General features: G+C 37.8%; 1 protein-coding gene across 1 annotated transcript; it reads right to left on the minus strand.

Annotated features, from left to right (window-relative positions):
- Nucleotides 1-26,247: 26,247 nt before the first annotated feature.
- On the minus strand, nucleotides 26,248-40,381 carry LOC114299952 (uncharacterized). The gene is made up of 4 exons (XM_082876452.1): nucleotides 40,217-40,381; nucleotides 26,940-27,357; nucleotides 26,633-26,717; nucleotides 26,248-26,419 (listed from the first exon to the last, which is right to left on the minus strand). The coding sequence occupies exons 1-4, from the start codon at nucleotides 40,379-40,381 to the stop codon at nucleotides 26,248-26,250; spliced, it is 840 nt and encodes a 279-aa protein (XP_082732578.1).
- Between the last annotated feature and the right edge of the window lie 31,708 nt (nucleotides 40,382-72,089).

A 72,089-nucleotide genomic window follows, 5' to 3' on the forward strand; every position in this document is an offset into this window, starting at 1 on the left:
CCTAGCATTAATCTGAAATGTTCAATCTCTTTAAATTGTGAATCATTAAAAGTAAATAAATAAATTTTGTTGAGATAGAGATACTGAAAGACTTGGGGTGAAGGTTGCAAGATGGCAATAGGATTGAAATAGACGTTGAGGATTGAAAGACCAGTGCGTCCCTCTCTTTTCAGAAATAATTGCTGTGTACCATCAACTGTAGCGTGTCTTCGGGTTCGATATATTTACTCGTTTGTTTTTTTTTTTTTTGATCAGCAAAGAAAGAACTTTATTGATGAAAACAGAAGGAATTACATCAATAAAGAAGGGAAAAGAGGCACTAGAGGTTAGAGAGAAACCAACCACAAGCAACATTACAGCCACACAGAAACATAACAACCACTGCTAGAACAACAGTGCTGAAGAATCACAGGTGAAACATAACAACCACTACTCGTTTGTTTTTTTAATAACAAATGTAATTCAAACTTGTGTTATTGATATGTTTTTCTTTTGAACACCATGATTATTGATATCGATTAATTTAATTTTTTTACATAAATAATTTACTTCAAATGTATTAAAAATTAAACAATTTAAATGACTCAAATGGATTTTTTGTGGGCCTCAATTATCTAAAATTAGGTTTGCAAATGAACCGAATTGTTTGCTAGTTGGTTTGGTTCAACTTGTTAAGGGCTCGACTTATCTCGTTTAGTAAATGAGCAAAGCTTGAGCTTGAATATTAGGATCGTTTATCTTTATTTTATGTATTAAATAATATAAATAATATTTTTTATTTAAATAATATAAATAAATAAATAAAAATTATCGAGCAGAGCCAAGCAGAACCGAACTTGAGCTCAATAAACAAGTTCGATAAGCAAACAAACTGAACTTAAACTCAACAAAACTCGATTTGTTTTGACTCAACTCGTTTATAGTCTTATCCAAAACTAGACCCACCAATCTAATAGGGAGACTAGAGGATAGCCAAGTTCTTTTTTTTAATGGCTCACATTTTAGGACGATTCACATAAGCCTTTTAGTGTTATTGAATATAGCTAAGAAATATTTTGTTTTTGTTTAAAAAATAGTTTGGGTGTTTATGGCAGCAAATTTTGTCTTATTATAAATGGCAAGTCACAACAGAAATCAAATTCAAATAATGTTGAGTATAAAATTAATATGATTAAAAAGATATAAGTTAATTTTTAAAAAATAATTTGGAAAGAAAATTAAAATTTCTATAATGCAATTGCTTCCAAAACTGCTATAAATCGGATTGATAATATCAAGTATCATAAGAGAAATATTATGAAAAGTCTTTATGAAAATTCTCCACCTCAGTGTTATTATAAGCAATAGGTGCACCAAGGCGCCAAGGTCTCTTGGAGCTTAGGCTCAATGTGAGGCGCAAGTTTCACTGAAGTGAGGTGCACCTTGTACATAAAAAAAATATAATTTAATATAATTACATAATTTATTGTTCAACATAAGCAAAATGCAATATTAAACATACAAAAATATAAATACCAACAAAAACTACTATTTTAACAGAGACAAATGAACAATATTTCAAAATTTAACATAAAACGTGAATGAAAAGAGAGTGGAAAAGAAGAAGGATGAGGAAGAAAAGGAGACCAGAGAATATGTAACGCCCTCAAAATAATAACAATAAACCCATCAAATAAGACATGCATTTACATATAAACTAACCACATTCATTTATTCCTTAGAATTTCATTTCATAAGTATTACATGTTAACATCATAACAAAATGCCCTACTGGCTTACAGCTTTCCAAGTTAACACTTGGTTACAACAAAAGAGTACTAACTCGTTTACACATTAAGCCCTAGGCTTGAAGTTACATGTAATACATCAAAAGTTAAGCGACAAAAGTATGTCCGCCACTAGCCTCCCAGCTATGTCCTTGGAGGTGGCATGCTTCCTGCACCTGAAAATGATATTCCCATATAGGGTGAGCCACAGCCCAGTAGAAATACACTAAACCAACCATGGACAATGACTAAAATATTAGCAATTGATAGATGGTCAACACTGATACATGCACATAAATTACCCATTTATGTCATACAACTTATGAGTCTAAGTTACCTTTCATTTTTCCCTTTTTCAATAGATAAGCATGCTAGCTCTATCATTATTTCCACAGATATGTATAAAAACTATATCTCACATTCAGATAAGCATAAAAGCTATATCCACATTCTCAACAGATATGTATAACAACAATAACCCACATTCACAGATAAGCATATAAGCTGTATCCACACATCACAAAGATAAGCATATAAGCTCTATCTTCACTTCTAGACAAGCATATGAGCTGTATCTACGTAGTTCATCCCCTATCTTCTCCCAACACTAACCGGTTTAGAGGTACATCCCCTATCTTCCCCTAAACCGCGGAGTACATCCCCTATCTCCTCCTCTACACAAAACGTATATAAACACATTGGTTCTATATACAATCATCCAATACATACAGTTAATGTATTCTATCAACCGTCAAGTTCCATGACACATTTCATTGATTAGTTTCAGTTTGCCTAATCATCATGCATTGTCTACAACAATCACGACTATCCTCCACCGATAGCCCAAAGCAGTTATTTCTAACAGAAAATAAATGCACAATGGATATTCAATCAACATTTCATTTCTTCATTCTTCTCAATTAATTATCCCAATTAATTAAACAATGTAATTAGGTCAATTCCCATAATTAACATTTCAACCCTTAGGTCCCATTTTCATCAATGATTCAACAATCATTCCATTTTTCTATGCCAAACATGCATCTTGGTTTATTATGAATAAAAACCCAACTTTTGTAAAATTACACAAAAGCCCCAAACTTTCACAAAATTACCAAACCAAGCCCAACATCTCAAAATACCAAAATTTAAAGACAAAACCCATAGAGAAGAGTAGGATATCCCTACCTCAAATTCAGAGTCCCAAAGGAGAAGACGACAAAACCCAACGTGCTCCAAAACCCGAGATTTTCAGATTAAAATGAAGCCCTCGACGATCAACAACTTTTTTTGTAAAGGCCAAAGGTGAGTAAATCACTCCTACTAGATCAAAACCTAGAGAGAAGGTAGAGTCTAGAGTGAGAGGCTCAATAATGGTGATTTTGGAAAAGTAAGAGAGAGAAGAGAAAGTGAAAAAGTGATTTGAAAAGTCACAATTTCGGGACTTAAACCCAGTCGCCCGCTCGAGCGTAAAACACCCCGCTCGAGCGTCACTCACAGACTCCCGCTCGAGCGTCCAAACTTCCGCTCGAGCGCCGGATGCACTCTCCCAGCACTTTTGCAGAACCAGGCCTCCGCTCGAGCTCCCAACCCTACGCTCGAGCGTACAACACTGCACAACAAATACTGGATGGGTGTATTCCCCGCTCGAGGGCCAACACCTCCGCTCGAGCGGACAGGCCAAAAATCTGGGCAACTAGTTTTGGTTTCTAAACTCAACCAACCTGAAACAAATCCGCCCAACACATCCTATAACTCAAATACGAAGAAAAAAGGATGTAAACAAAATAATAATCAACTACCAACATCCACGGACACATGTCCGGATCACTGTACAACAAGGGTAAACCCGGGATCGCTATAGAATAAGTATAAGAAGAATGAAGAAGAAAAAGGCAACAACAATCATGTGAAGAAGAAGATAGCAATGTAGAGAAGACACTAACGTAGACAAGAAGAAGAGAATGAAACAAAAACGTAAGAAGAGAAGAAGTAGAAGAAGAAGAAGACAACAACGTGAAGAAGAATTTTTGAATCTGTTGGACTGGATAATGAAGGCATGCAGCCAGTGGCGAAGCTAAGAAATTAAACCAGAGGGAGCACTTATTAATTACAACATTGAAAATTTTTACAAAAATATTTAACATAAACTTTTACGATTGATTTCAAGAAAGATTTAAAAAAATGTTATTTGTAATTAGTGTATCATAGACAATATAAAAAAAGTCATGGATATAAGTTTTAAAATAAATTATATAATGATAAAGTAATTTTTTTATACAAAATATGAGTAAAAATTCAATATAATAGTAATATTACGTCATCATTGACATGTGATATCACCAATCAATAGTAAAGAAACACAAGGAGTATGAACCCCACATGTTAAAATGTAACTAACAATCCAATAAATTTCATATCTTTATTGATATTAATTATGTTTGCATGCCATTAATAATAGCATCACCATTATATTGAAACTTTCATAAAAAATAATATGACTTATCGTAGTCGACTTATTTTCCATCAAAACAACCATTATTGTTATCATAATTTTAAAAATGTCAATGACATTTCACTCTAAATAATATTTTTATAAATTTTTTTATTTAAAATATCTTTTTTATATTTGCCACAAAAAAAAAAAATTCCAAAACCCAGGGGGGGCACGTGACCCCCCCTAGACCCTCTTTACCTTCGCCCCTGCATGTAACAGTAAAGTGGTCTTCAGACATTAGGAATTAAGGCTAATTTTTCTTCTATCGTTGATTTGGGATTGAATATCCAATGTATTGGCATGTGTAGTAAAGATAGAAATCTTCTATAGCTGCACCACATTAAATCAATGATTAGATTTTAAACAAAACCCATAATAAAAAAATAGCTCTCAAGAAACAAGCCTTGGGTCTTACTGTGCCTTGGACCAATCATGCGCCTTATTGAAGTCATCTGGCTTGGAACACTACAAGGCACAAATCTTGAGCCTAGATGAGACTTAGGCCTAAGTGCACTCCTAGGTGTGCCTTTAAAAACAACGTTCCACCATTGGATTAATTTGAAGTATTTTAAACGTGATAACAATAACCAATCAACTTGAATTTTTATATAAATAATCTAAAAGAAATTATAATTTTTTTTTCCAAAGTTTGATCGTTATAACAAAATAAATCCTGAGTTTTTAATGTTATCAATTTACATCATTTTCTTATTTTCATTAAGTAAAATTGATGAAAAAAGAGTATTTTAGTCATTAAATTTAATGTAAGTGCACATAAAATGCCTAAAATATTTCTTTTCGTTAAGTTTAATGATTAAAATATTATTTTTTCATCAAATATACTTAACAAAAATAAACAGAGTTTTTAATATTATCAATATACACTATTTTCTTATTTTCATTAAGTAAAATTGATGAAAAAAAAGTATTTTAGTCATTAAACTTAATATAAAGTGTACATAAAATGCCTAAAATATTTCTTTCTGTTAAGTTTAATGATTAAAATATTATTTTTTCATCAAATTTATTTAACAAAAATAAACATATGGTTTGGATTGGGGACATGGCCACGTTGTACCCAAAAGAACTGTGATTGGTGGAGATAGTGGGACTAACAATTTTGTGCTGAGGTATAGGACATAATATTTGATAATTGATAGATAACATTATCATGTAATGCACTTAATGATTTTCTCTTAACACTTAATGAATTGATACTTTTTGATTCCTTCCGCCTTTTATGAAAGTGAAACAGGCAATTATACAAAAATCTTTTAAAAATAGAACCTTATTGGTTAAAACCAATGAAAAATGACTTAATTTAAAAACCAACCTTAGAAATAAGACTTCTTAATAATTACTTGTTGACAAGAAGATGCATAAGTACCCCAAAGAATCTCTGAATAAATTGTATTTCATATTTATCAAAACAAACTATCTTATCATTATATTATATCTCTTATCGGTCATGATTATACTCCACCCTCTCTCTAACAAAATAAAATAATTTTTTTTATAAAATTAATTGTTAAATGTGAAGAAAAATAAATCTTTGGCGTTATACAAATAGTTGTCATTACTGTACGCCTCTCGGTGTAAAAAAAAAAAAAAAATCTTATCAGTATATCTCAAGAAAATGGGTAAGTTACACTTTGCACCCCTTACACTTATTACCAAATCTCATTTTGGCCCCTATACATAAAATTGTAACAGTAAACCCCCTATATTTCTGGTCAAATTTAACTTTGATCATTACACATGAAATCGTGACAATTAACTCGGTACACTTATGAAATCATGACAATAAATTCCCTACATTTCTAGTCAAGTGTCAATGTCTCACTTTTGTTACTCTATCATATAAGTCTTTAATAAAAATTAGTAATGTGACAAGTATATGACTATACAATGATGGCAAAAGAGAAAAATCGCTGAAATTTCCCGTCTACACACATTTCGTCCTAAAATTTACATCAAATTTTAATTATATTAAACTAAAACAAAACATAAATTGTGAATGATTAAGGAAACAAACTAGGATTTTGCAAAAATTGGAATAATGAAATTTTGTTGTCCACAGTAATAAGAGCTTTCGATTTCTCTACTTCCTTTTTTTTTTCTTTTCAAAAGCTCTACTTTCTTACAAGTTCATCCTAATTTTCAACATATGAATACACACACACATATTATATAACTCTTACATGCTTATCACGTGGGACAAAGTATATATTGGTGGGAAATGAAAATAACTTTCCTCTCTTACCCTCATTTTGTAATCACATGTTTGTTGCATGATTGAATTTTGTTAAAAACTTAAGTAATAGAAGGGGCAAATTAATACTTGACCAGAAGTGTAGGGGTTAACTATCACAATTTTATGTGTAAGGATCAAAGTGAGATTTGACCAAAAGTACAAGGGTTGACTGCCACGATTTTATGTGTAGGGACTAAAGTGAGATTTGATGCAAAGTGTAATTTACCCCAAGAAAATATCATTTTGCACTCTAAATTATATTAAAAAATCAATTCTACTCGTATTCTTTTAATAACATCAATTTACACAAATTATTTAATTTTGAATCAATTTTATCATGTTATTAGTTACCATTTATAATCAAACGGGAGCTGCTAATGTAGCACCGAAATTTCGTTTGAAATTTTATTTTATTCCCCAAACTATCTCTAAAATATCAATTAGACCACCAAACTTTATTTTATTTAGAGGTCTAATTGATATTTTTTGGCTAATTTGGGAGGTAAAATAAAATTTAAAATGAAGTTTGGGTACTACATCAATAACTTCAATTTGATCATAGATGTCAATTGACTGTAGGGGAAAAATTGATACAAAATCAAATAGTTTATATATAAAATTAATATTATTAAAAAAACAATAGTTGAATTAATTTTTGAATAATAATTTGAAGGGGCAAAATGATATTTGCTCTATCTCTCAGTAAAAATGGAAAACTAATATCAACAAGAAATATATTAGAAAAGAAAAAATAACATAATCAATCATAAAAACTAATTTTGATTCTGTTGTTGGGTATACCTCCTTATTGGAGTGTGGGACCCAATTGGTTTTGGAAAAAGAATTTTAATTTGGCTTGGTTTATGCATAATATATTTTATATATATTATATTTGAGAAGACTCAATCCAATTTGATAACAATTAAGGTTTTGATAAAAAACCTAAAAATTCATAATATATATATTGGGATTATTTTGTGTTCTTCGGAGAAAAAAAAAGGTGCAGCCGTCAGCAGCCATCTTTTGATCAATAGTTGGTGAGATTGTGCTTGGGACATAATAAAATTTGGTGGGTTTTGTTCTTCTTGTGTAAGTGCTATTTGGATCAAATTTATTTGGTGAAGCTATTGTTGGTTCGGTTTGTGGCTGCTTTGAAACTAATTTGGTTCGTTGTTTTGGGTCTTCTACAACTCTGGTTCTGAAGATTTTGATTCATCTATTTGGTAAGGTCTTTCCTCTTGTTTATTTGTGATTATTTAGAATTCCTCTAAGGGTGGTTTTGTGAGACCATTAGTGTCTCGTTTGTAATCATTTGAAACTTTTTTGGTTGATAGTAAAATCGGATTTCGATCTCGTGGGCGTACCTCACATTGAGGGAACCACGTAAAAATTCTTGTGTTGCCTTTGATTTAATTTTTCCGCATTAGTTTTTATTCCCATTGATTGATTTACTTGTGGGGAATCACATCAATTTTCCCTAACAACTGGTATCAGAGCTTACGGTCTATTTGAGTTTATTTATTTGTGTAAATCAATAGAGGGGAATGTGGGTCGTATGTCTAACTTCAATGGAAGCAATTGGGTAACTTGGAAAACTAAAATGGAGGACTTATTATTTTGTAAAGATTTGTATGGACCCATTGAGGGTGATAGTGGCAAACCCGAGAGTATGAAAGATGATGAATGGAATAGGCTTAATCGAAAAGTCGTTGGTGTTATCCGTCAATGGATTGATGATAGTTTGTTTCATCATGTTGCTACTGAAACTTCAGCACATGATTTATGAAAAAAATTAGAGGGCCTTTATGATAGGAAATCAGCCACAAATAAAACTTTTCTGTTTTGTAAGTTGGTTAATTTAAAATATAAAGAGGGCAGCCCTATTCCGGAACATCTGAATGAAATAAAGAGTATTGTTAACCAACTTGCTTCTATGAAAATTGTTTTTGATGATGAGTTGCAGGCTTTGATGCTACTTAGTTCTTTGCTCGAAAGTTGGGAGACTTTGGTTGTGACTGTCAGTAATTCGGCGCCCGATGGAGTTGTCACTATGGGCCAAGTCACTAGTAGCTTGTTGAATGAAGAAACTAGAAGAAAGTCAGCAGGTTCCTCTCATTCAGAAGCATTTGTTGTGAGAGGCTGAAGCAAAACAAGAAGGAGGAGTAAAACTCCTCATGGTCGTGATCAAAGCCGTGATAAATCAAAAGATGGTTCTTTTTTAAAGAAAGACATTGAGTGCTATTATTGCCATGAGAAAGAGCACATGAAGCGGGAATGCCGAAAGCTCAAGAACAAGGAGAAAATGCATGACAAAAGTGTGGATAAGAAGCAAGAAGACACAACAACAGTTACTACCAATGGTGATCTCATGGTCGTTTGTGAAGATGATTGTATCAATTTTGTGGGCCAAGAGAGCAATGGGGTGATTGATTCTAGTGCTTCTTTTCATGTGACTTCTAGAGTTGATTTCTTCACTACCTACACTGCAGGAGATTATGGTTCTATTCGAATGGGTAATGAAGGTTTGTCCAAGATTATCAGCATGGGTGATGTTTGCTTGGAAACGAATTTGGGCTGCAAGTTGTTGCTTAAAGATATGAGGCATGTTCCTGACATTCGCCTTAATTTGATCTCTACTGGGAAGCTAGATGATGAAGGCTTCAACAACAAATTTGGTGATGGAATATGCAAGCTCACAAAGGGTTCCTTGGTGGTGGCTAAGTGTAAGAAGACTCATACACTTTATTCAATGCAAGGAAGAATTTGTAAAGGTGTTGTCAATGCATTTCAAGATGATACTTCTACCGAATTGTGGCACAAGCGGCTTGGCCATATGAGTGAAAAAGGGCTGCAAGTTTTGTTCAAGAAAGACCTTCTACCCGGTTTGAAAGGTACACATCTCAAAACTTGTGTTCATTGTTTGGCGGGTAAACAACATAGAGTTTCTTTTCATAAAAATGTTGCTTCTAGAAAAGAAAATGTTTTGGAGTTGATTCATTTGGATGTTTGTGGTCCTTTAAAAGTTAGAACACATGGTGGTGCACTTTATTTTGTTACTTTCATTGATGATTATTCAAGGAAAGTTTGGGCTTTTCTACTAAAAACTAAAGATCAAGTTCTAGAATTATTTAAGCTTTTTCAGGCCATGGTTGAAAGAGAAAAAGGGCAGAAATTAAAGTGTATCCGATCAGACAATGGTGGTGAATACATTGGGCCGTTTGATGAGTATTGTCGCAGCCAAGGTATTCGGCACCAAAAGACAGTTAAGAAGACTCGTCAACAAAATGGAGTTGTCGAGAGGATGAACCGCACCATTATGGAAAGAACAAGGTGTTTGCTTTCACAAGCTAAATTACCAAGATCCTTTTGGGGTGAGGCATTGAAGACAGCGGTTGACGTGATCAATTTGTCTCCTTCTTATCCATTGAATGGTGATGTTCCAGAAAGAGTTTGGACCAGTAAAGATGTGTCTTATGAGCACTTGAGAGTGTTTTGTAACGCCCTCAAAAATAACCCATTATATATATCATTGACATGCATTACTTAAAGAAGACAATATATTAATTCATTCATCAGAGTATTACTAAATAAAGCATTACATGTAACATTGAATAAAATGCCTTACAGGCTTACATCTTTCCAAGCCAACACTTGGATACAAAAATATGAGTTCTAACTCAAAACAAGAAAAGCCCTAGGCTTGAATGTTTACATGTACTAATAAATAAAGACAATTAACTAAAGGTAGTCTTCTTCAAACCAGAAGCCAAACCGTCCCAAGCTAAGTCCTTGGAGGTAGTTTATCACCTGAACCTGAAAATGATGTTCCCATAAAGGGTGAGCCACAGCCCAGTAGAAATATACTAAACCACTTATAAGCAATGAATAAAGCAATAGTATTCAACAGATGGTTAACCAAGATAATCAATTACTTCATTTTACAATCTCATGACACTATTGTCTAAGATACGTTTTACTTTCCAATTTTATCAACATGGCTCAGAACCTGGCCAAACTTACAACAGTGAATCACATATATAATATTCACATCCTTCCAATATCAACAAACAAATGAGACTCAAGCTCAAATCAAACACTTCATACTTCCAGATTGATACACATTTTAGTGCTGTATCAATAAAACACTTCTATATAAATAAGCACACATAAAAGTGATGCTAATGGAGTCCATCCCCTATCTCCTCCCAAACAAAATCCGGTTTAGAGGTCCATCCCCTATCTTTCCCTAAACCGTGGAGTACATCCCCTATCTCCTCCCACACACAAAACAATGTATGCAAATGCAATGCTCAATCAATACACGTATTTTCTGTATCAATGCCATAGTCAAAATTAATGACTTAACCAATGTGATTAGTTTCAGTTATTCCTAATCCACATGCAATGTCTACAACAATCACGACTATCCTCCACCGATAGCCCAAAACAGTTATTTCTAAACTGAAAATAACTATGTCAACAATTCAATAGACAAATGATACCAATTACCCAATTACGCCATTTAATCAATGAATTCCATGAATTTAACTCTCTTTTCCCAATTCCATGAATTACTTATACAAATTAATTCAATAATACAACTAGGGTTTTTCCCAAAATTTATCAAGTATCCCCAACATGTTAAAATACCAAAACTTAGAACAAAACCTATATAATGGAGTAGGAAATCCCTACCTCAAAGAAAACAACCCAAATGGAGAAGATAGAGATGAATGCCCAAATTCCAATGTGCTCCAAATCACCAAATGTTCAGATTAGAATGAAGCCCAAGCCGCCCTCTATCTTTCTTACAAAGAACTTAAGATGGATTCACACTAGAAGTAGATGAACACCTAAAGAGAAGATGAGTTTTGAGGGAGAGAAGTTGGACCTAGGGTTTAGAACCAAAAAGAATAAGAAAAGACTGATCAAAACCCGCTGCTGGGTATATAAACTGGACAGGCTCGCTCGAGCGAAGACTTTGTCGCTCGAGCGACCAGACACAGAGAAACTACGCTCGAGCCAAGGAAGCCTTGCTCGAGCCAACAACTCAAAAGCTCGCTCGAGCGAAGAACTCAAACCCTCAGGTTTGCAACAAGACACACGCTCGAGCGAAGGAACTATTGCTCGAGCGAAGGACGAACTAACTCGCTCGAGCGAAGAAAATCTCGCTCGAGCCAAGAATGAACAGCTACAGGTCCAAAACAAACGCAACCATTCGCTCGAGCGAACAACTCCTCGCTCGAGCGAAGAACCAAAAACCTGGACAGCAACACTTGGTTCCTAAACCCAACCAACTTGAAACAAACCTACCCAACACATCCTATAATTCCAAATGAGAAAATAAGGGACAACAACAACAATTATACAATGACAGAATCTACGGAACCTAAGTCCGGATACAATAATCAAGTGGGAAAAGACCGGGGTCGCTATATGTTTGGTTGCCGAGCTTTTGTTCACATTCCAAAAGATGAGAGGTTCAAGCTTGATAGCAAGTCAAGACAATGTATTTTTCTTGGCTATGGGCGTGATGAATTTGGGTATAGATTGTGGGATCCGGTCGACAAGAAAGTCATTCGAAGCCGTGATGTTGTATTTCTTGAAGACCAAACAATTGAAGACTTTGGCAAAGGTGATCAACCAGAGCCAAAAACTAGTGATCTCATTGACATGGATCCATCTCCTTCATCTTCAGTTGATGATGAAAATGGGGGAGATGTGCAGTCACCTATTGAAGAAGTGGAGGATGATGCTAATCCTAATGAAGTTGAGCCAGAAATTGAGGAGGAGCATCCAACTCAAGAACCGCCACCACAACTTGAGTTAAGAAAATCTACAAGGGACCGACAACCTTCAAGAAAGTATCCTCCCAATAAATTTGTGTTGATTTCTGATCAAGGGGAGCCTGAGAGCTACCAAGAAGCAATTGAGCATGCAAAGAAAGGTGATTGGAAAAAGGCCATGGGAGAGGAGATGAATTCTTTACTTGAAAATCACACCTATGATTTAGTGAAGTTGCCTAAGGGGAGGAAAATTTTGAAAAATAAGTGGGTCTTCAAATTGAAGAATGATGGCAAGAATCTGAGGTACAAGACACGTCTTGTTGTGAAAGGCTTTGGGCAAAAGAAAGGTATTGACTTTGACGAGATTTTCTCACCGGTTGTAAAGATGTCTTCTATTCGGGTTGTACTTGACATGGCTGCAAGTATGAACCTTGAAGTTGAGCAACTTGATGTGAAGACCGCATTTCTTCATGGTGACCTTGAAGAAGAAATTTACATGGAGTAACCGGAAGGTTTTGTAGAGAAAGGGAAAGAGAAATTTGTTTGCAAATTGAAGAAAAGTTTGTATGGCCTCAAGCAAGCCCCGCGGCAATGGTACAAAAAATTTGACTCTTTCATGATGAATAATGATTTTTCTAAAATCACTTCGGACCATTGTGTGTTTGTGAAAAATTTTTTGGATGGTAAATTTATTATTCTCTTGCTTTATGTTGATGACATGTGTTAGGTTTTATTTCTTGGCAATCCCATTTGACAAAACTCCTTTGAGTTGTAATTTTATTCGCACTTTTTATTTCAGTGAGGCTATGAGTGTTTAGATGTGAATCCAACCCGAATTGTGCTTTTAAGAGAAGTTTGTGATGATAAAGCGTTCAAGATTGCCACTTCGCTGATTATGACGGGGATCGAGCTGCCCGGTCAGCTCACGGGGGTCCAGGAGGGGCAGCGCCCCCGAAGCAAAATGCAAAAATGCATTCAAAATTGCCTGTCCGCTCGAGCGGACATTCCCGCGCTCGAGCGGAGAATTCCTGGTTCCAACAGTTTTGGTCACCTGAAAAAGTACTGAGATGTGTGATTTTGCGCTCGAGCCAGATCTCTAGCGCTCGAGCGGACCTCTGTTATATGACGCGCATATTTTGCTGACGACGCTCGAGCGGGCTGTTGGGCGCTCGAGCGGAGATCGCGGGACAGATTCTATAAATTCGCGTGTTGGGTCAGATTTTAGGATTACTCCTCCAGATCTTCTTTTTAGTTTCTAGGGTTCATATCTGGGGATACTTTGTGAGTTTTCTTTGATGTTTTATTGAGTATTCAACTCATGGTTTGAAAGAGAGTACATCAAAGGTTTTTCTTTGCTATACAAAAGAGAGAGTTGTTCTTCGGTGGATTCTGAAGAATTCGAGCCTGAAGCTTTGGTGGATTCCGGGGTGACTCATCGTAAAGACAATTCCGAGGTGAAGATGGGGTTGGAAGAGGCACATAGAGGTTGGTTCAATTAGGCGTTGTGTATTCGCTAGGTAATTGAGAGTATACCTGTGTAATTCTTTTAAATCTTCTTAGTGGATTGTTCTTGTGGCTGTTGCCCGTGGTTTTTTGATCACAGTTGGAGGTGTCCAATTGTGGTTTTTTCCACGTTAAATCGTTGTGTCTCTTTGTCTTGATTGTTTGATTGGGATTGTTATATTCTGCTTAAAATTGATACATAATCACAAATCAACATCTAGGGGATTTCTAGATTTTTTCAATTGGTATCAGAGCAGGTCGTTCTATTTTTTTTTAAAAAAAAAATTTTTTTTTTAGAACGAGATCTTGTTTGATTTGTGATAATGGATACAATTTGTGAAGGAAATTCTATGGTTCGACCACCCCTACTTGACGGATCCAATTATTCTTTTTGGAAAGCTCGGATGAGATCTTTTTTAAAATCTATTGATGAAAAAGTTTGGCAATCCGTCATGAATGGGTGGACTGAACCAACAATTACTGTTGATGGAGTTACAATTCCCAAACCAATTGATAAGTGGGACACAACTGATTACCAAAATAGTAGCTGGAATAGTAAAACTATCAATTCTCTCTTTTGCGCTGTCACACCTGAAGAATTTAGTCGTATTTGTAATTGTGAAGTCGCAAAAGAGGCTTGGGATATCTTACAAACTATTCATGAGGGCACTCCTTCTGTTAAACGCTCAAAACTTCAAAGGCTCACATCTAGTTTCGAAAACCGTTCAATGAAAGATAGTGAGACCTTTGATGAATTTTATGCGAAGTTGAGTGACATTGTAAATTCCAGCTTCAATTTAGGTGAAAAAATTCCAGAATCCAAAGTTGTGGGAAAAATTTTGAGATCCTTGCCCGATCGGTTCCAACCAAAAGTTACGGCTATTGAGGAGGCTCAAGATGTTGACAACATCAAGCTGGATCAGTTGGTTGGAAATCTCCAAACTTATGAGGCACACAGGAATTTCAAAACGAAACAAAAAGATATTGCTTTTAGTAGTGCTCATAAAGTTAGAGAGGATTCTGATGAGGATTGTGATATAGATTCCAAGATTACGGCTGCTTTTGTTAAACAATTTAAAAAATCTTTTTTGAAAAAGAATCCTAATCTTTTGGAATCTACTCATTCTCATAAATCTAAAGGCAAAGATAAACTCAAAATTAGCCCTATAGCCAAGAAGGAGAAAGGAAAGATACAAGGGAACTCTGAAAGCGTCCAATGCTATGAATGCCAAGGATTTGGCCACTTTGCTTCAGAATGCCCCACTCGTTTGAGGAAGAAGAAAGCCCTCGCCGTCACTTGGGATGATGAATCAGAATCTGATAAAGATAAAAGTGACAATGAAGATCAAGGTGAAGAGGGTCATAAACAATTTCTTGCTTTCATGGCGGCTTCTGAAGCTGAAGGACAAACAGATTCTCCGAAGATGTCAGTTGAGAATATCACTGATGATGAATCCTCGGAGAGTGATCATGAAGAGCTTGAGCAAGCATATGAAAAGTTGTATAAGGAATCTCTTAACTTATTTAAATTGAATGACAAACTCACAAAGAAACTCAACACATGTGAAAGTGAGAATGACAAACTTAAGGAGGAGATTTCCGAGGCCAGAATTAATGCCATCAAGGTAGCTGATGATCGACAAGTTCTTTGTGCAAAACTGTTGACTTGTGAGACAGAGAGGAATGAGCTACTGCAAACCCATGCCATGTATGAAGAAAAGATTGAATCTCTCGAGATGTCACAAGTTACTTTGGAAGAACTAATGATCAAGAAAGAGGAAGAGCTCAAGTGTGCTATGGCTACTATTGGTCTTTGGAACAAAGGATCAAAAACTTTGGAGGATATCATTGGGTCTCAACAAATGAGTTGCGACAAGAGTGGCATTGGCTTTGGTGGTAAGAAAGAGCAAAAACAGAGTGCTTCAACATCTCATGATAAAAAAACTCAAGGAAAGGGAGAACAAAAAATTCAACATAATGATGGACTTCTTAAACTTCCTAGAGTTGGTAAGGTAAAAGAAAAAAAGGTACACCCTGTACACCCTATTTTTATTTGTCATCATTGTGGTATGCATGGTCATATTCGCCCTTATTGTTATAAGTTGTATGGGAAAGTGTATTTGCCTAGACCTAGGAATAGGAAGTTGGAAACCATGTCGAGACGGGTTCCTATTGCAGGGGAAAGGAACCACAACGTCAAGACACCACCCAGGAACTGCAATTCTCACAACTTTGTACGTACTAAAGTAGTTTGGGTGAGAAAACTTGACTTGTGTTAATTTGTTTATTTGTTTTAGCTTTTGGATTTTTGTGTGTTGTTTTTAATAAAAAAAAAAAAATGTGTGCTTGTTCATTTTTTTTTGTCTTGTTTTTTTTTTTAAAAAAAAAAACAAAAAAAAAAAAAAACAAAAACCAAAAAGATTTTCTTTGTATGGTTTTGCAAGCTTGAAATTTTTTGAGTGGTCCTTGGTGCATATTGGATTTGATGAGAATATCCATTACCTGTTAATATGTGTGTGCTTTCTGTGGTCATTACTCATTTTGGAGTGTGTGTTTTTTGATTAGTATGTCTCATTCTGTACACACTCTTGGATTAGCAAATTTTGGGAGTTTTCCGCCTTAGTGATTATTTTTTTTTCTATGGACTTCTGGCATTGTATCTTTTGCTTTTCTAGAGGAATTGACCTATACTAGCATATCTTGGGTGATGTTGAGTCTCTTAACCACCTACCATCTTTTTGCATCTCCATGGCTTTCCCCTTAATTCTTTGCAATCTAGCCATGAGGAAAAGGCTACCTCAGAGTCACCAACCAGGCCATCCTTATTATATCCATGCTTCTCTAGTTCGGTTTCCATACTCTTGAGCGTGTCAGCCACCAATGATTGTGCAAAAGAAAAAGAAAAAGAAAAAGAAAAAGAAAAAAAAGAAGAAAACAAAATATGCAAAAGAAAGAAAAAAATGTGCAAAAGAAAGAAAGAAAAAAAAGGGGAAAAGATTCATTGATTGAGGGGGAGCCTCCGCCTTTACTCACCAAATACCCTTTGATTCCTAGTGGTTTGACTTTCCTTTGTTGTGCTTAGATTCTCTTGTCGGAGGTCTAGCTTTCATATCACTACTAGGATTGAATCTAGTGTTTGTCGAACTCCAAGAGTCACACACACACTTTTTATCATGGGATCTATGCTTTTCACTTAATGCATCACTTTCTTTCATGAGGAATCTTCTACAAGCTGCGCACATTGTGTTTTCTTGTAATGGTGCTTCTTGGATAATCTTGTGTATTTTAAGGTACTAATCTGAAATTCCTTGCTTGCTCCACCATATTATTTTTATCGTTTTCCTCTTGTACACTGTTTTCAGTGTTTGTGGTTGCTTTTAGTGAGGGGGAGTTTGGTTCACCTTGATTTGGGTTGGTAAGGGAGTTTGGTTTCTCATTGCAAGAGTTGTTTAGCATGAACACTTTGATATGTTTGGTAAGGGAGTTTGGCTATATGTTTTGCATGTTGCTATGCACTATTTGCCCTTCTTGTATGATTCTTGGTATTTACATCGTCTTATCATTGCTTGTGTGGTTTATGATCTTGCTTTTGTTGTTTGAAAGTTGTTGTTCATGAGTCTTAATTTTCATCTATTCATGTTTTCCATCTCATGTTTCAAGTTAGTCGTGTCATATACTTTTTCATATACTCTTGTGGGACTAATAGTTGTTTTGGAGATTGTGGCACTAATAACTGTTTTGCAGATCATGACCTTGAGAAAGAAGTTGGTTTTGTTGGCTGTAATGGGTTGGGGTGTTTAGGATTTTATTTGTTAGGTGTGTTTTGTCACAGGCATTGCCAAAGGGGGAGATTGTTAGGTTTTATTTCTTGGCAATCCCGTTTGACAAAACTCCTTTGAGTTGTAATTTTATTCGCATTTTTTATTTCAGTGAGGCTATGAGTGTTTAGAAGTGAATCCAACCCGAATTGTGCTTTTCAGAGAAGTTTGTGATGATAAAGCGTTCAAGATTGCCACTTCGCTGATTATGACGGGGATTGAGCTGCCAGGTCAGCTCGCGGGGGTCCAGAGGCAGAGCCTCTTGGCGGGTCCGGGGCAGCGCCACGGCGGGGTCGAGGGGCAGCGCCCCCGAAGCAAAATGCAAAAATGCATTCAAAATTGCCTGTCCGCTCGAGCGGACATTCCCGCGCTCGAGCGGAGAATTCCTGGTTCCAGCAGTTTTGGTCACCTGAAAAAGTACTGAGATGTGTGATTTTGCGCTCGAGCGGGATCTCTAGCGCTCGAGCGGACCTCTGTTATATGACGCACATATTTTGCTGATGATGCTCGAGCGGGCTGTTGGGCGCTCGAGCGGAGATCGCGGGACAGATTCTATAAATTCGTGTGTTGGGTCAAATTTTAGGATTACTACTCCAGATCTTCTTTTTGGTTTCTAGGGTTTATATCTGGGGATACTTTGTGAGTTTTCTTTGATGTTTTATTGAGTATTCAACTCATGGTTTAAAAGAGAGTACATCAAAGGTTTTTGTTTGCTATACAAAAGAGAGAGTTGTTCTTCGGTGGATTCTGAAGAATTCGAGTTTGAAGCTTTGTTGGATTCCGGGGTGGCTCATCGCAAAGACAATTCCGAGGTGAAGATGGGGTTGGAAGAGGCACATAGAGGTTGGTTCAATTAGGCGTTGTGGATTCGCTAGGTAATTGAGAGTATACCTGTGTAATTTCTTTAAATCTTCTTAGTGGATTGTTCTTGTGGCTGTTGCCCGTGGTTTTTTGATCACAGTTGGAGGTGTCCAATTGTGGTTTTTTCCACGTTAAATCGTTGTGTCTCTTTGTCTTGATTGTTTGATTGGGATTGTTATATTCTGCTTAAAATTGATACATAATCACAAATCAACATCTAGGGGATTTCTAGATTTTTTCAACATGTTAATTGTGGGTCAAGATTTTACCATGATAAACAGGTTGAAATTGGAGTTGAGCAAGTCTTTTGCTATGAAAGATTTGGGACCGGCAAAACAAATTCTTGGTATGAAAATTGTTCGTGATCGCAAAGAGGGGTTGATTTGGTTGTCTCAAGAAAGCTACATTGAGAAAGTTCTTGAGAGGTTCAATATGGATAAAGCGAAGCCGGTTGGTTGTCCACTTGCGGGTCACTTCAAGCTTAGTTCGAATCAATGTCCTACAAGTGAGAAAGACAAGGAAGAGATGTTGAAAGTTCCTTATGCTTCAGCAGTTGGTTCTTTGATGTACGCCATGGTTTGTACAAGGCCGGATATTGCTCATGCAGTTGGTGTGGTGAGTCATTTTCTCTCTAATCCGGGTAAAGAACATTGGGCAGCGGTAAAATGGATTTTAAGGTATCTTTGAGGGACTTCGAAGGTGTGTTTGTGTTTTGGGGATGGTAAGCCGATGCTTGATGGGTTCACAGATTCTGACATGGCCGGCGATATTGATTCTAGGAAATCTACTTCGGGGTATTTGATGACTTTTGCAGGGGGAGCTGTGGCATGGCAATCTAAATTACAAAAATGTGTTGCTCTCTCAACTACCGAAGCTGAATTTATTGCCATTACAGAAGCTTGTAAAGAAGAGTTATGGTTGAAGAAATTTTTGCAAGAGTTGGGTTTGAAGCAAGAAAAGTATGCGCTTTATTGTGATAGTCAAAGTGCTATTCATTTGAATAAAAATTCTACTTTTCATTCGAGATCGAAACACATTGATGTGAGATACCATTGGATTCGTGATGTGTTAGATTCGAAACTGTTATAACTCGAAAAGGTTCACACGGATGATAATATTTCGGATATGTTGACTAAGAGTTTGTCGAGGGACAAACATTTGAAGTGTCGAACTTTGGCGGATATGGTTGATATCTCCACCTAAGTCGGTAGGGGGAGAATTGTTGGGTATACCTCCTTATTGGAGTGTGGGACCCAATTGGTTTTGGAAAAAGAATTTTAATTTGGCTTGGTTTAGGTATAATATATTTTTATATATTATATTTGAGAAGACTCAATCCAATTTGGTAACAATTAAGGTTTTAATAAAAAACCTAAGAATTCATAATATATATATTGGGATTATTTTGTGTTCTTCGGAGAAAAAAAAAGGTGCAGCCGTCAGCAGCAATCTTTTGATCAATAGTTGGTGAGATAGTGCTTGGGACATAATAAAATTTGGTGGGTTTTGTTCTTCTTGTGTAAGTGCTGTTTGGATCAAATTTATTCGGTGAAGCTATTGTTGGTTCGATTTGTGGCTGCTTTGAAACTAATTTGGTTCGTTGTTTTGGGTCTTCAACAACTCTGGTTCTGAAGATTTTGGTTCATTTATTTGGTGAGGTCTTTTCTCTTGTTTATTTGTGATTATTTGGTGTAAGGCCCCGGTGTCCCACATCGGGAATGAAGGGGGAGTTCCTGGGCTGTAAAAGTAAAAACCTGGACCCTTATATAGCATCGAGGCCTTTTCCCAAGTGGTGAAATCCCTATTAGAACTCCCCAGTTAAGCGTGCTTAGGCTGGAGTAGTTCTAGGATGGGTGACCCACTGGGAAGAACAAATCCGTGCAGGTGTGGCCCAAAGCGGACAATATCGATGACGTGTAAAGGGTCGGGGCGTTACATTTGGAATTCACCTAAGGGTGGTTTTGCGAGACCATTAGTGTCTTGTTTGTAATCGTTTGGAACTTTTTTGGTTGATAATAGAATCGGATTTCGATCCCGTGGACGTACCTCACATTGAGGGAACCACGTAAAAATTCTTGTGTTGCCTTTGATTTAATTTTTCCGCATTAGTTTTTATTCCCGTTGATTGATTTACTTGTGGGGAATCACATATTTTCCCTAACATCTGTAAGTATAGTACTATTAACTGCCAATTCTAAAAATATAAATTGTACATCTGCATATAAAAAAATATGTTAACAAAACTTGAATAGTAAAAATTATGTAATTAAACAGTGAAAAAAAATTATATTAAAAAAATTTATAGAAGACCTCACTGAATTTTTTTTGCCGTAGGCCTCAAATAGGCTTAGACCCCCCTGGGCACACAATCTTAGTTGGAACATCTCACATGAACACATTGTTGATATATAATATAAGCCAAACCAAAGGGGAAAAATGTGACAGTTATTTATGTAAGCAATAGATTAAAGATTGCTGATGAAGATGATGAAGGATCACATGAATAGTCATCAATGAGGGCAACCATAAGTAACATAAAGCCACCACTTGTACTCTATTTGCTGGGGGAGTGACTAACCATTGTTGGATGACCTTGGAAGTAATCTTGATCAGCAAAAGAAAAAAACATGCTTTAGTTCACTTACTAAAAATAAAAAGAAAAGAAAAAGGAATTAAGATGTTTCAGAAGAGCAGGGACGGAATTAGGATTTCATTACTGGAGAGGCCACAAGAAAAATAATTTTTTTTCACCATATACACAAAACACACATGTATCTGTATATGATATATAAATTATACATACATAAAAAAATTAAATACCACAAAAGCAATTTCTAATAGGATGAATAAGTTTTTTTTTGATGTAAAATAGAAAGAGAATTCAAGATGGAAGAAAAATGACATATATATTTTTTATACCGGGGCCATTTTATATATAAAATGATATATATATATATATATGTTTAAAGTTATATGACAAATAATAATGTTCATAGAAACAGGGGGGCTATGGCCCCCATAATCCTGTCATAGTTTCGTCCCTGTGGATGAGAAAAATATGCATAAACATTATATATAAATGAATTTTTTTTATTGAACTTTTTTATTACTAGACACAAAGTTAATAGAATTCATATTAATAAATATACATAAAATCTATGTTTTTGTATCTAATGGTAAGAATCTATTTCTGTATAACATTTTTTCATTTTGATATGCATAGGCATTGCTAAAATGGGTATGATATCATACACACTCCTTAGGTTTTCATGTTTCAAAATATTTTCCTACTTTCCAGTCTTGGTTCAACCCCTTCATTCATGTAAGTTTTTTTTTTTTTTATCTTAAAGTGTAGGTATCATTTTGAAACTAGAAACTAGAGTTAAAGTGTAAAAATTAAATTATTCAAACTGAAATTATAGAGATTAAAGTGAAATTTAGGTCAAATTACAGGATGAAAAATGTAATTAACCTTGAAACATAACCTTACAATATTGAGGGATAAAATCAACAAATCTATAGCTTTGAAACCAAAATGACAGAAAATGTGTACTTTAGAGACCATAGTTGAAATTTATAATTATTTTGTTAACGATTAAAAAAGCAGTTTAGAATTTGACTAATTTGACTTAAATTAAAATTTTCAAGAATGAAATTGGCAAAATTGAAATTTAAAGAATCAAAGTGACACAAAATACATACTTTAAGGATCATAATTATATTTTATCCTTTAAGGGAAAGACTGTGGTACACGCCCTTCAAATGGTGTGTATCATATGCACCTTATAACTATAGAAGAAAATGACATAATTTCATACTTTCTAAGTCATAACTAAAAATAAAAAATAAACTACCAATAAGTCCTAATAGTTAGACTTTAATTCCCATTAAGTCCAATTGAAAGTTAGTCCCAGTAAAATCGTCGCTAAAAATAATTTTGTGATGATTTTTTTGCATGTCCCTAAAAATTGACAATTAGTGACTTCTTTTATCATAATTTTTATAAATTGTTGCTAAAACTTACAATTAGTGACATTTTTTCGTGACGAATTTTTTAATTTGTTGCTGAAAGCTGAAAATTAGAAACGTTATTTATGCGATGATTTTTTTGAACTTTCGTTAAAACTTATAATTAGTGACTTTTTGTGACAAAATTTTCAAACTGTCACTAAAAATTAACAATTACTGATTTTTTTAATAGTGTTTGATGAAAAATATCATTAATTATCACAAGACTTATTGGATAATAAGTTTACCTATTAGGACTTATATGTAAGTCTCCCAAAAAATAAAAAATAAAAATCATAACCAAAATCTCAAAATAATGGCATAGCTAAATAAAAAAATTGGTACATATAGCATGCAGTGAGTATAATAGAATTCTTCCCTTTTTTTTTTTTTTTTTAATATTCATCATTCTTATTTTTGTTTTCCATTAACATCTCCCGTGTTGTCAAAAATAAAAATGATGGAAAGGTAATAACATAATGATTTGTTATTGATCTCATTTAATAACATTTATAAGTCAATTTATTTAATTTGTTTAATTCAAAAAATTCACTAATAGTGTTTGGTAACAATTTTACACTGTAGTTTATTTGACTCTTTTCAGCTTATTTAGTCTAAAAATTGACATTTTTTTAAGCTAGATTTGATATTTTTTAAATTTATTTAAAACCATTAATATATATAGACATATAGACATCTTGGATTTTTTTACGGTAATGAAAATTTTGTAATAACTTATTTAACCAAATAGGTCAATTTTTTATTTTTTCAGATTATAAAAAAATTCACCAAATATATTTACAATTTATTTTAAATCTTTTAACTTAAGTAATAATAAATGGAGATTATTTTCTTTGTGATTGCTAATGGGATTTCAAACTGTGAAGTCCCCTCCATAATAACTTACATGTTATCGAGTTGAAAGTATTGTTACCACAAGAAAAACACTAGAGATTTCAAAATTTTTATCAAAATATTTAGGAAATATCTTATATGAGTGTAGATCTCATATGGATGTAACACTCACACCCATGTAAGTGTTTGGTAACAATTTTAATAGAATTTTTGTATCCTTAGCTTTATAGTGATGCCCACGGCTACACAGAACACCTTTATAATATTTTCAGAATCTATTTTCTCAGAAAAAAAAATCACAAAATTAAAACTAAATTGCTGAAAATAATAAAAAATAATAATCACAATAGTGCAATTTTTGTTACTAGAATAATTTTTAAGATGATTATACACTTAACCAAGTTTTTGTGTGTATATTACTGTGGAAAAAAATTTATATTGATCTAATATTTATACCTGCATAATTTTATTATATTTCTTTTCAAATAAATAAACAAGTAGACTTTTAAAAATGGGCCGTTCATTTTTTTGGGGGTGTGTGTGTGTCTCAGTGATCCACTTGACCAAGGTCTTTCACCCACTTAATCTAAAATTATTTATGATCTAAATTTCAATTTTTTTTTATGGGTCAATGATCCACTAAACCGGTCTTTCATCCGCTTAATCTAAAATTATTAATAAGCTAACATTTCCTTCCTTTTTGGGGGGGTCAATCATCCACTTAATCTAAAATTATTTATGATAAAAAATTTCCTTATTTTTTTTTATTGGTCAATGTTCCACCTAAACAATGTCTTTCATCCACTTAAATCTAAAAATTACTTTTTTTTATAGGTCAATGATCCACTTAACAAAGGTCTTTCATCCACTTAATCCAAAATTATTTGTCGTGTAAAATTTCCTCATTTTTTTTATTGGTCAATGTTCCACTTCAACAAAGTCTTTCATCCACTTAAATCTAAAAATTACTTTTTTTTATAGGTCAATGATCCACTTAACAAAGGTCTTTCATCCACTTAATCTAAAATTATTTGTCGTGTAAAATTTCCTCATTTTTTTTATTGGTCAATGTTCCACTTCAACAAAGTCTTTCATCCACTTAAATCTTAATCTAAAATTATTTATAGTGTAAAATTTTCTTATTTATTTATTTATTTGTCAATGTGCCACTTAAACAAAGCCTTTCATTCACTTAAATGTAATAAATTACTTTTTTTCTTATAGGTTAATGATCCACTTAACCAAGGCCTTTCATCCACTTAACCTAAAATTATTTTTAATCTATAAACATTAATATATTATGTTATACATTTACTTTAAGCTTCGTTTGAAAAAAAAAAAAAGAAAAAAAAGAAAGAGAAGAAGCAAAAGTGGTAGAATGTATTTTCTAGAAAATATTTTTTTTTTCATTTTCTGTCATTTGGTACAACGAAACACAAAACTCATCAAAAAACAGTTTCTATTGTCAATGGAAAATAAATCTACTTAAGCAGAAAATATTTTTCAAACCAAAATTTTATCAGTGCCACTACATTATTACCAAAGTTTTATCACCTCCACCACCACCATGGTCACAACCACTATTACCACCTTCGCCGACCACCTCTACCGCCTAATAGCCACCATCACTACCATCTCTATCTTATTACTACCGCCGCTGCCACCACTATCGCTACCACACCACTACTGCCACCACTACCCTTAACACCTCCACTTTCACATGTACCCTATCACCACCACTACCATTATCATTAATGCAACCATTAATATATTAATTTCAAGAATACAATCAAACATAAGAAAACTTTTTCTATAAATTATTTTCCATCAAAACAAACGGAGGGTTAGAAGTGAAAGAAAGAGCCTAGGATTCATTTCTTCATTTATATTGATAGTCGAGTCTACTAAAACCCGTGAATTGCGCAGGAAGTTATTTTACTTAAAATGTCATGCGACTCGGAAGACAAAAGACTTCTTGGTCAAGCCAAAAAGATTACTGACTGGCAGATATGATTATTCTTAGCGTCCGGGGATGGAACTACATACGGTCTACATGAGGCATGTGTGACTTCTTGGTCAAGCCAAAAAGATTACTGACTGGCAGATATGATTATTCTTAGCGTCCGGGGATGGAACTATATACGGTCTACAGGAGGCATGTGTCCCCTCTCATTTTATGAAAATTACACTTTTATCTCTAGTTAGAATTTTTTTTTCATCTAACTCCTTTTTAATTTTCAAATATGTTTCAAAATGTTTATATCTCATCTTTCTTTTCTCTTTCTTTTTAATATATTCCTTATTATAAATATTAATTTTATCAAACCATTCTCTTATAATTATTTATATTTCTCTCATTTCCCTCTTGTTTTTCTCCACATCTATCTTCTTTTTTTCTTTTTTCTTTTTTTTTTGTATGCATGTTATTACGTTTTAAATTGTAATTACCATCATATTTAGTAACTAAAATAGCAAATAAAACAAGTATCGGTTAATTAAAACATATCTAAGGCACTTAATTTTGACATTACGTTGATCTTTCGTCTTCTATCACCAGATAAAAATTGAATTTGATTAAATTTTGTAATTGATATCGTTAAGGATTAATAGTACCCCCGTAAATCAAAATCCTAACTGCGCCACTATTAGCATCCTTACTTATATCTTTCTTTCTTCTCTTGCATCTTATCTTTCTTTCTTCTTGATCAAAACAAACGGAGCGTAAGAAACTTCTTGGGATTACAAGTGAAAGAAATAGCCTAGCATTCATTTCTTCATTCATATTTATAGTTGAGTTTACTAAAATATGTGAATTTTTTTTTTTTTTGATTCAAAGGAAATTCAAACAAACAGAAGTTTAGAGAAACAACAAAATAAAGAAAAACAAAGAGATGAAGAACTAATCCCTCAGCACACTGACTCCAATCATGTCACTAATGATCAGAGTCTTCACTTCGTCAGGAGGTTCTTTAAGCACCAGTACATGTTCATCTTGAGCAACTCCAATGTTTGCAAGAATATCAGTGCATTTATTTCCTTCCATTGGGGTATGGCGCAAGGAGCAGTTGCACCTTTTCAACAGAAACTTTGCATCCTCTATGAGAGCTTTATATGGTGAGTTAAGGCATGGTTCAATCTGTATTTGGTTGATAGCCAGTTCTGAATCAAATTCAATATCCACTTCCTTGGTGCCTTTCTAGAATAAGATTGTGAGTCCTCTGTAGATAGCCCACAGTTCGGCTTCGAGACTGGAACAATGTCCCAACTTTCCATAAAATCCTCACCTCGTTTCATCACGCAGCAGCCCTCTATATCCAGTTTGGCCTGGGTCACCTTTAGAACAACCATCAACATTTAATTTAAGTTTCCCTGCAGATGGACAAAGCCAATGAATTAGTCTGTGCTGATATGGCCTGGGGTGGAGGACAGAGTGATAGGCCTCATCAATCTCATGAACTTAATTCCTTATGTTCTTGAGACTAATCTGAATAGAAGGATTAATATTTTCAAACACAAGTTTGTTGCGATCTTTCCAAATTTGCCAAAGAGTTATGGTGAAAACAAGTGGCCATTTTTTGCCAAAATACTCACTTTTATCTTTCAAATTGGAAGTAATCCATTCAAGTATAGGCCTATCACAATCTTCCTCCCACCAGTTCCTATTTTTGATTTCAGTCCAAATGTTTTGTGAAATGGTGTAGTTTCTGAGGAGATGGTTCATATCCTCACTAGACAAACCACATCTAGGACACGAGTCAGATGTGGTCATATTTCTCACAAGTCTCATGTGATTGGTTAGCATCTTCTCTTTGAGAATAAGCCATAGGAAGCATTTCAATTTTTGGGGGATCTTTAATTTCCAAAGCCATTTCCAATCTCTACCATCTCCTTCCTGCCCTGTAATAAACTGATAAGCTGAAGCTGTAGTGAAGTTTCCATAGGTGAATCCAACCCAAACAGGAGTATCAGTGTAGGTAACAAATCTGGGCCTGTGGATTTTGAGGATTTCCTGGATATCTTGGGAGTTTAAAATAGATTTCAAAGTATCTATGTCCCAATGGCCCTCTTCATTGAGTATTGAGCTAACTTTTTGAAAAGCATTATCTTGCTGAGAGGTGTAAGAAAAAGAAAATGCTTGTTTCCCACACCACCAGCCACACCACAGTGATATGTTCTCACCATTTCTGTAACGCCCTCAAAATAATAAATATAAACCCAACATTCATGGCATCCATAGAGATAAGAGAATAAAACATGTTTTTATTTATCAGAGTATTTCATACAAAAGTATCTCATGTTGACAACAAAAGTACTTGCCCTACAGGCTTACAACTTTCCAAGTCAACACTTGGTTACACAAAAGAAAAGTTTTAACTCTTATACAAAATAAGCCCTTGGCTTGATTTACATGTAATATAAAAAGATAACAACAAAAAGATCTTTCAGCCTCTAAGCCTCCCAAGCTACGTCCTTCGAGGTGGCATATCACCTGTACCTGAAAATGATGCCCTATATAGGGTGAGCCAAAGCCCAGTAGAAATACGCTAAACCAAATAGGAGTAATAACTAAAATATTAGCATTTGATAAATGTTCAACTCATATAAACCACCGTACATCTCCTCCATAACCAATTTATATTCACAACCACATTCCGTTTCGTTATCCAATTCAATTCATAGATATGGTCCATTGTTTATTCGAACAGTTCAAGATGAGACTACAACTCATACTATCAACATTTCAATCATAATCAATTCAAATGAGACTACAACTCATAACATTAATACTTCAACACTTCAATCACCTACGTTATACAAACGTAATTAATATTTCGGAACTTTCACCCTGGACACCCCGGCCAACTTAGTTATCAACGAAGTTCATCCCCTATCTCTGCCTAAACAAGTTTGAGAGTACATCCCCTATCTTCTCTCAAACCATGGAGTACATCCCTTATCTCCTCCCAAACAAGATACATATGCAATGTATTTAAACACTTATCATATACAATGATTAAGCAAAGCACATATTCAATGTGTTATTTCAACCGTCATATTCAATGACTTAACCATTTGATTAGTTTCAGTTTTACATAATCAACATACAGTGTCTACAACAATCAAGTCTATCCTCCACCGATAGCCCAAAACAATTATTTCTAAACAGATTATAAATTATCAAACAGATGAATTATCTATAATTTCAAAGGTGCGTAATTAATCAACCCAACTCCACCATTCAATCTCATAATTTCCCAATTTCATGATTTTCAACACAATTTCATATTTCCATATTTCCCGGATTAATTATACAAATTAATCAATTACATTAAATTTGGGATTTTTCCCCCTTTTCTCAAATATTGCACCCAAGGCCAAATTCCATCAATCATACACAATAACCTCATTTTAAGGACCACTCATACACTTGGAGCCCCAAAAAATAGAAAACCCCTCTTTTATAATTTCAATTTCAAACCCTAGTTTCTCTCAAAAACCCCAAACAACACCATCTATACAAAAATACATAACATCTATGTCAAAACTCATAGAAAGGATTAGGTTATTCGTACCTCAAGTGAAGAGACTCAAAGGAGATGAAGGTGAAAACCCAAGATGCTCCAAACACCAACTTTTTCGGATCAAAACGAAGATCACGCCAAGTTCCACGCTTTATACAAAGGAACTAGGGTAGAAGACCACTAGAACTAGATGTATTTGTAGAGAGAAGATGTATTTTAGAGAGAGAAGCTCTCAAATTAGGGTTTTGGAAAGTTAGAGAGAGAGAGAGAGTCGAAAAAGTGATTTCAAAAGATTCATCTCGAACTGATATACATTACAATCCGCTCAAGCGTCAGACACAGACTCCCGTTCGAGCGTGAAAAGCGCTACTCGAGCATGGAATGCACACTTCCAGAAGTTCTGCAGACGAAGGTCCTTGCTCGAGCATGAAAGTGGACGCTCGAGCATCCGACGACCTACAGGAAAAAAATACTGAAGACTGAAGAATCATGCTCAAGCGTTAGACTGCCCGCTCGAGCAGAGGGGCAAATGCAAAAAGGCCCGCTCGAGCATGAAGGCCAAAATCTGGGCAGAAGCTAATTGTTTCTAAACACAACCAACCTGTTTCAAACCTGCCCAACATATCCCAAAACTCAAATACAAAGAATTAAAGGACGGAAACGCGATACAGAGAACAACAGTCATTCATGGAACCGAGTCCGGAATACAATAAGCAATAAAGAGAAAACCGGGATCGTTATAACCTCTCCCCCTTAAAGAATTTCGTCCCCGAAATTAGATAAATAAGTTTCAAAATTGTGTTTTTCTCAATTCTCAACAAGATTATAATTCAACATTCAACAACCTGACCCATTACCGGTCATTCCACCTCTTTTCAAGAGGACAACTTACAAATACAACTCCAATATGCATTCCTTTGAAGTCCACAAATTTCAACACAAATATTCCGCAATTCAATAACATATTCAATGTTAACGATATATTTGCATTTCTAAAACACAATTAACATATACAATGTTAAAGTAAACTTCCATTTCCGAACCATATTCAATGGTTATAACATTTCCACAATCTAAAACATATACAATGTTTCCAGAATTCATTAACAAAACAAAATTCTCAATACATGATTAAACATTAACAAACAAGTCTGGATATTTCTCCTGGACCTCCAATTCAAGTTCCCAAGTGGCTTCCTCCACTTCATGATGTTTCCACAAAACTTTTACCAAGGGAATCGTTTTTCCTCGCAAGACTTGGTCCTGCCTATCCAAGACCCGCACCGGTCTTTCCTCATACGAGGCATCCTTATCTACCTCTAAGTCGGTCCAATCCAACACGTGCGACGGATCCGGCTCGTACTTCCAAAGCATACTAACATGAAACACGTCATGCACCTCGGACAATTGCGGCGGTAATGCTAAACGGTAGGCAACCTCTCCAATCCGCTCAAGGATCTCAAAAGGGCCAATAAATCGAGGGGACAACTTCCCACTCTTCCCAAACCTCATCAAACCCCGCCTAGGTGATATTTTCAGAAAGACGTGATCACCCACCTCAAATGACAAAGGCCTTCTCCTACGGTCGACATAACTCTTTTGGCGACTCTGGGCTGTAACAAGCCTCTTACGAATAAGTTCAACTTTCTCCGTCGTTTCTCGCACCAACTCCGGGCCCAACAAAGGTGCATCACCCACCTCAACCCAACACACTAGAGACCTACACGGTCGGCCATACAAGGCCTCAAACAGTGCCATGCCAATGCTCGATTGGAAACTATTGTTATAGGCAAACTCCACTAAGGGCAAGTGCCTTTCTCACGAACCACTAAAGTCAAGGACACAGCCTCGAAGCATATCCTCAAGGATCTGAATAGTACGCTCGAACTGCCCGTCAGTCTGAGGATGGTAAGCCGTGCTAAAGGTCAACTTAGTGCCCAAGGCACTCTGCAAACTCTGCCACAACCTAGCAGTAAAGCGCGGATCTCTATCTAAGACGATCGACACTGGAACTCCGTGCAACCTCACTATGTCCCGAATATACAAGTCGACAAGATGGTCTACCGAATCTCTCACGCGCATAGGAATAAAGTACGCCGACTTAGTCAATCGGTCTACTACCACCCAAATGGCATCACTACCTCGTTGAGTCTTCGGAAGACCTATGACAAAATCCATCGTGACATGCTCCCATTTCCACTCGACAATAGGCAAGGGTTGTAACAAACCCGTTGGCCTTTGATGCTTGACCTTCACTTGCTGACAAGTAAAGCACTTAGACACAAAAAAAGCCACATTTTCTTCATACCCCGCCACCAAAACTGGCGACCCAAATCACGATACATCTTAGTGCCTCCTGGATACACCGCAAGGCGTGAATGGTGAAACTCTCAGAGCACTTCCTCTCGGCAAGACTCTGGCACAAACAGACGATCTCGGTACCTTACACTCAGGTCGGGATACACAGTCAAACCCTTCTCCACCTTCCCACTGGAGATCTTTTCCCGGAGGGATTCTACCTCAAGGTCACCCGTCTGTGCTTCTAACACTCGATTCACAAGCGTAGGTTGCATAACTACAGTAAACAAGGCCACAGACTCAACAGACTCGCCCAGAAGCAAATCAAACTTGCCAAGTGCACTCAACATCTCCCACTCCCGGATGGCTATACAAGCTACATCACTGATGGATTTCTTACTAAGGGCATTGGCCACAACATTGGCCTTTCCCGAATGATAGTGCAACTCGAAGTCATAATCCTCAATGAACTCCATCCACCACCTCTGCCTCAAATTCAAGTCTTTCTGTGTAAACAGATATTTCAGACTCTTATGATCCGAGAACACCTCGAATCTCTCACCCTAAAGGTAGTGCCTCAAAACCTTCACGACAAAAATTACAGCTGCTAACTCTAGGTCATGTGTAAGGTAATTCCTCTCGTGTGTTTTCAACTGCTGCGAGCCATAGGCTGCTACGTTCCCCTCTTGCATCAACACACAACCCAAACCCTCTCGTGAAGCATCACAATACACTGCAAAACCCAAACCCCTCTCCGGAATAATCAAAACTGGAGCGGTGGTAAGTCTAACTTTAAGCTCTTGGAACGACTTCTCACAAGCCTCACTCCATACAAATTTGACCCATTTTCGCGTCAATCTAGTCAACGGCAAAGCTAGCCTGGAGAAATCCTTCACAAACTGACGGTAATAAACGGCCAATCCCAGAAAACTGCGGATCTCAAAAACACTCTTATGCTGTGCCCAATCTGTAACAACCCTCAGCACTGTTTACTAATAACACTACTGATTAGTGCTAATCTATGATTAAGCATGTTAACTGACTGATTGACTGAATTACTAAATTGATTGATTGATTGTGCTAGTTTGAATGCAATCCTATCTGTTGATTGTTAAATTATCTGTTCAGGTTTTATGCTTTAAACTGCAAATTGAAGGCCTTATCGGCGGTCGAATCTGAAATTGATTGATGTTTTGTGCTAATTAAGATTTATGTGATTTTATGGCATATTTAATTGAAATGTGATTTGATTTAATATAAATTACAAGAGTTGGACGTAATTGCCATTTTTCCACTTAGTGGACTTTCATGAGCCTCTTAGTTGATCTCTAATGCTAGCATTACAACACTTCATCAGCCCATTTTTCTTAGACTTAGCCGACTAGAGAGAGAGAGAGCAAGGAGAAGAACTTGATTTCAACCAAATTGCTTGGAAACTTGGTAGAATTGAAGAGAGAATTAGCAAATTGAGCCTCTAGACTTGTAATTGAGGAACCTAGGTAAGGATTTCAACCTCTCATTGATGTATTTATGTATTGTCTTGCATGGTTCTTGGGGGTTTAGTGATCTAAGTCAAGTTTTGGTCTAAAAATGTTGAATTGAAGCTTATCTCATGCATGCATGTGCATCTCTTGAAGTTTGAGGTTGTTTTCAAAGAAATTCTTGCATGCATGTCCATATTATTGTTATAGTCTATGAATTCATCTTGCTATAGGAAGAATTGGCTCATTTGTTCATGTTTTGAAAGCTTGAAGTTGATTTAATTCATACATGTTATGTTTTACATCATGTTCATGGAATTTGTTTGAATTTGTGTTCAATTGAACTACCTTTGGGCCTTGATTTTACAAATTGAGCTTTGAATCATGTTAAACTATGAATTTACAAGTGTTTTCCAGAAAATTAGCCCAAAAGGATCGGATTTGGTATTTTGAAACTTGATTTTGAGCTTGAGGTTCAAATATGGAAATTCCAGATTTTGGACTCCCGCTCGAGCGGGGTAATTGGCGCTCGAGCGGGAAATTCGTGTATCCAGCACTTTTGTTGTGTTTACAGTCTGCTCGAGCGGGGTTTTGCACGCTCGAGCGAGGACTTGTGTCACACGATCGAGTAGGTGTCGAGTGCCCATCGAGCGTGATTTTCACATATCCAGTACTTTTGTAGTACGCTCGAGTGGAGCCTTTTTCTTGCATGTACGCTCGAGCGGGGAAACCCACGCTCGAGCAGGACCTCTGTTTTCTGAAAATTCTGAAAATATTTTAAAGTGCATCTTTGCATCCTCATTCCATTCTAGGCATTCTTAGGCCTAGTTTAAGGCATCTTAATGAGGATATTGATGTAGAACCACAGCAAGGCAAATTAGGGATTAAGTTATTATTTTCCCAACTGTGTAGCTTAGTGTGTGTTCACTCTGCGACAGTGTAGGGTTGGCATCCGAGGACGCGTACTAGCTTATCTGTAGCCCAGAACTCTGTGAGTAACAATGTTGTAAAGATATGTTCAATTGAGATTATTTTCTGAACAAATGACTGTACTGCTTTATGAAATGACACTGTTTACTGAATGAATGTTTGTCCTATTTGTGAACTGTATTCGTGGCATCCATAGCAATATACTATTACTGAACTGTTACTGCTACTGCTATAGAGATCTCTGTCTGTTCCTACGTTCGGAACCATTACTGATGGCCATTATTGACTGCTCGGTCTGTTAAGACCTACTGTACTGTTTTGCTAATGGGTGTACCACATATGACTATTATAGTTTCTGAATTACTGTGTGGCATGATTTATGAGCCACAAACTGAATGATTGATATACTATTTAAATGATTGTTTTCAATACTGAAAGGACATTCATTCTTAACGTCTTTACGCATATGTTATTCACTAGGCTTTAGCTCACTGCTCATATATATATGTAGGTGTACAGGCACCGGACCGTTACTAGAAGCGTCAGGGTAAACTCCAGTTTTGTCAAGCCAACCAACGTGCGTCACTGAGAGGTTCCAAGTCCTTCAAGCTAGGGCTTTTGGGGTGTTTTAGTTTTCCCCCTCTTTGTTTATGTTCTATATAGACTGAATGATGTTGTACTGTACTATTCTAATAGGGATTAAGTCCCTGTCCTGAATGATTGTATATATTGTACATACTGTTTTGGTACTGATTGTACATGTGTATTGAAAAGTCTTTTTTTGCATACAGACTGTCACAGCTCATTGGACATCTTTTAATTACTGTTTTGGCTTCCGCCAGCCCCTGTACTCTGTATTTCTATTTGACTGTTAAGCAGGCCTTCGGTAATCTCTGATTACTGGCCGGCTACGGTGCTAAACCCATAGGGGCGGGTTTGGGTCGTGACACAATCTTGCATTGCCTCTATCTTGGATGAATCTACGATCACCCCTTCCCCGGATAACACGTGGACTAAGAATTTAACATCACTTAGCCAAAAATCACACTTCCCAAATTCAGCATACAGCTTATGGGCTCTAAGTAACTCCAGCACCACTCGCAAGTGTTCCTTATGTTCCACCTTAGAAGGTGAATAAATCAGAATGTCGTCCACAAAAACGACCACAAAGCGATCTAAGAATTCCCAGAAGATCCGGTTCATCAAGTCCATAAACACAGCCGGTGCATTGGTGAGCCCAAAAGGCATCACCAGAAACTCATAATGGCCATACCGCGTACGGAATGCCATCTTCGGGATATTCTCCTCCCTGACCCTCAACTGGTGGTAACCTGATCTCAAGTCTATCTTAGAGAAACAACGGGACCCTTTCAACTGATCAAACAGATCATCTATACGAGGCATAGGGTATTTGTTCTTAATCGTAGCCCGATTCAACTTCCGGTAATCAATACAAAGTCTCAAAGCCCCATCTTTCTTTTTAGCAAAGAGGGCCAGTGCTCCCCACGGCGAAGTACTAGGGCGAATAAAGCCCATATCTAGTAACTCCTAGAGCTGAACCTTCAGCTCGCTCAACTCAGCTGGAGCAAAACAATATGGTGCCATGGAAATTGGTGTCATGCTAGGCACTAAGTCAATAGAGAATTCGATCTCTTGATGGGGTGGCAAACTAACAAGATCCTCGAGAAAGACGTCCGAGTACTCACAAACCACCCTCGGCAACTCAGCCCGGGTCTCATCACACTCACTACTCATACAGCTAGCGAGAAGACAACTAAGCTCACTCCGCCCTCGTGGATCATACACCGGTGGCAAGACTCTACCAGCCCGATCTCCCAAGAAATGAAAACAATCCCCGCTCAAGGTACATACAGTAACCCTCTGACGGTAGCAATCAATAACAGCCAGGTATGACGATAACCAGTCCATACCTGAAATCACATCAAAACCCGACATAGCCATTACTACAAAAGAAAATGGAAGCCGGCGGTCGGCGACCTCTATATCACAACCTCTACACCCTTGTTTCAAAATCAACTCACCCCCAACAGGTGATACTACACAAATAGGAGAAGCTAACTGTGCTAACTCCAACCCCAAAACAGATGCAAATGCAGCAGATATAAAAGAATGGGATGCACCCATATCAATCAACACATTAGCAACCGAGTTGCAAAACAGAAAGGTACCTCTCACAACAGATGGAGCCGGTATAAGATCTAGCGCTGTAACAGCATACACGTGCCCTGTAGGCCTCTAATCTACCTGCTCACCTCTTAGAACGAAGGATTACTGTACAGACTGAGCCGAAGAGGCTCCCTGATTGGCCCTCAAGGCCTGAACTGACTGAGCTAGCTGATGGCCCTAAGTTTGCCTCGAACTAGATGCACCAGATGTGCCACTCAACTGTGGACAAAACCTCTTCAGGTGCCCCGCCTAACCACACTGGTAACAAGAGAGCGGCTGGCCTTTGCCCTGACTCTGGCTCTGAGGACGAGCCGAAGATGAAGCTGCTCTCTGTCCTCCTCCCCTCTGTGGGCAAGCTGGAGACTTGTGGCCCAGCTGACCACATTTGTTACAAGTAAAGTCTCCATGACTGCCTCTCCCAGAGCCTAAACTCGGCACTGGAGATGTAGATCTCACAAATGCACCCTGGGATTGCTGAGGGTTAGAACCCCTCTGCCTCCTACCATCTCCCTGGCCATCCTGACTCCGCTTGGAGCCCCTCATCCTATCCTCCTCTACTTGCATGATAGTCTCAAGATGGGCTGCAGCTTGTACCAGGTGCCCATACTCCCTAGTCATGGACCCGACCACTCAAAATTGGAGTTCGGTCCTCAATTTCTTCTCAAACTCAAGACAACGACGTTCCTCAGATGCCACTAACTCAGGTGCAAACCTCGACAAGCTGGTAAATGCGACCTCAAACTCGGCCATAGGTGTATTCAACTGCTTGAGCTGACAGAACTGATCTCTCAACTTCTCCCTAACAGTGAGAGGCAAAAACTTCTCCTGAAAGGCATCAACAAAAGCCTCCCAAGTTCCTCCAGTACGCCCTTGAACAAACTTCCACCACTGACCCGCATCTCCCTTCAACTGGAAGGACGCCAAAGTCACCCTCAAGGCTCCGTCTTCGATGCCTAGCATCTCAAACGTCTTCATCATCTGTTAAAGCCACTCATCAGCCTTTAGTGGTTCTTTCGGATCACCTAAAAACTTGTCCAGATTCGACCGGAATAACTCCCTCTTCAAGAAAGAAGGCTCTGCCTCAGCAACATGGGCCTGGACTTGATTTTCAACTCTGAGAATGTCCATGGATTCCCTCAACGCTCCTGCCATCTCGCGGGCTAAGACGCCCATGGCCTGCTGACCTACTGGCTTGGCCACGTTGGCCTGACCAACACCCTTCTGCTGCACCGGAATTTCATCTGGTATAGGCATCTCCTACCTCCTAGGCGACCTACCACCACGTCCTCGTCCTGGCATCCTAATAAAGGTAATGAAGACATTAGCACATTCACAAATGTGCCAAAGCTATTTCACTCACGTCCTGACACAATGAACAACTGTAATTCACTCCACGTAAGCACATAATCACATAAGTACTTACGAATTTCATTTCCGGATAATGACCGTCCCGTGGCGTTGCTAGAGTTCCAGTTAGAAATAACATCGATCAAATGCTTTTCCAACAGGACTCCCAGAAACCCAAGGATCCAATCAACATCCTAGAAACTAAATTCCATACCCACTTAGTCACGTAAACATGTTATCACATAAGCACATAACATCATACATAAGTCTCAAACAAGCGAGACAAACCCATTGTGGTACTAACCACTTCCCACGTACCAAAAGAATTCAAACCCGGTACGCTCTGATACTAAGTTGTAACGCCCTCAAAATAATACATATAAACCCAACATTCGTGGCATCCATAGACGTAAGAGAATAAAACATGTTTCTATTTATCAGAGTATTTCATACAAAAGTATCACATGTTGACAACAAAAGTAAATGCCTTACAGGCTTACAACTTTCCAAGTCAACACTTGGTTACAACAAAAGAAGAGTTCTAACTCTTATACAAAATAAGCCCTTGGCTTGATTTACATGTAATATAAAAAGATAACAACAAAAAGATCTTTCAGCCTCTAAGCCTCCCAAGCTACGTCCTTCGAGGTGGCATATCACCTGTACCTAAAAATGATGTACCATATAGGGTGAGCCAAAGCCCAGGAGAAATACACTAAACCAACTATGAGTAATAACTAAAACATTAGCATTTGATAAATGTTCAACTCATATAAACCACCGTACATCTCCTCCATAACCAATTTATATTCACAACCACATTTTCGTTTCGTTATCCAATTCAATTCATAGATATGGTCCATTGTTTATCCAAACAGTTCAAGATGAGACTACAACTTATACTATCAATATTTTAATCATAATCAATTCAAATGAGACTACAACTCATAACATTAATACTTCAACACTTCAATCACCTACGTTATACAAACGTAATTAAGATTTCGGGACTTTCACCCTCGACACTCCGGCCAACTTAGTTATCAACGGAGTCCATCCCCTATCTCCGCCTAAACAGGTTTGAGAGTACATCCCCTGTCTCCTCTCAAATCATGGAGTACATCCCCTATCTCCTCCCAAACAAGATACATATGCAATGTATTTAAACACTTATCATATACAATGATTAAGCAAAGCACATATTCAATGTGTTATTTCAACCGTCATATTCAATGACTTAACCATTTGATTAGTTTCAGTTTTCCATAATCAACATACAGTGTCTACAACAATCAAGTCTATCCTCCACCGATAGCCCAAAACAATTATTTCTAAACAGAAAATAAATTATCAAACAGATGAATTATCTATAATTTCAAAGGTGCGTAATTAATCAACCCAACTCCACCATTCAATCTCATAATTTCCCAATTTCATATTTCCATATTTCCCGGATTAATTATATAAATTAATCAATTACATTAAATTAGGGTTTTTTTTTTCCCATTTCTCAAATATTGCACCCAAGGCCAAATTCCATCAATCATACACAATAACCTCATTTTAAGGACCACTCATACAGTTGGAGCCCCAAAAATAGAAAACCCCTCTTTTATAATTTCAATTTCAAGCCCTAGTTTCTCTCAAAAACCCCAAACAACACCATCTATACAAAAATACATAACATCTATGTCAAGACTCATAGAAAGGAGTAGGTTATTCCTACGTCAAGTGAAGAGACTCAAAGGAGATGAAGGTGAAAACCCAAGATGCTCCATACACCAACTTTTTCGGATCAAAACGAAGATCACGCCAAGCTCCACACTTTATACAAAGGAACTAGGGTAGAAGACCACTAGAACTAGATGTATTTGTAGAGAAAAGATGTATTTTAGAGAGAGAAGCTCTCAAATTAGGGTTTTAGAAAGTTAGAGAGAGAGAGAGAGTAAAAAAAGTGATTTCAAAAGCTTCATCTCGGACTGATATACATTACAGTCCGCTCGAGCGTGGAACGCCCTGCTCGAGCGTCAGACATAGACTCCCGCTCGAGCATGAAAGGTGCCACTCGAGCGTGGAATGCACACTTCCAGAAGTTCTGCAAACGAAGGTCCCCGCTCGAGCGTGAAAGTGGACGCTCGAGCGTTCGACGACCTGCAGGAAAAAAATACTGAAGACTGAAGAATCACGCTCGAGCGTCAGACTGCCCGCTCGAGCGGTGGGGAAAATGCAAAAGGGCCCGCTCGAGCGTGAGAATCCCCGCTTGAGCATGAAGGCCAAAATCTAGGCAGAAGCTAATTGTTTCTAAACACAACCAACCTGTTTCAAACCTGCCCAACACATCCCAAAACTCAAATACAAAGAATTAAAGGACGAAAACGCGATACAGACAACAACAATCATTCACGGAACCGAGTCCAGAATACAATAAGAATAAAGGGAAAACCAGGATCGCTATAATTTCCCACATTCCATTTTAGTCCCTTCTTCAAATGATCTCTCATTCTGTATATGCTGTTCCAAGTATATGAAGAACTCCTCTTGATGGGCCAATTAAAGATGGAATGCCTTCTCAGATACTTGGAATGCATAACTTTACACCATAATTTGTCCTGGTCACTCAGCATTTTCCACCCAAGTTTAGTTAATAAAGCAGCATTCTGGTCCCTAGCTTTTCTAAGTCCTAGCCCTCCTTCAGCCTTACTTTTACAAACATTCTCCTAATTAACCAGGTGAACTTTCTTGTTGGACATAGGAAATTTCTATTGAGTTTATCCATTTCATCACAAACTCTTCTAGGAATTTCCATGGTCTACATATTATAACTAGGTATAGCAGAAGTGATAGCTTGAATAAGTGTGGTTCTACCAGCTAGGGAGAGGGTTCTAGCCTTCTAACCTGACAGCCTAGTTTTTAATTTCTCCAAAGTTTCCCTAAACATATTTTTATTGACTCTACCATGGATCATAGGAGAGCCCAAATATTTGCCAAGGGTTTGAGTTAAAGGGATGCCACTATAGAAACTTAGGGATAGGGCTTTGTTGCAGGCTAAATTGGGGGAAACAAAAAGTTTGGACTTAGAGTGATTAATTTTTTGCCCAGAGACTGCACAGAATTCAATCAACACTTTCATTATAGTTTCACAGTTGGAGAGGTCTACCTTGGCAAATAAAATAAGATCATCAGCAAAGAATAAATGAGAGATGGGTGGGCTGTTACGAGCTACTTTGATCCCTTTCCACTGGCCACTATCCACCTTGGAATTAATCATATTAGAAAGCCTTTCCATGCAAAGAACAAATAGGTACGGGGAAAGTGGGTCTCATTGTCTCAAGCCTCTCTCATTCTTAATTCCTTCTAGCATCTCTCCATTCTAAAGGACAGCAGATTTGCTGTTAGTGACACAGCTCATGATAAGGTTTATCCAATCATCATTCATATTAAACTCCACAAGTGTGTCTCTAATAAACTCCCAAGATAGACGATCATAGGCTTTCTCTAAATCGATTTGAAAAATCATACCTCCCTCCTTACCTTTTTATGCCTCAAAGTGTGTAGAATCTCCTAGGTAATGATGATGTTGTCAATAGTATTCCTTCCCAGAATAAAACTACTTTGGTTGGGGCTCACCAAGTAATACTATACTAAAGTGTACACTGGTGGTCCCTGGGTGATCATGGATCACTACCTAACAGTAAGAAAATGGAAACCAAACTTCAAGCCTTCGAAAGCTTTTGAAACCACAACCGCAATTTGGGTTCGATTTTCGGAACTTCCAATAGAATACTACCAGGATAAAGTCCTATTTGCAATTGCCAAAACCATTGGCAAACCCTTGAAGATCGATTGGACAACTGCAATGGCAACCAAAGGTAAGTTTGCAAGAATATGTGTAGAAATGGACCTCACTAAACCACTAATTCCCAAATTTGTTCTGGAAAAGAAATGCTATAATATAGAGTATGAATCCCTTCATTCTTTCTGTTTCCTTTGTGGACGTATTGATCATCGGAAAGATGCAGATTCAAACCACAAATGGGGAAAAAGGTAGTCGTTACCGGTGCGGAAAGCTACGATACACCAATTGCTAATACCAACGGTAACCTGCAACCTCAGAAGGCTATGGAAGAGGAATTTGGGCCTTGGATGTTGGTAACTAAGAGGGGTAGAAGACCTGTTCAGCCCAAGAAAGCTCAAGAAACACCTGGCCCAGCAACTAAGCCCAATAAATTCAAATATTTGGAAGATATTCAGGAGGGACAGAGAGAACAGTAGCAGGGCCATAAGCACAACAGAGTAGGAGCCGAGAAGGCCATGAGTAACCACACAACCCAAATGAATCCAAACCAGACCCAGAAACCCACAGATAAAAGCAAACTGGACCAGGACTTAACCTCAACCAAAGGGAAAAACCAACTAACCCAACACCAACCCATGGACACACCAACTGGTGCTAGTACATTGAAGCAAGTGAAGGAATCTGTTGTAGAAATCCGAGACCCTAAGTACATTGAAATTGACAATTCCACTAGTGAGAACCAACAACATTTTGGAGTGATTGACATGCTATGTGTCTTAGATACTCACACACAATAAGAGGACTTGACTACACCCATAGATAAAGATATTCAAATAAACTTCAAAAACTCCATCTCAGGTATCACTAACTCAATTATTAGTTTCACACCTATACCCACCGATCCATTGTTACAAGAAAGAGAACCTCCTAACCCAGGTGAACAAAACAATGGAGAAGGAAGGAGATATGAATTCAGAGGCTCAGAGGCCAAATGTAGAAGAACACCTAAGATAGACCAGCTCGGTGGGGCTGTTGTTAGAACCAGGGAACGAAGCTCTTCACCTAGTCGCTTTCGCCTGGTGGATAGAACAACTTCGGTTGATCATCGAGCCAAGTTGGGGGGACAACCGACCACACCCACTCCTCTCAGTGCAGATGGCCTCCCTCAGATCAACGGAGGACAATCATCAGAGAATATGTAGTATCGTAGATAATGAAGGTAATAACTCACCAACATTCCCTTCTATGGATTTAATCCGTCTTCTATTTTGGAATTGTCGCGGTGCCGGCAATAACAAATTCAAGCGTAATCTTGTGGAAATTATTAGGATACATAAACCAGAGATTCTTGTCCTAATGGAAACTAAGGTGGCCTTCAACACTATGAGTGAGTTCTTTAATCGCCTAGGATTCACAGCCTTATCAACAATTGATCCTGTGGGCAGAGTGGGGGGAATATGGATTGTTTGGGATACCAGCCAAGTGAACGTTAGAGCATCTACAGTTAGTCCACAAGTCATTCATGCTACTGTCCACAAGGAGGACTATGAGGAATGGGTACTGGTTGCTGTTTATGCCAACCCCAACCGCAACATTAGAGAATAGCTATGGCAAGACCTTGAAGATGTAGCGGATAGCATGCAACAGCCTTGGCAGGTTGCTAGGGACTTTAATGACTATGCAAATCAAAGAGAAAGAAGGAGTTTCTCTGCTAACCACAATACTAGTAGAACTCAAAAATTCCTTGATCGAGTGAATCACTATAATCTCATTGACTTGGGCAGCTCTAGACCTCGTATGACGTGGACAAACAATAGGCAAGGGTTAGCTAACACCATGGAGAGACTTGACCGAGCACTATGCAATGCGAAATGGAGGACCATGTTTCCCGAAGCCACAGTTAGAGTTCTCCCTAGAACTTACTCTGATCACTCCCCTCTTGTTGTCTACACACAAGGTATGCACACTTTAAACCCTCGTAATAGGCCTTTCCGATTCGAGGCCGCTTGGATGTCTCATCCTGACCTTATTAATGTTATTAAATCTTCTTGGCATAATATGAACAATCACCTCCTTGACTCTATTGTTGACTTTACTAATAAAGTCACTGAATGGAATAAGGAGGTTTTTGGGAGCATTTTTAAACGCAAAAGGAGACTCCTTGCTAGAATTGAGGGTACCCAAAATGCTCTTGCTGAAAATTTTACCCACAGTCTTCAAAATCTTGAACACATGCTTATTAAGGATTACAATGAGATGTTGTTACAAGAAGAAATGCTCTGGTTCCAGAAATCTAGATCCAAACATATCACCTTCGGAGATAAAAATACCAATATTTTTACTAAAATATGTGAATTGCGCAAGAAGTTGTTTTGCTTAAAGTGTCATGCAACTCGGGGGACGTAAGGTTTCATTTCTTCATTCATATTTTTAGTGCACTATGTCGATTGGAGAGTATCATTGGGAGGTCGTGGAGTTCACCACGAAACTCACTTTGAAAATTTAAACATTTATTTTGTAAGATTTTGTGTGTAGATTATTTATGAAAATATCATATTAATTCAATATTTATAGATATATGATTTCATTATATTTATCTTTAAAAAAAATAGACAAGTAAAATTTTGAAAATAAACCTTTTTTTATTTTTAATTTTTTTTATGAAGTATAATATCAAACAACTCCCCCTTTAGTTTCCCAAAAAAATCACCTTCCATAAAATTTATTTTATTTTTTTTAAATTTTTTTTAATTGCACCTAAGGCCATCTCCAATTCTTCATCAAATTCAAATTTGACAAAAAACGTGTTAAAATCCAGCTCTAGCCGTTTCATCAAATCGATATCAAATAAGGGAGAGTCAAATTTTTCATCGAATCATGAAGTTTTATCATTTCATCAAATTTTGTAAGTGGCTATTTGGTCGGATGTCTGCCCGAACATCCTCCCAGACAACCGGGCTTTCTTTATCTTAACACCAATTTTTACACATGGCTGGACGTCGGTTCGAACATCCTATCAGACAACCAGGCTTCTAACAAGATTTGATAAAAATTTTAAATTTACCATTGGAGTGCTTCATATCAAACTTTTCATCAAATTTTTACTCAAATTTGATGAAGCGCTGGAGATGCTATAACCTAGATACACTTAAAAGTATATTTATGAAAAAAAGTCTTTTAAAAAATTCATCAAATATAAAAAAAATATATAATTTTTTTTTATATTATTGTGTATTTATTGAATTTTTAAAATATTTTTTCACAAATAATTTCATTTTTAGGTGCATCTAAGTTATGTATCTAGAAAGTAAAAAATTTACTTCAAATATTAAAAAAATTCACTAAAAAAAATTAATTTTCAAAAAATCAATCTAAACCAAACAAGGACTCAAACTCAACTTACGTTCAATTTATTAAAAATTCATTCGAGATTGACTTGTTATTTAAACCGACCAAACTTGAACAATTGAGTTTTTCTATATGCAAAATAATTAAAAGTATATATTTAATTAAAGTAGTTATTTGTCTTGGGGAGTCGTAGAGATCATTTAGTAGCATTTTGGCAAAATTTGTTTTACTACCTTATAGTTTAAGGTTGGAATATTTTACCCCTCCTGTACTATAATTTTTAAACTTGGTTTCTAATCTTTTAACTTAAATTCTAATCATAACTAATATCACAATGAATCATATCATTCTTATACTTTCACATTGCAACAAAATTAAAGTATAGAATTCAAATTATTAAAACTATAAAGATCACAGTAAAAATTCACTCAACATGGAAGGCCTAATGAGGTAATTTTTTCCAAAACAAAATGTGACTAGCAAGGACTCAACACAAAGAATGGTTTGTATTTTTGAGAATGGTTTGTTGGGTCAGCAAAAATACTGTCGAAGGCAACCCACCTGCTGGAGGGAGCCTTGTCATTCCAGTTTAAACATAGGTAAATTACATTATTAGTCTCGTAATTTAAGTAAAGTATCATTTTAAAACAAGTACTTATAATTTGAACCTTAATACTTTTAATTTTATTGTAATGTTATCTCTCCATCATACGTCGTTAACATTTTGAATGGAAAAACAACACGTAGAAAACTAAAAAGACCAAAGTAAAATTCAAAATAAACTATAGGACCACCAGTGTAATTTATTATTTCTTTTCTCATGAGAAATTGATAAAAATCTCTTGTGAATTGCGCACATTCTTTTTCCATCGAAAACTCTAGCAATAAATAACAAATGAACCATACTACACAACAAAACTAAAAACATATGGATATTCAAATTGAAACGATGATCAAAATAAAATTTTGCTCAAGCAAGAGGGACAAACAATCTAATTTACCCTTTAAACAAATAAATAACTGCAAAAATACCCCCAGCTCGAGATGGGAAATCCACACCCTACATCTCATTACAATGCATCAAGTTCAACACCTATTTGTGAGGAAGTTGGCTTCAACTTCTCTATCAAGAAAGAAGAACAAAAAAGAAGATTGGCTTCTCTCCTTGTAGAAGACTCGAAGGATCAAAATGAAAGCTCTTGGATGATCCAGAAGCAGCTGAAGAAAACCATTTTGAATTAAAGCTCCTGAAGGTCAACAATGGAGGCACCTTAACGTGTCTGAAATGCGGTGTTTTGGCATCACCGGTTGCGCATCTCATCCATGGGAGAAACCTATAAATAGATAGGTAATGAAATATATTTTGTTTGCAAACATCGAATTTGAAGAAGAAGAGAGTGGTGAGGAAACACGAGTGAATTGTAATCTCTCCAAATATATAGAATTCCGCTGCCTGTGGACGTAGGCATTGGGAAACTCTGTGTGTTTCTCTCTTGTGTGTATTTATTTGCATCAATCTGTAGCTCTCCGACCCAACACCATTTAGAATTGAAACAATTTAAGAGAAAATTAGTACAAAAAAGCATAGGAGAGACAAAGAAATTGAGTATATCAATAACCTCTAGATGTACTAGCCTTCAATTATGTGGCTGTCTCACCCAATCTTCTATGGACTTGGATACGAGTATTGAGTGCAGATGATCCAAGTGACCTCTATAAACTTAAGGACAAATTACACCGGTGGTCCCTATATTTTACATCTTGTGTCATTTTGATCCCTACACTTTCAATTGACTCAATTTCGACCTTTGATTTTAGATTTTGTTTCAATTTGGTCTAATTAATAATATTGTTAGTATTTTTGAAGGAAAATTGTCACTAAGTTGGTTGAGTTTAATTGAGTTGAGTAAGTTTATAATTTTGCCTTTAAAAGTATGGCATGTGACACTTATGTGCGTATTTTCTATTAAAAAAAAATGCTAAAAACTATAATCAATTGGACCAAATTAAGACAAAATCATAAATTTATAATCAAAATCGAGCCAATTGAAAATACAGAGATTAAAATGACACAAGGGATAAAGTACAAGGACTACCATCGTAATTTGTCCCAAACTTAAATCTTAGAATATTGAAATTTGGGTATGGAGACGTGTCATGGACACATTTCATATGGTATAATATTCTCAAAAATGTTGTAAATCATATAAAAATGTACTACAAATTAAATAGTATAATTTTAGAAAAAAATATAAAATTTCTTTACCTCATGCATGTGAGAGGCTAGAAACATTTTTTTAAACTAGCGAATGTAAATTTCTTCTTCATACATTGTAATAAATTAAAGGGTTCAAACATCTACATTGGTTATGGGTGTTGAATGTATATTCCATACCTTGACCCTTGTTATATCCGGTGAACACAGATGGAAGGAAATAGAAGAGTCCATGTGTCTCAGCCATGAACCGCAATCTCATGCTTGGCTGCCTGTTTCCAGCTTGTATGCAATAGTCCCTACACGGGCAAAGCCTCATCCTATGTCAATACAAACCATCACAAGAAAGCATTGATTGTGTGCCAAGTGTACAAGCATGCTCTGGGATTTTTTGAATACAAAATGGAAAATAATTCACGTTGAGGTTTAATGTCATGTACATAATTTTTTTTTCTTTTTTTTTTTTTGTGTGTACGCTCACGGATATCATTCTAATGGTCGAGCTTCCATGATTTTTTTTTCTTAAACACAATAATATAAATACAATGTGCTTTTATGCTCCTCCAATCAAATAGTTATGATACAGCATTGTTTGTTGCAGTTTCAACTTCAATTTGTTTTAAGGAAACGGAAAATCAGGCCAGTCAGTGCCTATATCTTCTAGGATAAACGAATAATGCTCCAGATATTTCTAAATAGAAAAACAAGAAAAATTTGCTACTAAAATGTTCTTCAAATTAAAATGAATAAGCAGTGCGTTCATTCTAATTCACAAAATGCCAAAGTCCAAAAATAAAGTATCAATGCTAATATACACAAAACACAACCAAAAGGGGTTTCCCATTCTTGAACAAGATATCTTCTTTTTTTCTTTTTTGGGGCAAATTACACCGATAGTCCTTGTATTTTTGCTTTGTGTCATTTTACTCCTAATTTCAATTGGCTCAATTTTGACCCTAAATTTATAATTTTATCTTCATTTGGTCAAATTGATTACAATTGCTAGCATTTTTTCGATGGAAAATGTGCACATAAGTGCCATGTGTTATACTTTTGTAGGCAAAAATTGTGAACTTGTTTAACTCAGTGGGTTGACTAAAACCAACTCGGTGACTTTTTTTTTTAAAAAAAAAAAAAACCCTAATTGGCATTATCAATCGAACTAAATTCTCAAAAAATCTAAAATTGGGGGTCAAAATTGAGCTAACAAAAATTATAGGAACCAAAATGGCATAAGAGGCAAAATGCAAGGACTACTAATGTAATTTATTTTTTATTTTCTTGCGAAGTGCTAACATAGCTTAGTAATTCTATTCTTTTTGGTCTTGAACGGAGGCTAACAATTATATTTAGGAACTACAACCCTTAGAACAAAATTTACGACAATGTCCTTTGAATTAGCACAGGGTGTTTCAACTTTCACCAATTTGGTGCAAAACTTCTTCAAATTTCAATATGAGAGAAATTAACTTCTTGTGCTACTTCAGCTTGACAATGCCCAACATTATTATATATGCTTTCTTTGCAATCAAAGACCCGTACAATTCCCCACACCTTTCACTAGTCATCAACCAAAGAGAGATTTTTTTTTTTTTTATTTGTATCCAACTGTGATGTCAAAACAGACTTTCAAATCATAATATAGTCAAAACTAAAATCATTGTCCATAACCCAATTCTAAAGATATACAAACATTCTAATACAGATATATCAATTTGCAAATTTTGAACCAAAAAAATAATAATAATAATTAATAATAAATAAATAAATTCTCAAAAAGTGTACGTAATACAACAATATTAAAATAAATGAATTAGAGTTCAGGCATATGACATAATAAGGCAGCTATTATCTATACTATCTATACTACTATATAAAGTCAACAACTCACTTGGTATCCAAGCCATGCTTGCTTCTCCTTATGCCGTGTGTCCCTCATTTTTCTATTTTTTTTAAAAAAAAAATTAGATAACTGGGAGGAGTGGGACTTGAACCTTTTACCACTTGAGCAACACACAATATATAGTAAATATTTTGTTTTAATTTTACTTGTTTGAATTGCACATGAATCGCATATGCCAACTGCTAGTTATATATAATTCTTTCCACTTCACAAATTATATTATATGACAATTTCGGAAATGGTAGTCTTAATTACAAAATTCCAATCTCAAAAAGAGCATACGTACTAGACCTTTGGGGCATCACAGAATGACTTCAGCAGCAGGTTGGTCTGCTCCAATGCTTGCCAAACATGCTCCTTTGCAGCTCATTTATTTCCACACACTATTTGTAACAAGAATAACAGATAAAGATAACAAAAGCCAAAAAAAAAAAAAATAATAATCAAATTTGCAGACACATCAAAGAAGCAACACCGCAGGAAAAAGCATCGGGAGTGGGGATGGCCAAAAAGTTCTCAATGTAAGCTACACATTTCAATAAGTTCATGATTGTCCACAAATAAATCTTCTATTGTCCACACCCCAATGATCCATTTGTTCCAGGGGGATTTCATCCCTTAAGATAATAATTGAAATTTTAGAACAATTTGAAAGCATCTAATAACACCCATCCATCAAAACCCAAAGAAAGGGTTATTTCACAAGGAGAGATGAAGAAATCATCACAAATGACAACAGAACTGAAATGTTTTTTCATGATAATTGCAGAAAGGATCCCACAAATGATATAAAATTTTTATTTTTATAAATGTATAAATAGAGAATCCTTCTAAATAATACAAGAAAGAAAAGTCATCTAGAATGCTATATGTGTCACACCCCGAAAATAATCCATCAAATAACAATCACTAAATAGTCATAGCAAATTCCCAACCTTTACATTAAGAATTTTAAATGTTTGTACAAGAGTTCCACGTACGAATTATACATTCAACGATAAAAGAACACATGAATCTATAGTATGTGAAGCATCTAGTCCCAAAACAATAAAATGCCCTGAAGGGCTTACATCTTCCAAGGCAATAGTCTGGTTACACAAAATGATCTCTCAGACCCATACCTGTTTAGCCCTTGGCTTTACAAAATTTACAACAAAATAAGAGAGCTATTTACTCTTTGTAAAAAAATATCCACCCCCTCAGTTCGACGGGATCACCACATCTTTACCTGCACCAAATCCCATAGGGGTGAGCATAAAGCCCAATAGAAAATTCTTTAACAAAGTATATGCATTTATGTAAGATATCCAATATTAAATGCAAATGCAAATGCCATGCAATGCCATTTCAAAATAATCCCATGACGTGCTTTTCTTAAAAAAAAAAAATCCTCATGCTTTCAATGACGTTTTGCAATCTCATTAACTTTCAAACTTCCATTTTAAACATAAGGGGCGGTAAATACGACTCAGGTAATCCCTAGGTTGGTGTCTGTAACTAGGCTCATCAAGCACTACTAATAACCCCACTTTACTAGTTGCTAACCGGAAGGGAAGTGGTACCTTCTCTGCGCGTGTTTTTGGTCTTTCACCCTGGACACTCAGGCCAACTTAACAAACTCATCTACACCGTCTAACCGGACATACCAACGTATTTACCCCAAAACATTTCCAAAATTTCAATCACGATATTACATTCTCAATGGAAGTTCCGATTTTCAAAAAAACATTTCTCAAGATATGCAAGGTATTCGTAATGTCAATGCAATAATCAACAATACTACTTCATGTTTCTCTACATTGACCAAAAACATAGTTAACCTTCCATAGAGGTTCATAACCTCCATTTTCTCCTTTCCATGCCATTCCATCAACCAAGAGTTTGTCATTAAACACCCAAGTGCCACAACAAAACCACACTTTGTGTTTCTTTCAACATTTAATCATTTCAAAACATAACATTATGTACACGTCACCCCCATGTCCCAAAATGTTTCATATAGTAAGAAATTCTTCACCAATGAAAATATATTTATATAAACATTTGCATACAACAAACATTTCTTATCCTCTTGTCCACCAAGTCGCACACTACAAATGCATCTATCAATATATATTTATATACACATAAATATAACATCAACATGAGCCTTTCCCCTATTTCATTCAAGAAACCCCCAAATTTCTAGATTTTCACAAAAACCCTAACATTTCCCATCTCTTTTGTAAAACCTCATAACACATCTCAATCTTAACCCATGTGGCTCAATGATTTAAGAAAAATCTTTGAAAGAAAACAAGGACAAATTTCTTCTACAAAACTAACCATTTCTTGAAGCATTAAACCCATTTTTCGGAATAGACAAAAGTGGGCTCATGAAATCAATCAAAACTTGCATAAACACATATATAACTAAAAGGAAACCCTACCTCAAAGTTTGATGAAGAAATGGAGATGATGAAAGAAGAAAACCCTAGAAATCAAAGGTTGTGGAAGTAGATCTCCACCGTACACCACGAAGTTCTTGAGAAGTTTTCAATCTTTGATGAAGGAGCTAAGGTTGAATCTCAATGGATGAGAGTGGATCAAAGGTTTTGATCTTGTTTTTGAGATAGAAACGTAGAGAGAAGGGAGAGATATATATTTTGAGAGAGAGAGATGCAATAAAAATGATATACAAACAATCCCAAAAGGTGAAAATAACAGAGCCTCGAATCTGGGTCTCTCCCGCACGTGCGGCTAGTGCTTCCCGCACGTGCGGCCATCACTCTCGCACGTGTGGCACCTCCCCGCACCTCCCTCACGCATGTGCATTTATTACCGTATGCACTGCCCAACCTCCTCTGCTCCCCGCACGTGCGGCCCCCATCCTGCACCTACGGCCTAGGCCCCAGCGCAGGTGGCCCTAGCCCAGCAGCAGAGATTTTTCTGGTTCAAACCCCCGGGCATTTCGGACTCAATCGAGCATCCTCCGAAACTAGTGAAATTCAATACCGACAAAACTAGAACAAGAACTTAACTGAGAAGACCCTCTAGAACAAAAGAAAAGCCAACTCAAAATGAACAAGTATGAGAATAAAAAGAAAGGGGCGTCCGGACACAACAATTCCAATAAAATGAAAACGAAAATACGTAAAGTAAAACCGGTCATTACAATATGGAACAAATAGAATCCTTTCATTATGTGAACTTCCACATCCCCTGAAGTATTTTGTATTTCACAAAAGAGAAACAAATAAAAGCAAAGAAATGGTGTACATATGGCAATTATACAATTTGCATTTGATTATTGTCCTAGAATAGGTAAATAAGATGTAAAAATTGAAAAAGAATCCAATTGACAATGTAAAAACAAAAGTACGTTTTCACACAAGTTGCTCAGTTTAGTTAGTGTAGGTCAAACCCAAGAAGCTAGATAAATGTCATAGCCATAAAGAACAATTAGCATGGTCAGCTATAAAATCTGCATATGAATATCAAATAAAAAAAAAATTAAGATAGAAAAATGTACTAAAGATAAAGCTTACATTTAACTTTGATTAAGCACTGATAGTTTGTTTGAAATAACATGACCACCCATTTGATTTGAAAAGAGAATCGCATGACTCCCCTTGCCTTTCTCCCACGCGATTCAAAGCTCAAAAAATTAAAACCAGCTGAAGATTGGAAATGTAATAATTAGAGAACAGCAAAATAACCAAGGCAACTCACCTTCTATAGATAACATTGATGCCATTCTTGTTTCCACAAGTGCATTAGTAGTCCCTGTTGTATTGTATCATAGTTGTCTATTCAAGAATCATATAACGAATCAAAATCCTAATTGTGCGAATTGTGAATCAAATTGAATCAAGAATCATAAGATTTAGCATAAACTATAAAAAATGGTGTTAAACAATTGTATCTATTGTGGTGGGGGTGGGTTTGGCACAAGTTACAGTTCTATTAAAGTGAGTAATACCGTCTAATTTCTAAGATACTACCTTCAGATGTGGGTCTAAATCCCACAAACAATAAAATATGAAAAAAATATCAAAAACCAAACAATTAAGAAAATTTGAAATAATGAAGAAAATATAAAACAAAGAATTGTGAGACCGCAATAAGAACTACGAAAATCAATAAGAATACACAATTACCAAGTAATCAAATTAAAAACAGTCACTGATAAATTTGCAACAGTTCATTTGTCATATAATTAAGGAAAAAGAGAGAAAAATGTGCCTACATAAATTTCAATACTATCATTTAAAACTAAAAAAAAAAACAAATAAAATCATAATACAAAACAAAATATGGGAAATTTATTTAGAAACTAAGGCTATAATTTTGATTGCAAAGAAATCTTAGAGAAAAGCATAGTCTCAATGGAGACTACAAGAACGAGAAGTCATTTTTACTAATCCCAAGCACTGAGATCCAAAACTTATGAATTCTTTTATGAAGATATCTTGGCAAAAAAACAAACCAAAAAAGGCAAAGGAAAATCAAACAATAAATAATATATTTATCAAAATAAAATAAAACTATTTAAGAAAATTTTTGGATAATAAAGAAAATTTTAAGAGTAATGCTACCCTTAAAACATTTTATACCATCTTTAGTGTACCACCTTATGTGTTAGCACCTGCATTGGAGATAGACATGAGTGGCAGGACCCATTACACCAATGAGGTGCTGACACATGAGATGGTACACTAAAAGTGGTATAAAAAGGTGGTAAGTCTAGCATCAAGATCTAAAAGTTACGAATTTTTCTCTCAAGATTTCCTGGCAAACAAACAAACCAAAAGACAAAGGAAAATCAAGCAATAAATAATATATTTACTGAGAGGGTAATTTTTGGGAAAAATTGGGCCGAGCTGCGAGTTGGGCTTTGTGGCCCAAAGTGCGAAGGACTAAGTAAAAAGGCCGTAATGATTACTCTGGCCCAATAAAAATGCAAAAGGTTACTCCGGCCCAGGAGAGGCAAGGTTACTCCGGCCTAGGAGAAACAAAGTTACTCCGGCCAGGGAGGTAAAATTACTTCGGCTCAGGAATTATAAAGATACTTCGGTCCGGGAACGATTTAGAGTTATGCCGGTCTTGGAGTTATACCGGCTGAAAGTCATTAGTTCGGTCTAGGACCGTACGATTGGTTGTACATGGGAAAACCAAGATAAGGATAGAGTTAAAAGTGGAACCGAACTAAGAATAGTTCGGTTTACTCAGTGGCTCTGCATAGCCAAGCTTATTTCGGTCATATAGTAGTTCGGCCAAAGTAAAAACCATCCCACTTGGTTTAAGCAGTGGGGGAGGGTGTAAAAGGATAAGCATTATCCTTAGGAGTATGAATCCTAGGAGGATTCTGCATGGAGGAATAAAAGTCCTATTAGAATTGGGCCACTCGAAACCTATAAAAGCTCACAAGCATCACCTTGGAGGAGGTAACAGAACACAATACAAATTTGCTTTCTGAGAACATAGAACTTTGTCTATTTGTCAAGCTTACTGACTTAGGCATCAGAGAGGTTTCCGGCACACACCCGCCGGCTAGCTCACGTTTGTGTTTTCAGGTGATAAAGCGACGTCGTACGGAGGAGCGTGGACTTGGTCAACAGGATTATACGAGAAGGCGTATTTCTTTCCCGTACAATTGGCGCCGTCTGTGGGAAGAACAGACAAGAACAAAAAACCTCTTGACTAAGCTTCTCCTTTTCTCAATAAATGGCGCACATTGAAGAACTACCGCAGTCCGCCGTCGACGGGCTAACTCCAGATGGGGGCGCAAGGCAAGAAGGATTACCCTCTGTCCCTCCTATGGCAGATTTGGAGCCCCAACAACATAACTCCAGGAGGGGTGGCAGGGGAAGGCGGAATAACAGTCCTCGTCACTCTCAGAGTCCCGACCGGCAAAGACGAAGGATTGACCCTCAAGCCCTGGACGATCGTGTGAAAGAGCAAGATGAATTGATAAGAAGGATGGCGGCGAACATGGAGGCCTTGAAACGCCAGATGAAGAAAAAAGAAGTGGCGACAGGAGAGGGGCGCAAAAACAAGACGCCCCCTCGCCACTCAGAAAATCGCAGTAGGAATACTACACCCTCACAAGGAGAAAGCAGAAGCCTCAGGACAGGCGACACTCAATCCTTGTCTTCCAGAACTCATCACTCTAGGTCTGTGAGGACGAGATCTGAGAGATCATACATTGAAGGAAGCACGTATTGGCCTTCACATTCACACCAAACCAGATCTAGACAGACAGAGCTGCCCAGGTCATCCGACTTACGAACCGTGCTCGAAGAAAAAGCACGATGCAAGGAGGATGCCAGGGCAAGGGATCCACACCGAGTTTCTGCCTTACAGCGGTTGGCTCCTCGGACGCATGGAAGCGTCGAGGTTGGAATGCCAATACCGCGCCCAGCCTATGAACCAACGGACAAAGCATTGGCAAGACTACAAACTTCGCCGTTTGTTCCAGCAATCGAGAACGCTCCCCTACCATCAGGCTTCCTTCAGCCGAAATTCACTACATATGAAGGGAAGACGGACCCGTATTCACACTTGAGCCACTTTCGCCAAGTCATGGCTGTGTACAGGCGAAACGAGGCTTTAATGTGCATACTCTTCCCATCAAGCCTTGGCGACCTAGGCTTGACTTGGTTCGAAAAGCTCCCAGAGGGCAGCATAGCCTCCTGGGCCCAATTGGCAGAAGCGTTCGTAACAAGGTTTCGAACAAACACTAAAACGCCGGTGGAAATAGACCAGTTGCTCTCCATCGACATGGGTGAAAAATAGACCCTCAGATCTTACAACAGTCGCTACTGGGAGACATTCAACCAGATTGGAGACTGCCCCACCAATCTAGCCATTGCGCAGTATAAAAGAGGCCTTCTAGTCAGAAACAGACTAAGGGACTCTATCACCATGACGCCACCCCTTACCATGGAAGCCCTGATGGAGAGAGTGCATCAGCACATCAGGGTAGAAGAGGATGGCGCACGTGCCAAAGCAAAATCAAGTGCGACCGCAGTACCAGAAAAGAAAACCTCAGCGAAGGTCAACACGGTAGACCGAAGTAACAGGAACGGACGTGGCAAACGAGATAGTGGAGAGGACCCAGACAAGAGATGGTTGAGAATCTGCACCGCCATAACTACGGTGTTCAAAAAACTAATATATCGGATCCTGAGCGAAATAAGAGATGAGCCTTTTGTCAAGTGGCCAGCCAAGCTGGGAGAAGCTCAGAAAGACTATGACGACAGATCACGGTGCACCTTCCACAAAGAAAAGGGGCACCGAACTGAGAATTGCACGCCACTAAGACAACACTTGGAAGAACTGGTGGCAGCAGGCCACTTGGACAAATATATTGAAGGAGGGACACAACCAGCCCCCCAGGATCATAATAACCCCAACGGAATGCCAATTGACGCCCCACCTCAAGGCATTATCAATGTAATACATGGTGTCTTTGAACCTGAGCGTGTATGCGAGCTCAGGGGATCAATCAAGAAGGCTGAGCACTATAGAGAGGTGCTAAGTGCCCAACCTGCCATCAAGAAGGGAAAGACAGAGGCTACAAATGTCATGTCCTTTTCGGATAAGGACTTGGATCGAATATACTGTCCTCACAATGACGCTCTGGTCGTCACTCTCTGAGTCAAGGATTTTGACGTCAAGCGGATTCTGATTGACCAGGGTAGTTCATGTGAGATCATGTACTACGACACATTCAAGCAACTGAAACTACAAGATAAAGACTTGGCGCCTGCAGTTTCTCCCCTAATTGGATTTAACTCCATGCCAGAGTGGCCCGTCGGCAAAATAATCCTTCCAGTCAGAGCAGGAAGCGTAACAAAACAAGTGGAGTTCTGGGTATTGAAGGTCCCCTCCACTTACAACATCATCCTGGGCAGAACATGGCTGCATGCCATGCGATCGGTGGCGTCATCTTACCACCAAGTAATGAGGTTCCCCAACGACACCGGTATAATTGAAGAAGTCTATGGAGATCAGATCATGTCAAAGCAATGTTTCGCCACGGTGAATGACAGCCGCGCTGCCAAAGGATATGTTCATTCAGTGGAAGAACCAGAAAGTAATGAACTATTCGCGGACGTCGGTAAAGAGGCTGATCAAAAAGCGGTGGAGGACTTGGTGGAGGTTAAAATAGATGAGAAGAACCCGGATAAGTTCTTCTTGCTTGGCTCATCGTTGTCCAGCGCTGAGAGATTAGAGGTCTTGGAATTCTTGACCTCTAACATCGAAGTGTTTGCCTGGACGCCCTACGACATGCCAGGCACTGATCCAAACTTCATCAGTCACCAACTCAATGTCCACCCATCCGCCAGGCCAGTCATTCAATGCACACGCAGATCGGCACTCCACCACGCCGAAATAGTGGCAGAAGAAGTAGGCAACCTGCTGGAAGCAGGAGCAATAAGAGAAGTACACTACCCAAGATGGATCTCCAACACAGTCGTAGTGCCAAAAAAGAATGGTAAATGGCGTGTCTGCGTCGACTACAAAACAGTCAACAAGGCGTGCCCAAAAGATAGCTTTCCTCTACCAAGGATAGATCAACTGGTGGACCTAACGGCAGGGCATAACCGACTTAGCTTTTTGAATGCATACAGAGGCTACCACCAGATCGCCATGCATGAACCAGACCAGGAGGTCACATCCTTCACAACACCAAGGGGATTATATTGCTACAAGGTCATGCCCTTTGGCCTAAAGAACGCAGGGGCGACATTTCAACGGATGGTCACCAAGATGTTTGAACCATTGTTAGGCAGAACAATGGAGGCTTACATCGACGACATGGTGGTCAAAAGCAAGGATGAGAATGACCATCTTAAAGAACTAGGCGAGATGTTCCAGATCTTGAAGAAACACAAGTTGCGCCTCAATGCGTCCAAATGCGCATTCGGAGTTGGATCTGGCAAATTCTTGGGCTTCCTTGTGACCAACCGGGGTATAGAAGCAGACCCCTCTCAGATTAAAGCAATCTAGGAGTTGGAGAGACCAAACTCAGTCAAAGAAGTGCAGCATCTCACTGGTATGGCGGCTGTGCTCAACCGGTTCATAAGCAGGTCATCAGACAGACTACGACCATTCTTCCAAGCTTTAAAAGCCAAGTTTGAGTGGGATGAAGAATGCGACCAAGCTCTGGAAAGCTTGAAGGAGTACATGTCTTCCCCACCACTACTGGTTACTCCTGTACCTGGTGAAGAACTCTTTTTGTACCTGGCAGTCTCTCAGCACGCAGTTAGCGCAGTGTTGGTTCGTGCAGAAGGAATACAACACTTGCCCATCTTTTATGTCAGCAAGACATTGTTGGGAGCCGAAACAAGGTACTTGCCCTTAGAGAAACTAGCATTAGCATTAATGATGGCATCCAGAAAATTGGCACACTACTTTCATGCCCACACCATAGTCGTCCTCACAGCTTTTCCACTAAAAGCTTTGTTTGAAAGGGCGAACTTTTCTGGGCGAATCTTAAAGTGGGCAGTAGAGTTGGGACAATTCGACATCAAGTTCCAACCCAAGACCGCAATAAAAGCCCAATCCTTGGCAGACTTCGTCGCAGAGTTTACTCCTGGAAGTCATCATATCTGCCCAGTCGACCTAACTGACACAACCGAACTAGGGACGAAAGTTGACGCCGGAATAGCGCAACCCCTAGTAGAGGGTAGTCAATCAAGCACCAAGGCAGACCATACTAAGGACAACAAGGAAGAGACAAACAAAGGCTCACCAACAGTTCAATCAGAGGACGAAGGGCAGACAGCAAACATGGACCTTGAAGAAAACACCATCCTTGACCCCACAACATCATCTGACCCCTCCATTTGCTGGAAGTTATTCGTTGGAGAGATGTGGAAGCTCTTTGTGGATGGAGCATCCAACCGGCATGGTGCAGGACTTGGCATAGTCCTCATCTCCCCAGACGGCCTGGTTGTAGAGCAAGCAATCAACCTTGGCTTCCCAGGATCCAACAATGAAGCGGAGTATGAGGCGCTTCTCGCAGGACTCAAGTCAGCACACTACATGAAGGCCACCGAACTAATGGTTTACAGCGACTCACAACTGGTGGTAAACCAAATTTCTGGCGACTACGAAGCAAAGGATGACAGAATGGCCAAATACCAAGAGCTGGTCAGAACAGAGATCAAAAAGTTCGATGTAGTAAGGATAGAACAAATTGGCAGGGAGGAAAACAGCAGAGCAGACGAACTAGCAGGCTTTGCCTCGATGGCAGATGCATCTACCCCTTATCCATTGCTCATCGACTACTTACCAAGACCAAGCATAGAAGACCCCGAAGCAGAAGAAGTATGTTGCACAGAACTAGGCCCCTCTTGGATGGATCCCATCATCCTGTTCCTAAAAGACGGCATCCTACCAGAAGAGAAAAAAGAAGCCAACAGAATAAGGGCGAAGTCGCAGTGATTTTGGCTATCTCCATCTTTGGCATTATACAAGAAGTCATTCTCAGGGCCTTACCTAAAGTGCGTTCATCCCAGCAAAGTAGAAGCATTCTTGTTCGAAATACACGAAGGAGTATGCGGAAGCCATCAAGGGGGAAGGTCGCTAGCTTACAGGGCCATTTCACAAGGTTATTGGTGGCCATACATGCAGGCAGACTCAGAGAAATATGTGAAGAAGTGTGAAAAATGCCAGAAATTCGCACATCAAATACATCAACCAGCCAGAGAACTCCTACCATTGACTAGCCCATGGCCTTTCGCAATGTGGGGTTTGGACATCGTAGGACCACTTCCAACAGCGCCCGGCGGCAGGAAGTTCTTTCTCGCGGCAACAGACTACTTCACAAAGTGGGTTGAAGCAGAAGCATTGGCATCAATCAAGGAAAAAGATGTGAAGAAGTTCGTCTGGCAAAACATCATCACTCGATTTGGCATACCAAAGGCCCTAATCTCAGACAATGGCACTCAATTCGACGGCAGAATCTTCAGAAACTTTTGTGAAGAGTACAAGATAGAGTTCTACAATTCTACACCAGCATATCCTCAAGCGAATGGACAAGCAGAAGCATCAAATAAAGTCGTCTTGGATGGACTAAAGAAAAGGCTAGAAAAGGCAAAAGGCAAGTGGGCAGACGATCTTCCTCATGTTTTATGGGCTTACCGCACCACACCTCGGCGATCAACAGGAGAAACACCATTTTCCTTAGCCTATGGAATGGAAGCAGTAATCTCACTGGAAGTTGGCCTCCCCACAATTCGAAGCGAAAATTTTGATCCAGACTTAAATGGAGAAGCCATAGCTTTAGAACTCGACCTTGCAGAAGAAAGAAGAGAAAGAGCACTGGTTCACATCGCCGCATACCAACAAGAGTTAATTAGAAAATACAACAAAAAGGTGCATCCAAGACAATTCAACATCGGCGATTGGGTACTGCGCAAAGTAATGGGAAACACCTTGATCCCAGGAGATGGAAAGTTAGGGCCAAACTGGGAAGGTCCTTACAAGGTGGTTGGGTTAGCAGGCAAAGGGGCATACCACCTAGAAGACAAGGATGGCAAGGCAATCCCTAGGCCATGGAATACGGCCAATCTCAAGTTATTTTACTTTTAGCTTTTCTTTTTCAAACATATGTAATTTTTTCTTTCTTCAATAAAACAAGCAATTCTTTTCAGCACAAGTTGTTCTTTGCAAAAGTTAGCCTTAGTAAAGATTAGGTATATTGCAAGCATTCTATTCTAAGTTAGCTGGAAAAACTAACTTAGAGGTTGGCTGGATTAAACCAACACCCTTCCTAAGCTCAGGATAAGGATCCAGGCTGCAGGACGTTTGGTCGGAATAACCAAACATTGTTCTAAGTTAGCTGGAAAAAACTAACTTAGAGGTTGGCTGGATTAAACCAACACCCTTCCTAAGCCCAGGATAAGGATCCAGGCTGCAGGACGTTTGGTCGGAATAACCAAACATTGTTCTAAATTAGCTGGAAAAAACTAACTTAGAGGTTGGCTGGATTAAACTAACACCCTTCCTCAGCCCAAGATAAGGATCCAGGCTGCAGGACGTTTTGGTCGGAATAACCAAACATTGTTCTAAGTTAGCTGGAAAAACTAACTTAGAGGTTGGCTGGAATAAACCAACTCTTGTTACTCTTCAGCCGAAGTAAGGGAATGGCTGAAGAGTGGTTGGCTAAATAAACCAACACCTGTTACTCTTCAGCCAAAGTAAGGGAATGGCTAAAGAGTGGTTGGCTGAATAAACCAACACTTGTTACTCTTCAGCCGAAGTAAGGGTATGGCTGAAGAGTGGTTGGCTGGAATAAACCAACACTTGTCACTCTTCAGCCGAAGTAAGGGAATGGCTGAAGAGTGATTGGCTGAATAAACCAACACTTGTTACTCTTCAGCCGAAGTAAGGGTATGGCTGAAGAGTGGTTGGCTGGAATAAACCAACACTTGTTACTCTTCAGCCGAAGTAAGGGAATGGCTGAAGAATGGTTGGCTGGAATAAACCAACTCTTTTTACTCTCCAGCCGAAGTAAGGTTATGGCTGCAGAAGTGGTTGGCTGGATTAACCACTGTGTACTCTTCAGCCGAAGTAAGGGTACGGGTGAAGAGTGGTTGGCTGGAATAAACCAACACTTGTTACCCTTCAGCCGAAGTAAGGGTACGGCTGAAGAATGGTTGGCTGGAATAAAACCAACTCTTATTACTCTTCCGCAGAAGTAAGGGTATGGCTGAAGAAGTGGTTGGATGGATTAACCAAACTCTGTGTACTCCTCAGCCGCAGTAATTATGTCTGCTAAGGAGTGGTTGGCTGGTAAGCATAGTTTAACAAATAAAAACCGAAATAGAAGTTGGAGTATTAGAAGGCATTATGAAGTACAGGCATACATATCAGAACCGAAATAAGAGTCCAACAAAATTTTCATTCATTGAAAAGCAAGTACAAGAGGAACATAGCCCGGTTACAAAGAAAAGGTAACAAAAAAGGAGAAAAAATCAGGAAAAAAGTTCTTCAATTTCGGCGTCAAAAGCAGCATCACCATCAACTTGAAGACCGGTTTCAAGAGGAAGTTCGCTCTCGGTTGCCAGGATGGTTTCGGTTGGAACCATGGTGTCACTTGGCTGTTCAATAGGTAGGTCCTCTACCATGGACTCCAACCGAAGTGATGGGTCTGCACTAACAACCGGAATGTCTTTAGAAGCGGAGGAGTCATCAGAATCTGAGTCTTCCAGAAACTCTTGTTGCAAGGCACCCGCATACTCCGCAAGGGACTTCGGTATAAAGTAAGCTGAAGGGTTGAAGACCTCGGTCTGTTGATCATGACCGAGCTTCTCAACAGTCGCCCTCCAGCCGCACTTGAAGAACAGCTCCTTGGCAGCGTCGCACTGTTTGACATAGGCGTCTTCTGCCTTCTTGTAACCCTGCTTGTAACCCTGCTTTTCGGCTCCCTCCGCGCTCTTTTTTAGTTGAGTTATTTCGGTGTCTTTTCTCTTCTCAAGCTTCACCAACTCCCGCAGATACTTGTCTTTCATAGCGATGGCGGCTTTCTGCTTCTCCGCTTCAGCCGAATTAACCAGATCGGCAAGTCGGCCGTTCTCTGCTTACATCTCGGCCATTTTCTTTTCAGCTTCTTCTAGCTCGGCCACCTTTGCCTCGACTTCCGCCATTGCCTGCCTTGTGGTTTTTCTAAGCTCTTGGACCTTCTTGTACGTAATGTTATTTTTTTGTAAGGCCTGACGAAACAAAGACATCTCTTGAGCTGAAGTAAAAGTTTGGAAAAATCAGACAGAAAAAGCGGACAGAGCTACTTACCAAAATCATGGACTTCAATGTAGACTGGATTGACTTCATTTCGGTGTTTAATTGCTTTAGGTGGTGCTCCATGTCCTTGGGGAGGCACACACATTTGGCCAGATTAAAGGCCAATTGATGATCCTTTTCAGCAACAACCGAATCAGAAGCTTTGATGTCTCGATCGTTGAAGGTTAGCTTCGGAGCCCATTTTGTAGATTCTGCTCGGTCAGTTTGCTCCGGTTGAAGAGTAAGTTGAGGACTTTGGGGGATGGATTCAACCTCATCAACAAGTTGATGTTTGGTCGATGCAGATCCGGCGCGTTTAGAAGGGCGAGATAAAGAGGGCTGCTGAGAAGGGAGGGCCACAACGGCAGGCTGCGTTTGTACGGATGGTTCTACTTCGGCCCTGGTTGTGGCGGTTAGAAGGGCCCTAACTCTGCTTTTTTTTGCCATTTCTTCTTCAACGGTTAGTGGGACAAGTCGTATTTCGGGCAAGGTTGGGTCCGGTTCAGGTGCTTCTTCAAGAAGGAAATCGGTCACTCGGGCTTTTCGACGACCGCTATATCTATAGGTCGGCTCGAAGTTTAGAAGCTTTGACCAACTTCTTTCTTTAATCCGTAGTGCGGCTCGAAGTGTGTTCAGATTTGGATAACTATAATGGGAAGCAAGATGAGCTGAGTCTGCAAAAAAGATTCAAACTGTCAGACCGGTTGTGAAATCTGAAACCGAAGTAACAGAAAAACATGTATGAAACCGAAGTAACTCTACCAGGTTCTCCTTTCTTCCAGTTTATACTTTGGCCTGGGATTGGGGCTTGCTGATCTTCAAAATTGCCCGATACCCAGAAGAAGTCATCATCATTAACGTCTTTGTCCGGTGTATCTTTTATTATCTTTTCTCTACGTCGACGTATCCTAAGGTAATAAACCCAGCCATCATCCTTGGATCCTATGGAGTACTGGTGGAAGATTTCGGCTAAACCAAGGTTCAGGCCTGCTTGGCGGTTTAGCTCGGCTATACCCATTATTATCCGGTATGTATTGGTGGATAGCTGGGTTGGGCATAGTCTGGTTTGCCTAAGGAATTCACAAATTAAAGGTTGGACTGGGAACCTTAGTCCGGTCTCTATTATAGAAAGCAGGGTAAAAGGTACAAAGCCTGTTTCGCCCCATGGTATGATGTCCTTTTTGGCTAGGGTAAGGTGTACATCGTCTGGAATGCCATAATCCCTTCGGAATTCGGCCATGCCACCAGGGGTCTCAACTAAATACCTATACTTACCCATTTGTGGTATAAATTAAGAATAAATTAGATCGGTGCAAGAGTTATGCTCAGTAGCTCGGTTGAGCGCACGGAGGAGTGCCTGGGCAACCTAATTCTGCAAAGTAGAAAACAAAGGGGTTAAGCACAGATCGTTGGACCGTGCTACAAATTAAAAGAAAGGTAAAGAACTCTACATTGACTTTACGAACGGGTTCTATCTCGGTTCAGCAAAATGCTGGGTAGCTCGGTTTGAGCTTAAGGCTTACAAGATCGGGTCTATTTATGAGGTTAGTTGTCTCGGTTTGAACTATGAAGTTTTGTCACTTTGGTTGAGCCCCTAGGGGCAGCTTTCTAAGTTTGGTTCAGAAACTAAGAAAGCTGGCTTAGCCCCAAGGTTTAGCTTGGTTGAAAGACGGGGTTCCTAGTGTAATAAGTGCAAACTTCGTTCGGTGATGTTATTCCGGCTAGAGGAAATCAGGAGTTGGTAACTTTCTGAAACTACTGTTATTCCTACAAGTGCTAGTTCGGTTATTATCTAAAGTGATCTACTTATATGGGGCAAACAGTTCCCTAGTTCGGTTGGAACATGATTTTGGATCAAAATCAAGTTTTTTATGAGATATATAGCATATACTCATACGATACTGCTGGTTTTCCCGTGAAAGTACAGTTGCAAAACAAAACTATACAAATGTGTTTTGCAAAAAACATACAAAACAAGATATACAGATGCGAAAGCAAAACAGAGCAAGAAGGATAGGCTGGCTTACCAGATTGAAGAAAAGGAGGCTGAAGATGGGAAAGTGGCAGCAAAATCAGTCTTCGGAAGCAACGGAAGAACAGCAAGAGCACAGAGAGAGAAGATAAAGAATAGTAAAGGTGAATGGTTTAAAGGCAGGATGATTGTTTTGTGGAAAGAAAGAGAGGGCGGGAACTGTTCAAAAATTGCGAAACACGAAGACGGCGTTGACAGCTGCCTTCTACGAATGGGAGCGTGCCACGTGTATACGGAAAGGAAAGCGTTACAGTCGTGATTGAAGAGACGTTTTAACCGGACAAAGTAAAGCCCGAAGTAAAATTAGCTCAGCTTAAGGGCCCGAGAGTTTTTGGCTCGGCTGGAGAGGCTAAAGGGTTTTTAGCTCGGCTGGAAAGGCTTTATAAACTCTAGCTCGGCCAGTAGACTGGTAATCCCAATCATGTTGCGCAGATGGAATTAAGGGGCAATTGAGAGGGTAATTTTTGGGAAAAATTGGGCCGAGCTGCGAGTTGGGCTTTGTGGCCCAAAGTGCGAAGGACTAAGTAAAAAGGCCGTAATGATTACTCTGGCCCAATAAAAATGCAAAAGGTTACTCCGGCCCAGGAGAGGCAAGGTTACTCCGGCCTAGGAGAAACAAAGTTACTCCGGCCAGGGAGGTAAAATTACTTCGGCTCAGGAATTATAAAGATACTTCGGTCCGGGAACGATTTAGAGTTATGCCGGTCTTGGAGTTATACCGGCTGAAAGTCATTGGTTCGGTCTAAGACCGTACCATTGGTTGTACATGGGAAAACCGAGATAAGGATAGAGTTAGCCAAGCTTATTTCGGTCATATAGTAGTTCGGCCAAAGTAAAAACCATCCCACTTGGTTTAAGCAGTGGGGGAGGGTGTAAAAGGATAAACATTATCCTTAGGCGTATGAATCCTAGGAGGACTCTGCATGGAGGAATAAAGTCCTACTAGGATTGGGCCACTCGAAACCTATAAAAGCTCACAAGCATCACCTTGGAGGAGGTAACAGAACACAATACAATTTTGCTTTCTGAGAACATAGAACTTTGTCTATTTGTCAAGCTTACTGACTTAGGCATCGGAGAGGTTTCCGGTACACACCCGCCGGCTAGCTCACGTTTGTGTTTTCAAGTGATAAAGCGACGTCGTACGGAGGAGCGTGGACTTGGTCAACAGGATTATACGAGAAGGCGTATTTCTTTCCCGTACATTTACCAAAAGAAAAACAAACTATTTTTAAAAATTTATGAAATAATAAAGAAAATATTAAATGAAGAATTGTGAGACAGGAATAAGAACTACAAAAATCAATATAAATATACTTAGTTACCCAAAAATCAAATTAAAAGTCATCATTGATATATTTGCAACACTTCATTTGTCATATAATTAAGAAAAAAGAGAAATTGGAAGAAATGCACTTATATAAATTTCAATACTATCAATTAAGACAAAAAAATATCGAAAAACAAAAGAAAATATGAGAAATTTAACTAGAAACTAAGACTATAATTTTGGGTTGCAAAGAAATCTTAGAGAGAAACTTAGTCTCAAAGGAGACTACGAAAAAGAAATCTGTTTTGACTACTCGTAAGCATTTGAGATCGAAAAGTTACAAATTCTTTTCTCAAGATTTCCAGGCAAACAAACAAACCAAAAGACAAAGAAAAATCAAGCACTTAACCAAAAGAAAACCAAACTATTTAAGAAAATTTATGAAGTAATAAACAAAATATTAAACAAAGAATTGTGAAACAATAATAACTACGAAAATCAAAATAAATATATATAATTACCCAAAAATCAAATTAAAAACCGACACTGATATATTTGCTACAGTTCATATTGTACCAAATTAGAAAACCATCACCTATAAATTTGCAACAATTCAAATGTCATATAATTAACATATATATATAAAGAAATTGGAAGAAAGGTACCTATATAAAGTTCAATACTATCAATTAAAACAATATATATATATATATATATATATATATCAAAAAACAAAACAAAACATGGGGATGTTAATTAGAAACTGAGACTATAATTTTGATTGCAAAGAAATTTGTGAGAAGAAGTTAGTCTCACTGGAGCTATGAGAAAGGGAAGTCGCTTTTTTCTAATCTGAAGCATTGAGATCCAACTAGTATGGACCCATTGTGTGTTGCACAATTGCGGGTGGTAGTGGTGATTAGGATATAGCGATCCCGGTTGTCCCTCTACTGTTCTGTTGTGTTTCGGACTCGGTTCCGTGAAGTTGGTAGTGGTGTCCATCTTGTTGCCGTCCTTTAATTCCACTTGATTGAGTTTTAGGATGTTTTGAGCAGGGTTGTTACAGGTTGGTTAGGCCTTGGTTTCAATTCCTTGTTGTTCAGTTTTTAGGCGATCCGCTCGAGCGGGTCTTCTTGCGCTCGAGCGGGGATTGCACACCTCCAGAATTTTGTATTTCTGCAAAACTTCTGCAGATGTGATTTTTACGCTCGAGCGGGTTTGTTTACGCTCGAGCGGTAGCGCTCGAGCGGGTTTGGTGGCGCTCGAGCGGGTAGTACTTTCTGGGTATAAGTTCTGGGAGGGGGAAATCTACGCTCGAGTGGACTGGTTTTCGCGCTCGAGCGGAAGTGCTTTATTCTTGTGTCTTGGCGCTCGAGCGGGACTTATTGTGCTCGAGCATGTCCAGATTTTTGTTCTTGGCGCTCGAGCGTTGTGTTCTCCGCTCGAGCGGGTCATGCGTATATGAGTTATCCGCTGGGTGATTTTAAATCACTTTTTACTTTCCTTTCTCTCTCCTACTTTTTCTAAAACCCATTTTGAGAGCTCCTCTCCCTAAAACTTTGACTTCTCTCTAGGGTTTGATCTAGTTAGAGTGTCCTCCTTCTCTTCGGCCTTTGTAAAAGTTGTGTTGATCGTCGAGGGCGTCGTTTTGATCTGAGAATCTTGGTCTTTGAAGCACTTTGGTTTTGGTCTCTCCCCCATCCGAGCTCTAACTTCGAGGTAGGGATATCCTACTCCTCTTTATGAGCTCTGTCTTTATATTTTTGCTTTTTGATATGTTGGGGGTTGTTGGGTAATTTTGAGAGAGTTTGGGCCTTTGTGTAATTTTACAAAAGTTGGGATTTTTATTTCTATAAAACCTAAATGCATGTTTGGCCTGGAAAAGTGAAATTAATGTTGAAACATTAATGAAAATGGAACCTAAGGGTTGTAATGTTAATTATGAAAAATGCCCTAATTACATTACTTGATTAATTTGTATAATTAATTGTTCGTAATGAGGGAATGATTTGAAAATGTGGAAATTGGAAAGGGAAGGGGTTAAAGGGTGTAGTTGGATCATTTATCACTCACCTGGTTGAAATGTTGATTATATATCCATTGTTGCATTTATTTTCTGTATAGAAATAATTGCTTTGGGCTATCGGTGGAGGATAGTCTTGATTGTTGTAGACAATGTATGATGATTAGGTAAACTGAAACTAATCACTGGAATATGTCATTGAGTATGACGGTTGAAAGAATACATTAAATTTATGTGTTGTGTGATGATGTGTATAATTATTGTTTATATGCATTGTGTTGTGTTGGAGGAGATAGGGGATGTACTCCACGGTTTAGGGAAAGATAGGGGATGGACCTCTAAACTGGATGTTGTTGGGAGGAGATAGGGGATGGACTCCATAGATAGAGCTCATATGCTTATCTATTAATGTGTTGACAAAGCTCATATGCTTGTCTTTGGAAGTGTGATAGTGCTCTTATGCATATCTATGGAAGTGGTGATATAGCTTGTATGCTTATCTGTTGGTGTGTGATATAGCTAGTATGCTTATCTATTATGAAATGGGATGGTGCTTAATATGAGTTATTGCCTCATGTGAGTCGTTTGGCCAGGTTCTGAGCCATGGTTATAAATTGAGAATTGAACAGGATTGGAAAATGGATTGTAACATGGACTTGTATGTCATGAAACTGTAAAGTGTGATAAGGGAAAATACCAGTGTTGGCCATCTATCAATTGCTAATCTTTTAGTCATTGTTCATATTTGGTTTAGTGTACTTCTACTGGGCTGTGGCTCACCCTATATGGGAATATCATTTTCAGGTACATGTAGCATGCCACCTCCAAGGACGTAGCTTGGGAGGCAAGAGGCGGACGAACTTTTGTTGTTTTATTTCTTTGATGTATTACATGTATATTCAAGCCAAGGGCTTAATGTGTAAATGAGTTAGTACTCTTTTGTTGTAACCAAGTGTTAACTTGGAAAGCTGTAAGCCTTTAGGGCATTTGCTTTTGTTGTTAACATGTAATACGTTTGGTAGTGGGACTCTGATGAATAGGAGAAAGTGGAACTTTTATATATCAATGCATGTCTTTATTGATGGGTTTAATGTTATTATTTTGAGGGCGTTACATAGGAAGTGATTATTTATATACCCAAAAAAAGATACTAAAAGAGCTTTAACAACTATTACAAGATTTGAATTAATATACAACAAAACTAACTACATAGTCTTTATTTGTTCTTTGAATCAAACAATTAAACAAATTTATGGATAATCATAAAAGAAAAATTTATAACTCTAATTACACGAACCAGAAATTCGAAAACAAGTCATGTACAAAATCATAAGAGGTTGCCAAGTATGAAACGTCTATATACATGTGTGAATTTTCTGAAATAGAGGGAGTCAATGCAAACTATGATTGCTTGTTGGTCTATATATTTGAAGATAACCAAACCAAACCAAACCAAGCCTTAAGTCCCATCAAATGGGGTCAGCTGCATTAATCCTTCTTCTCCACTAAACTCTATCTAAGGCCATTCCATTAGTCAAATTAAGGAGATTCATATCTCTATTTACTACACTAGTCCACGTCAATCTAGGTCTACCTCTTCCCCTAATAGTACCATCTACTGTCACTATATCACATCTCTTCACTACTACTTCTGTTGGTTTCTGTTGTATATGACCAAACCATCTCAATCTATTCTCTCTCAACTTATCTTCTATCGGTACTACTCCTACCAATTCTCGAATATACTCATTCCTAACTCTGTCTTTTTTAGTTTTGCCACACATCTACCTTAGCCTTCTCATCTCAGCAACACTCTTCTTCTCTACATGTTGTTTCTTAGTTACCCAACATTCTGTCCCATACAACATTGTTGGTTTAATAGCCGTTCTATAGCACTTCCCTTTTAGTCTTATGGGTACTTGTTTATTGCACAGTACTCCAGACACACTCCTCTACTTAAGCCACCCCGCCTTAATTCTATGGATTACATCCGCTCCAATCTCCCCAGTCATTGTGATAATCGATCCTAAATAACAAAAATATTTACTCTTAGGTAGTTCTTAGTTCTCAATCTTTACTTCTCCTCTGCTCCCATTGTGACTGTTACTAAAATTACACTCCATATACTCTGTCTTAGTTCTACTTATCTTAAATCCTTTAGATTCAAGTGCTTTCTTCAAATCTCCAACTTAGTGTAACTCATTCTTTAGTCTCATCCATTAACGATATCATCTGCAAAAAGCATACACAATGGCGCATCATCCTGAATATCGAGCGTCAACTCATCCATAACTAAAGCAAAAAGATAAGGACTTAAAGTTGATCCTTGGTGTAACCCTACATAAATTAAAAATTCACTCGTCTCTCCAACAGGTGATCTAATAGTGGTCACCACACCTTCATACATATCCCTAATCACATCAATGTAACATTTTGTCACCCGTTTCTTCTTTAACACCTACCAGATTATATCCCGAGGCACTCTATCAGATGCTTTCTCAAGATCGATAAAAGCCATATGAATATCTCTTTTCTTTTCTCTGTGCTTTTTTATTACTCTCTTCAAAAGATAGATCGCTTGCATTATTGACCTACCAGCTATAAACCCAAATTGATTATCTAACACCTCTGTTATATCTCGCAACTGACGTTCCATCACTCTCTCCCACACTTTCATTGTGTGACACATTAACTTGATTCCTCTATAGTTATCACAATTCTGGACATCTCCTTTATTATATATTGGCACTAAAATACCCTTTCTCCACTCCTCTGGCATTTTCCTAGTCAACAAAATCTTACTAAATAACCTAGTCAACCAAATAACTCCATTCTTACCCAAACATTTCCACACTTCAATAGGTATATTATCAAATCCTAAAGCCTTATTCAATTTCATCTTCTTTAGTGCAAAATCTATTTTAAAGTCCATAATTCTTCGATAGAACCTATAATCCTGGTCTCCTTATTACTACCTACTTCCTTCCTTTTTGACCTACCTCCATGTTCCTCATTAACAACTTCTCAAAATAGTTCTTCCACCTCTCCTTAATCTCTTCATCCTTCACCAACACCTTAGAGTCCTCACCTTTGATGCACTTAACCTGATTAAAATCTCTTGTTTTCTTCTCTTATCTTAGCCAGTTTGTATATCCTTTTTCTCTCCCTCTTTACTATAGGTCATCATAGGCTTTTGTTTAGGATAACCTACAAAAGCCAAAAAGTCAAAAAGTTACTAAAAAAGCCAAAAAGTCCATACTATTTAGGGGAAGCTTGTGTAGGAAGCCTAGAGGGCAAAATAATATTTTGCCCTTCAAATTCAACTACCCAAAAGTCAAAAAGCTAAAGGTCAAAAGTCAACAAGGGTAGAATGGTCATTTTAATTGTACTATAATATTTTATTACACATTTTTTCATAAAAAGTCAAAAAATTATCCCAAACATACATATTTTTTTCTCTACTTTTTTAGCCAAAAAGTCAAAAAAAGAAAAGAAATGGATGTATTTCTCTAATTTGTTTGGATAATTTAAGTAGAGAGAAATGGGAAGAAATAGAAAGAAACGAAGAGACACCCATTTCTCTTATAACCCTCATTTTCAATCTTCCCAAAAGTAGAAAGATTGGGAGAGAAAAGAAATCAACAGGTTCTTATATTTTCATAATACCAATTTTGTCCCTGTAAAAATAAAAGAAATAAAATGATTGACACCCATATGCTCAAGGACTTTTATGTTATTTTGGTAATATAACATAAAATAGTTTCCTTTCTTTTCTCTTGTGAAATCTAACCAAATAAGGAGAGAAATCACAATCATTTTTTTATTTTTTTATTTCTTACTTATCCAAACAAGGAGAGAAATCACAATCATTTCTTTTCTTTTCTCTCTTAGGTTCCCAAACATAAGGTTAAGGTTTTCCTTAGTTCTATCATTCTGCCACTTTTTAAGGCTCTCTTTTTTTGATGTTATTACCGCTTAGACCTCCTCCCTCCACCACCAAGTTTCTCTAAAGTTGGGTCCCTTTCCTTTCAACTCTCCAAGAACTTCCTTTGAGATTCTCCTCATACAATTGGCCATTGAGTTCCACATAGTGTTAGCATCATTAGAATATATGAAGAAGATATGAAGAAGAATATTCTTGGCACTCCAAATCATTATAATTTTAGAGAAATTCCATTATACGAACACCACTCACTGTTGTAGTAGCTCGTTAACCAAATGGATACCTATAGTAATTATCATAGTTAAAGTAATTGGCAATGGTTTGGGAGGAAGAGAACATCTAATTAATGGATTTGAATGATTGCATGATGCTGCTTTTGATAAATTCTAATTATAGCCGAACACGCATTTCAAGGACTTCATCCTCTTCAATGGCAAGTGTGTTACTGAGTAGGAAACTGAAATCACAACAATTTATACTCATGTAGTCTACTCAGACACAGAACTAAAAGTATTTTTACATGTACTTGCATGTATATGGAATCATTTAGATAATAACTATCGGAGGAACCTGCTGCACATATATTAGAGCCAGAGCAAATACAATGTTATTATTAATTACATATGAGCACAACCCGTAGACAGCTCCATGCTTAACATGACAAACACCA

The sequence above is a fragment of the Camellia sinensis genome, chromosome 6, assembly GCF_055761805.1.
Source record: "Camellia sinensis isolate YWXY chromosome 6, ASM5576180v1, whole genome shotgun sequence".
Classification (NCBI taxonomy): Eukaryota; Viridiplantae; Streptophyta; class Magnoliopsida; order Ericales; family Theaceae; genus Camellia; species Camellia sinensis.

Coding starts and splice junctions, on each gene's coding strand:
- LOC114299952 (XM_082876452.1), bottom strand. CDS start 40,381: ATGATTAATTCCAAGGTGGATAGTGGCCAGTGGAAAGGGATCAAAGTA. Junction 27,358..40,216: donor TGTTGATTGAATTCTGTGCA/GTCTCTGGGCAA, acceptor CAAGATATCCAG/GAAATCCTCAAAATCCACAG. Junction 26,420..26,632: donor CTGCTGCGTGATGAAACGAG/GTGAGGATTTTA, acceptor TCTGTTGAAAAG/GTGCAACTGCTCCTTGCGCC.